We start from the raw sequence: 72,089 nt of genomic DNA, 5'->3' as shown, positions 1-72,089 counted from the left end.
GTCTAAATGTGTAAAAAGTAGACTTCTATAAAAATGTATGTATGAGAGAATGAGAACTCCGCGAATTAGAAACCTATTGGTTGTTCTTCTAAACAAATGTTATTTCCAAAATGGAGGAAATTAAAATTCGTAATTTCTATCTGTGTGTTATCAGAATATAGAGGTAGTTTCGTATTAGGTACGTGTTCGTGCACTGATGAAGAAATCATGATTTTTCAATAACCACCATGTAATTGTGAAATACCATCTCATTTTATTTCAGCACAAATTCTTAAAGATATAACAAATAGGCATTTAGCTTCATTTGTGAACGGACGCAAAAGCAATGAGATGTATATGAAAATGTAACATGTAATAATAAATGTGAAGCTTGAAGAAAAATACTTGGGGGTTGCTTGAAATGAACGTAAAAAATTGGCATGTTCTAATACAGCTATACGGCTATGCGTCAACAAATTGGCGATTTATTGCGAATTCTAAATAAAATTATTACCCAAAAATGGAAGACTTAAAATGTAACATGTGAAAGTGTTCGTTAGAGGTACTAGATAAAATAATATAAAAGAATAAGCCAGGTCTCATTCAAGTTTTCTGTAAAGGTGTGTAGAAAATAAAAATCTTTTAGATGAAAGGGAATTAAATGAATAAATTAGCCGGAATATTATTGAATACGACGGGTAAATGTAAGATAAAAGTAGTATACGTTGGCATAGTAAAAGATACTTAATTATATAAATAATGGGTAAAGTAAACCATATATACAACTATGATATAATAAATGAATAAATTACGATCTGAGGAAGAATGAATATGTGTAGGAATGGGTATGCGCTATAAATAGTTGTGACGTATGGGTCGACTTCTTCTCCAGAGATGGCGCCACTAAAAACCAAGAACAATCACACCCCCAATGCCTTAACTAATAAATAATAGACATTAGCCAAAAAATCAAATTAAGTTTAAAAATGGTAACTGTAATAATGAACTCTGAGAAGTATATAATGATGAGTGAAGTAATAGTGATTCAGATAGTAATAGGATAAGAAAAGGTTAACCGATAGAGTAGATGAAAAAATATTATTAGACCTTACAATTCTACTTCATGTTTTTAAGAACAAGATCAAGACAAGCAGTAATATCTGTACTTAAAAAAAAATAGTAAATTTTGTCATTAAATTTAAAAAAAAAATTTTCTGTGAAATAATTGAAATCATTAAATCTATGAATTCTACTAAGAATGTTTTGTGCATATGTCATTGAAGAAAAAAACGCACTTTTGAAACTGCAATGTTGAGTATTTAATTTAGTGAAAATAAATAATTTTAAATGACGAATGCCTGAATGCTTGCGATTTTTGAATTGAAAATAAATATGATATTTTGTTTTGAAAGATGTGCGTTTTATCTTTATTATTAACCAATTTAAGACCAAATTGGAATTTTTTAATAATATTTTGTATACTTTTTTGTATTGCGCAGTTGAATTTTAAAAACAAAACAGCAAAAAAAGACTTTTTCTTTCATTTAAAAAAATTGCACAAATTGTTAGATGCTATGCGAATTTATAAATAAAAGTCGGAAATTAGCTGAGAATAAAAAGTAAAAGAATGAAATGTTACAATTTTATTTATTAAATTAATAGCTCTAAATAAATAAGTCGATTTATAAATAATCAAATAAACTTAAAACTTTTTCGATTTAGCATTACAGAAGTCTATGTTCGTGTCAAATCTAAACCTAAAATCCATCATAATATAAGCATAACACTTCAGAACTAGAGAAGAATGCTTACCTCTTGTTTATTCCACCCTGTATCGAAAGAAAACGCTTTTTTGTGAGCTTATAATGCATTTTTAAAAAAAAAATTATGATTTCGAGCACTAATAGGTTGAACCTAATCGAGAATCCTGTTGATATAAAAGAAAATGACATTTATTCAAATATTAGAAAGATTTTTACCAATTGTAATTAAAACAAGTGATGTTTTCCATACGAGATATCAGAACTAAATTTAACCGCATGAAGTTCTTTAGGTGATGATATAACTCTAACTCCTTCACATTCCCGCACATTTCTTAACGAAAACTATGCCTTGTCTTTTCTCATAAACGGTTTTACTACACTTAATAAAAAAAAAAACTCGGCTTAAATTAGTCAACTTCGAAACAGTTCCAAAAATGTCGTCTGCTTTTTAACTTATATCGCCGTGCTGGAGTTTGCTATTGCTTATTTTAGCCCTTGTTTTTTATGTATTAACATCCAGCATCCCATTTATGTATCTTACATGATATCTTCTTCATTGTCCCGGTGTCATTCTGGTCTCTATCGATATAATTAAATAAATATTATTGTTCCTTTTTTTCTATGTCCATTGAAAATTAAAAGATGGACTAGCAAATAAAAATTATTAAAGATATCATATACGATTACGATGACTAGTTTAATATTTTGAGACATTCAATAAATTTTATCAATAAACAGAGAATTTAAACATGAATTAAAGAGTTTTTTGTTCGAACTCAGAATATGAAAATATAGGACTGGGAAAGTTCAGATATAGACAAGTCCACCCATTTGTATAATCATAATTTATACTCACTTTCACAAAATACTGACTCCAAATACTGTTAAGCAAACGTTCGCCAGTGTCATGCGTCTTTATAATGCCACGGTTTTACAGAAAATAACGATTGGAACCACCACAATTGGAACCACCTCTCATGAAATTGAATTATGTATTAACTCTAATGATAGTTTTGTCAATATGCTAAACATCTTTTAAAATGAGTTGGGTTTAGTGACTGGGATACGTTTGTTACCCAGATCAACGTTTCTAGGGGTTTTTAAATATTTTTTAACTAAGCCTATTACTTATTATAATTATTAATAATAAATATGAAAACATGAACTATCTATAAATAGTTTTTTTCTCTCTGAAACTATTAAATATTAGCTAAACGAAGTGAAAAAATCTATTTCACAGTTGTTTTTCACTTCTACTTCAAATGTTATTTTAAAATAATAATAGGATAAGATAAGATTTAGTTTTGAAATTAGTTTGTATTAAAATAAATGTGTTTGGAATTTTTAATAAACAAATTAAAATGATTGAAAACAAACAACTTGGGCTGTTAGTTATTAATAATTGGTATTAAATGGTTTTGTTGATTTGTTATTGTTTTATAGAAAAATTTAATTACATTTTTCATCATTGAATTTTATGCAATTATAAAAATAAAATAAAAGCTAATTTTTGTGAATCTAATCTAATCGGTTCAAAAACACACGGTTATTAACCATTCCATTTAGCACTAAGAATTTTTATCTATTTGTTTCTAAATTCAAGCATCATAATTATTTATCTATATTTTTCATTAAATTCCAAAGAGAAATAATATTAATTTTTAAGCCTTTTTAAAAATATTTTAGATTTTAGGAATTTTAAAACTTTATCTTAACAAAATAATTCTTCCTTTAACTAATCTTTAAGATAGTGGGTAAATATTAGAAGGTAAAAAGATGGAAATCAAGTGCTGTTTAAAACTGGATAAAATGAGTCAAGCGTACTCTCGGGGGCAAGCAGATCTAAGGTATATTTGAGAATTTCAATTATTTTCTCCTGTAGTCAATATTAGTATAAAGTTGATGTTGAATATATTGGTTCCATTTTCTGCCACGGAGAGTCCGGAATTTGGCATAAAATTTAATAAGATGACTAATGTCTTGCATTTTCCCACAAAACTTACAAGATGCTTGTTTATTGAAGAATTTCCGTTGATATACGATGATTAAAAATTGGCATTCTAACTAGAAAGTATGGAGCATTTAGCCCTTTTCTTACAAAATTATTTTTCTATTTAATTTTTAACAAAAATTTAACAAAATCAACAATTTATAATTCTTACATATTTATTAAAGTTTGTAACGTAATATTAAACATAACATAACAATTAATGTATAACAATTAAACATAACAATTAATGTATAACAATTAAACATAAAAATTTAGGAACACAAGATAAAAATTCTAAAGATAGTGGAATTTTTTTTTACACAAGCAATGTTTTTTTTTCCTTTTTCCGTAAAAAACTTCCAATTTTGCACCTGTAGTTCTTTTTAGAGCATGTTTACACTTATATCTGATCAAAATAAGAAGTTTCACAGCAATGTATTTACCAAATAACATTAAATTACAGATATTGACATATTTTTTTCTTCTTTTTTTTAATTTCGTAAAATTTCGCTGAAATAATATGAAATGGGAAATAAGCGTGGAAAAATCCACACCTTCCAAAATAATCTAATCATTAAAAAATGCCTTATAATTTCCTTTTATTTCGTTAGTGCAAGTATGTAGAATAAAAACAAGCTTATCTTTTTTTTTATGTCTTCATATTGATCAAAGATTAGTTCTCAATCGCCATATAAAAGTCCTCAAAGCGTTGCAAAAATTATCTTATTTATAGAAAACAACACAGGTATGTATTTATGCATGATTTTATGTATTTGAATTGTTATTTTAATATAATAATATTCCTTTCAGTTTTTAAATTTAATCATTTATTTATACTTTTAAATGAATTAAAGTAGTAAAAATGTATTAATACATGACATTTTTTGCAGAATATGTATATTTTTTCCAACTTCAAAATTTTTATTAATATTTCGAAAATATGCATCTTTAGAGCAATTTTAACAAATGACCCTCTATATATCAAAATAAATATAAAGAAGTTCTGAATTAAAAACTTCTAATGTTCTGTACTACGAAAATTAAAGAATGATAAACGTAAATTTCAAATATAGACATAATTGAAATAGTTCAGAATAATGTTGCAGAGCGGCAGATTGTGTGAATAAACATAGGGAGTCAATCATCTATGATGGGAAAAACTGGCCTGTAACTGAAAATACGGTAAATTACGGTGGTGAAAAAATTCGTTTTTTCTTAAATATCCACTTGAGAACAATGTGAAAACTGGAGAATCATTATTTTTGTAAGCAATTATCTTAGATAGTGTAGAATAAATAAAACAATATGTGAACAGATAAATAAATCCATCTACAGAACACAAAGAATAATGTTGAAAAGAGCCTTTACAACAATAAGCAGAATATAAAGTACATGCTGTATTTTGTTGACTGTAATCTCGTTTGGCCTATGAAACATTCCAAAACAAATGCAAATAAGAGCGAGGTACTTTAATTCTTCCATTTCTATCTAAAATTTATCTTCTGTGTGGATGAGGCTGGTATGAAAAGGACACTTTTCCAATAAGATATAAATGTATAATTATTTAAATAAAAAGTGTCAGAAAATGCAATAAGGAGGTTATAAAAATGTCTTGAAATTTTACGACAAAACTTTGGGTCTAGTACGATGTCGGTACTTTTTTTCTGTAAATTAATACTTACCGTAAGAATTCGCTTTAAAATTGTTTTTATTATTTCCAATGGTGGGACAAAAGACAATTCCGACACTAAAATAAACAACATGAAAACTGAAGAATAATTAAGAAAGTGATACAAAAAAATCTATGGAATCATTTACTTCCAAGCTTCTCACAAACTCTTTGAGTAAACAGTGCAACGCGCAAGTGAACTAAAAGTTCCGTGTGAACAGCATAGATCATCGAGTTCATTTATCATGTGTAAATGCTCGTAAAGACCATTTTGCTACTTGTCAAGGCACTCATGACCAATAGCAAGGCGGAGTTCTTCTATGGGTTTCGTTCAAGGGCAGTTGGAAATATTTTGAATATTTTTCAAACTATTATTAGTTTTGAATATAAATCATCGTGAGCTGTAAATAAATTCTGATTATGAACGTGGTTTGCTTCAGGTGAATGTATTCATGGGCAGTAGGAGGGCGGAATTCTGCTACGGCTTTCATTCAAGGCCTGTTGGAAATATTTTGAATATTTTTAAATTTTTTTTTTAATATTTTATATCCGTTATCAAATAGCAGATCAAATTTTGAGTTTACGACTACCTATGTTCAACTACGTACCCTTGCTATTTTTCAAATTATTAATATCATTATTAGTTTTGAATATTTATTATCGTGAGGTGTAAATTCTGATCATGACCATTTTGCTTCTGGTTAAAGGCATTCATGGCCAGTACCAAGGCGGAGTTCTGCAACGGCTTTCATTCATAGCCAGTTAGAAATATTTTGAATATTTTTCCTCCAGAATTTTGAAAAGTTCCTATTTGATAACTCTATTTCCAAGACAAATCTTAAACATTGATCTAAAATTTGCTTATCGCTTAAGCAAATAACATTCCAACAAGTTCTTAACAGAATCAAGTGGAATTCTAAGTTTTGCCCTATGGAAAATACATATTACAAAAAATGCTTTAAAATCCTGTAAATTATGAAAAGTAAACATATTTTCACAACCTAAAAAAGTTTAAAAAAAATCAAATTGTGTCATTTTTGTCTCCAAGATTTCTCAAAATCTATTTCAAATATCGACATACGATTTTTTACCGAATGTTATATTAACCTCTGTTAACAATTTATAGATAAATGTTTAAATAATATTTGCTTTAAATATTTCTCATAAAAAATTTTTAGATAATTATTTAAAAAATCTCCTTTTTTTCTTATGTATATTTTAAAAACTATAAATTTTTAATATAAAACTATAAAATGATGCATAACTTACAGTGGTAACATTTATACATAATTTAAGCCCTATATTAATCATTTTGAATACAAAAAATAGTTTGTCATCTTCCACTCCGCATTCTACGTATCTTTAAATTTGAAGCACTTTCTTCATTTTATAATAAAACTAAAAGAAATTTATTTACTGAGTGAATATTTTCAAGGTGCCAAATTAATGCTAGTATTATCTGATCTTCTTTTCTCAAAACTAAGAATTTCTTTTGCTTAAAAGTTGCAATAATTAGAAATATTTCGGAATTTACTCGTGATTTTTTTTCTGTTTTATCTCATTTGAATTTCATTTCTTGTGAACTGGACATATTTGTACCACTAATACATATGACACAAAACTATTCTACTTCTAATTTAGTTGTAAAAATGGCAAATCCTTGGATCGCTGTTGCAGTTTGCACATTGTCCTTAGCATGTACCCTAATAGCTGCACCTGTAAACAAAGGATTAATACAGAAGATATGTGGTAAACATTTATTGGAACATTATAAGTTATGAAGTTAGACACTTTCACTGTGTTAAAAAAAGTAACTATCATTTATTTTTTTCTGTGTAGATAAAAACGATGACAATCTTCTGAAAGACTTAGCCAAATGCCACGAGATATTTGCAACAGATGAGGTTAGTTTATTTTTGACACAAAAAGAATCCAATCCAAATTTTCTTGCTGAAATAATAAGATGAAGTTATTGGAATTTATTTCATAAAAAATTCGTTTTAATGCTGAATTTTTTGCCTGTGTGTAATTTTTAAAACAGGTTAAGTGCGTAAGAAAAAGCAAGTTAATGCTTAATTTTTTACAGGATAGGACTTCACATTTTTATAATATTTTCAACAATTAGATATATATATATATATATATATATATATATATATATATATATATATATATATATATATATATATATATATATATATATATATATATATATATATATATATATATATATATGGATGCTCAAAAATAGTCGACTATTCTTACGAAAAATAAATAAGGGTACCTTGTCTATTATAATACATACTTATATATAATATTTGCCTATATTTAATCCCCATTGTTTCTACCTAACCTAACTTCGGTTTTAAACCTCTTTGAAATTCACAATTCACGTCTAGCAAGTCTTGAAAATGGAAGCCTGTTTTTGAGAGCTCGAAACATGTCTAATTTTACTACTTTATATAAGTTTTCAAAACAAATAAATAAAGTACATCTTTGCTCTTCAATTTCGTGGGATTATTCATTTAATATTCTTTCTAATGAAGAATAATTGATATTGATATTTTTTAGCAAGGTACCTACCTATCACAGCTTCTCAGATAACTTTAATTTTGCTGTATTTATAGAACTTTTCTAATGCATTAAAAATTATAAAAGTATTTAACATTTAGTATGTTTTAACACTTTGTATATTTTTACAGAATAAGAGAGTGGGGAAGTTGTGCGGTGCTGAAATTGCCCCTGAAACGAATGGAGATACTTTTAAGTTGTCAAAGAAAGTCTGCCAAGACCTTTCTGTTATAGATTCAGTGAGAATTTTAAATTAAAAATTGTGCTTTTACATCATTATTGGTTCACAAGTACTAATCATTCGAAATAACTTATAAAATCATTTTTAATCACCGAGATATAATCTTTCTCTTTAACTGTTTTAACTGAAGTCTTGCAGTTTGATTATAATTATCAATCAAGCGTGAGGAAAAACAACAGTTAAATTTTAAAAACTTCATTTATTTCGTTAAAAGTATACATATTCTGGAGATAATTATTTTCTAAACATATAATAAGAAAACTATTAATGCATACATGAATGGATTAAAACTTCGAAAACATTAAATGATGCGCTCTATAAGCAGAGTTTTTCCAGAAAGTTGACAAGATAAGGTCTTTAATTTTGTTTTTTCCGCATGCACGCGTGCTTGTGCATGAATAAGAACAAAGAAATAAGCAAATATAAAAAATTTATAGGATCAAAAAAGATGAATTAAATAAGCCAATATGCTTGTGCTTTTGTAATGTAAATTGTTAAGGTCATTGCACGCAGTGTCATTTTTACTTATTATCTATTTTTACCGATGTAATATTTGAATTAAAATAAATAAACTACAGAAATAGAACCAATTGATAACGATTGCTACCAGAGTAATCATACGTTGTAGTACTCAGACTTAATTTCTCGGTCACACCTGTCAAGGCATCTTTCTTTCCCGCACGAGTAGTTTGCATTTTAACTTTTATTATTATTTTTTTGTGAAAAAAAATGTGAATAATTTCTGTTTCAAAATATAAAATGTGATTAAATACTTCGTCATGCAACGTTGATAAATTATACATTAAATTATAAAAAATAAGTTGTTTTTTCTTAAATAAATTAACTTCTTTTTAAATTAAAAATAGAAAAATGTATTTCGTTTCAGAATATTTAAAGCTTATTTTAATGTAATCATAATCTAACTTAAAAAAAGAATTTTTTTCTGTGAAGGAAAGAAAACAAAACAAAATATAAGAAATATATAAACTATGTGATTACTTATTATTACTGTATGATTATTATGTGATTATTTTTTTAAAAAAATATATAAACAAATTACATATTTTTAAATTTTTTAAGGAAAAGAAAAATACTCTTTACGATTTACTACCTTGAAAATGTTCGCTCTCATAATGCTCCGTAATGATTTAAAACTTTTGCTCTCATTAAGTCTTAAAGCCTTAACAGACATCACCTCCCTGCCCCCGCAATTGATTGCTGTGGGAATGCTTTTGATTATAATTCGGTTTCAATAATATTATAATAAAAATGTAACAATAATAATAAAAATACGCAGTTGAAGAATTATTTTAACATCTTTATTTTATTTAATAATTCGGGTATTGTTTCCTTGATAAGTCCAAACATTTAGTTTTTCATTGGGGCTTTATATCGATTCTGATGTTGTGTATAATATGCAAAATTTTGCAAGTAATTTTCATATGGAACACAATACTTTTATCAGTGTTTAGAAAACGCATAAATGATGATAAAATTTAAATCAGTATTTAACAATTAAGCTAGTATAAAGGTATTTTCCGACATTTGCCAACGACACATATGCTAAAAATATTTCCTTCTTTAAAATTCTACCAATTTGTTAGTGATCCTATGGTTTTTTAAATAGATAGTACAATGCGCAAAACAAAAACGAACACCTCAATAAAGTTTGATTTTTAAATTAGATTTTAACGTACTAAGATGTGATCTTAATGGTTCAAGGGCCTGAACTTGCTAAACTAGTGTAGAACTAGTGCAAACGATATTTATTGTAAGAAAATCGATAAATTTTTTACAATGGATTAGAATTCTGGACCCTCAAAATATGCAGGATTGCTGTTATAGGAAAAATATGGTCGAAATAGCTCGGTCAAGAGAGTTGTTGAATATTCGTACGTCTTAATGTCAATTTCACTGTGTATTTTGTATTTTCCTTCTCTGCGCATTTCGCTACATCTAAATTTTTATTTGTCGAGGACTATTTGACTGATTCCATTAAAATACAGGATTTTGTCATTTAATATTAAGCAGAATAAAGTTTGTACACTTAAAAATTCAGAAAATTTTCGACCATTAGTAAATTAAATAATAATAAATATATAGTGAGAAAAATTTTTCTTTTAGAAATTATCATTCGATGAATGCATTTTACAATTATGTTCAAAAATTTTATGTTTCGCTTAAACAGTTAGAAATATATGGCCAAATATGCAAAGAATAAAATTAATACCAAAGGAACAAAACTTTCGACCAATCTAACCGAACTATATTTTCTTATTTGCAGCTATTTTAAGAGTTCCAAATTCAAATCCATCGAAGGAAATGTATTTTATTCACAGAAAGTACATTTTCGTGTCTGAGTTCCTAACTTAAAATATCATCCACAATAATTAATTATTATATTTAAAATTAGACCATCGAACCATTAATTTATACTCCTAGTACATTGAAATCTGGTCATTAGTTTAAAAGTTATTTTCATGTTCTCTTCTTTATTTTGAGCACTATGCCTGTACATTTACCGTGTCTGTATATATTTTCATTATCTGACAATTGCTTAATATTGAACGGAAGCTATCATATTTTTTTATTAAAAAGTTTTTTCTTATATTTTAGATGGTAAAATGCTTCAAAAAGCATAACCAAGATTCTACTGAAGTAAGTATTATTTAATATTAAGAAGATTCTATACATCTTAATTATAACACTAAACTTTACTATTTTTTTATCAACTTTTAATATCCCTACATTTTACTAGAACTTGTTCGAAATTTTTTTTTATTACTATAAAAATTCTGCGCAAAAATATTAAACCTAATTATTACAATTAATAACACACATATTTGCTATCGGAAACAATAAGAAATCAAATTAAACTTGATCTACTATTATTTTAGTTTTGCAAGCGTTTTTAAAATGCATGTGTGAGAATTGTGTCGAATTTAAAGATAACTTAATGAAAGATGTGTTTTTCTGTATTTGTAATTTAAAAAATTAAAAATTTGCTTATCCATCCCAAAAGTCTTGTTTTCTTTATTTATCTTATTTCAAAACAACTATTGTTATGCGACTGCAAATGAAAGTGTAACTCAGTTTTGCCAATTTGCCTAAACGTAAAAATAAATTTTGAGGGATTATTACTCCCTTATAAGCCAAATTCTACCTAAAATACATAAGTTTATTGTTAAAATATTAAGTAAAATTGTCAACCCTTATAATAATTACTTATAATTTTTTTTACTTCACTCTATTTTTAATCAATGTATTATAATATAATTTGAACTTTTTTTTATATATTTCAGATGAAGGACATGGGAAAAGCGGCAGTAAGTACTGTGAATTTGTACTGAAAAAATTATATTTATAAAGAATTTGATCAGAAGATAAATTCTACTGAATGATTATGAAAAAAGGACAACACTCTACTAAGAATACATAAGTTAAAATTAGGAGTTATTGCGTGTTTGGCGTGCAAAAGCGCAAGAAAGATCAAGAAGCAGAGAGCAAAGCGTAATACGCTCACTGGAATTCCAATCAGATCTCTAGTGAATGCATAGATGATCAAGCCGATTCCCATAAGCGTCAAGTATAAGACCTAGCTACTATTTTTCAAAATCAAGAACTTGAACTTTCATAGCTCATCTGTTTAATTTTCTATGTACGCCGAAGAACTGTTACATTATGACCACCCTCCATCTATAACAATGGGTTCGCTCAGGTTTTCATGGTTACTGGCCCAGGATCAATGTTTTAATCGGGCACATTAGGACCCATAATCCTCATAGAACAATTCCTGACGCCTGTGAGCTACTTGAACATAGTTGCAGACCAGGTTCATCCATTCATGGCAACAGTTTTTCCTGCGGGGGAAGGTGTTTACCAACAGGATAATGCACCATGCATAAGGGTCGAATTGTCATGGATTGGTTCGAGGAATATTCCAGTGACTTTCAAGTCATGTCTTGGCCCCCAAATTCACCTGACCTTAATCCAATAGAGCATTTGTGGCCCTATTTGGAAAACCAAATTCGTGCTGCCACGCTACCCCCCTCGCAATGTGAGGGAATTGCTGGACCAGTTGGTGAACGCTTGGTACCAGATACCTCAGACTATCTATCAGCACCTTGTGGAATCAATGCCACGGCGGGTGCTAGCAGTTTTGAGGGCTAAAGGTAGTCCTACGTGCTATTAGCAGGGTGCTATTAGCATAATGTAATGGCTCTTTGGTGTATATCAATAATATAAAATGTTTCAAATTAAACTATTTCTGTTAACTAACTGCATACAGAATAGTTCTGTTAAATAACTGTTAGTCACGATTACGGACCATGGCAAACAATTGCATAACTCGATGGTTCTTTCTGGAGACGGACATGTTTAAAGCAATCTCTTCTGCTCAAATGGAAGAGATAGCGTGTTTGGTAGTAAGGAAAAATGGGACATTGCTTCCTATGCTAGGATTATATGGACCATTTTACCTATGCTAGAAGTTTTCAGGTGCAGACAATGTATTTATTTGCAAAAACCAAGCAATAATTTATATTAAGTGCAATTGCTATTGTGAACGATTTAACTGTAGCTATTTATAATAACAATGGCACCTACCTATGTTCTTAGTATCTTCCACCCCGTGAGGTCACATTGCTCAAAAGACCTTTAATTCATAGTACGCGAAAATCCGATCATTAGAAAATACTTGCTCTATAATTATTTTATCATCAAATGACCAAATTTGATTTTCTTAATAAAAAATTTTGAAAAAATTTCTACGTTTTATGATATTTTAATATTTTGTAAAATTAACTTAATAAATATTTCATTCTCACTATCATTTTGTGTTACAGGCATGCATTTTCACAGCTTTTATGAAAAATGATTACATGGACCTAATTGGTGATTAACATGAAAAAAAGAACCGAATCTTCAAGCGATCCAGCTCTTACTTATGTTAAACATTCATTTAAAAAAACCAATATCGTGTTATAACTGAGAGTTGTACTGATGAGCTATACATTGTATAACAGATGAGCTATATTACTGCATCGTATTCTATAAAATAAACCATAATTTTCCATATTTTGTATTACTTATGTTGTGGTGTTCTTATAACGATTTATAACATTTTACTTCTGTATAAACAGGAAACAAAGCTATAAGTAGAAAATTATAATTCCAAAACAAAAGAATACAGGGGATTATAGCAGAAAAACTATACTTTTCGTTCTATACACAGCGACCTCCTTCCGTGATGCGTCGGAACACAAAATGACTGTGGAAAGTACAAATCAAACATCAGAACAATCATGATGCAAAGTATTTAAGGAAATAAAAGAAGGAATATGCTTATTTAAGATAGTAAATGTAGATATATAAAAAAAAACAGGTATGTGGAGGGGTACAAAATGTAAAAATTACACTAAAATTGATTTCCTAATATTACGAAAGAATAATTACTTGAAAGGTCCTAAACTAAATCATTTGAGCTTTTCAAAATTTAAAGTTATTCCCAAAAATCAAGGTTAGTAGCTAAAGAGCGATCTTTAATGATTTTAGTTGAAGAAACTTGGGAACCTACTGTTAGAATTCCACCGATACAGGGTGATGGAAAATCACCCTAAATATCCCTTGAAGTTCGTGAAAGTCGAAGCCATGCGCATATTTATTTTTTATAAAACCGGCCCGGAACAGCAGACCCATTTTTGGATTTACGGCTATCAGTGTTAAACTCTTTAACCTCGTAATTTTAAATCCAACCCACCAGTAAATGAGGGAAAACCTGGATCCAACATTGGGACAAACTAGTCATTGTGGAAAACTTTTTAATAGAACTATCCCGTATTTACGGTACTTGGAGAGAAAAACCACGGAAACCTCATATGCTGAGTCCGACGATAAGGGGGTTCCAACCCATGATTCGTATAGCACCGAAGATATTTTACACCTCATGCACATATTTTATTTCATTTTATAACGTTGCTGAACAGCCGATCCAATTTTGAGTTTCCAACTACCAATGTTCATTTCCGTAGTATTGGGACTCTTATAGTATATGGAACTTAGTATATGGAACTAGTCTGATTTGCGTTGCATGGAGTGGAAAACCACGAAAACCTCCGACGGTTAACCCGATGGCAAGGGGGCTGTAACTCATGATCCGTCAACCACTGAGGATATTTTGCGTGAGCACTGTGGTCCATGCAAGTAGGGTGTAGAATTCGTATCGATCAGTCATAGCTGGGATTCGAACCCGATTCTCTTCATTGGAAGGTGAACGCTCTATCCCCTGAGCGACCACGGTTCTCATGCACAGATTTTATTTTATTTTATTTTATTACCGTCGTTGTACATCCGACGCAAAATTTTGAGTTTACGACTACTAATGTTCAACTCCGTAGCCCTGTAATTTTGAACCGATCCAGAAGATGAGGAAACTCCTGAATCAGTACCCCCAGAGGCATGAATTGTTATGGAAACTTGGAGGGCTTTGTGTCTCAACAGATTTAACGTGAATCAGTCACCATTTACTACACAAGAAGTCTTCGGCCGGAGTGGGATCTAACCATTTACTGCACGAGAAGTCTTGCATGGGATCTAACCCACGACCTCTTGGACGTGGACCCAGTAGCCTACCAACCAAGCTATCCCGGCAGATATTAGGCGAAGTGAGCGCACCCATAAAATTTAATTTAAGGAACATAAAAGACATATCCAAACTCAAGATACTAAATGAACTTCCATCGCCCTATGTAGTTGAAAGTCTAATCATAGGATTGGGTTTTGAGAATGTAGTTCAGAATGAGTGAAGTTTTATTGAGAGAGAGAAACAACTAGTGAGTGCTTCTGTGGGGATTTAATTTTTGATTGTGTCAACCTTCATATATCAAAAGATACCTATGGTGGAGGTACCTTTTGATAGCTGAAGGTTGACATAGTCGATAATTAAATCCCTTCATTGGTGACCCGGGAGTGATAAGAACTTTCCAATATTGATGGATGATCCACAAATGTGGGGAATTAATTATAGACTATGTCAACCTTCATCTATCAAAAGGTACCTCAAGATAGAATCAAGTTAACATGTTTTATATACTAGTGAATTCGTATTTAATATTTATAGTGGTAGTTACGCCACATTACTCCCCTTCCAGAATTTTATCTGTGAGAGAATTAATAGTGGCGTAACTACCACTACAAATATTAAAAAATACCAATTCGCTAGTATATAAGACATGTTAACTTGATTCCATCACGAGGTACCTTTTGATAGATGAAGGTTGACATAGTCGATAATTAAATCCCTTCACTTCTTAGACAAATAAACTTTTTTTCTTCCAAGGATTCTTAAAATGTAAGAGAGAAAGGAGCATATTTATTCAATTTTTTGAAAAAATTCTTATTTTTATACTTAAAATTAACTAAGCCTAATTTAAAATATTAAGACTTATACTTTTTTTTAAACTCATAAAGAACAAAACTGTGAATTTTCTGAATAAGTATGAAGAACTTATAAAACTTTTTAAGCTTAACAAATTTTGTTCAACGAAACGGTGGGGTATTTTTGAACTAACTTATTTATATTCAAATAGTTAGTTAAAATTAGTTTTGTTTTTGATTGAATTACAAATTTTATTTTACGAAAAATTGTATGTATGCATCTTAATTTATGATTCTGGCTTTATATATAAAAGTATGTTTATTGACTTTTGTGTGTACCATATCGTATTGTAAGTATAAATTTTAACATTAATGAATTGACTGGTTTGATTTTAAACTGCTTATCTACTTATTGTTTGCAAATATTGCACAAAATTTCGCAAACCTGAAATTTATAGAGATAAGGACATTTTTTTTAAGAAAATATTTTTTTTTTTTTGTCTTTCGTTTTTTGCGTTAACTTTAGAAATATTGAATAAAATTAAACGAAATTTTTGGTTCATTTCAAAATTACAAACTTATTTGCTTTAAAATTTGAGAAAAAGTTGTTTAAAACTGCGCAAGAAATGAGTATTTGAAGTAGTTCTTAGCGTGGGAAAGATTTAAATTTGTTTTTTCTAAATTTTGTAGTGAATCGTATTTGGCTACAAATAAAAAAAGTCCTATTTAAATATCTCAAAACTTTTAAAAGTTTCAAGCAATTTTCAAGTAGTTTTCTTATTTTTTAAAAGAATACTAAAAATATTAATGGATTTTCCACAAATTTTATTTTCTCCTATTAAACAAGATTTATAAAAAATGACATCGGCATCGTTGGGGATCATCCCCAATTAAAGTATCTTTTCCTTCCTTATACTATCATATTTCGGTATTTGAACATTTATTTCTAGATATTATCATTTGTTATTTAATTTTGTTTTATGATATTTGTAAAAAAAAAAATTATTAATTTGGGTTTTTTTTTAAAGTACAAAAACCTCTTAGAAAATATCCTGAAACTTAAGATATTCAAATCAGACTTTCTTCATTAGTTGTCAAATACGATTAATTACAAAATTAGGAGAAAAAAATTTATATTTGAGTGTATGAGCAGTTTGAAAGAACTGCTTTCATTACTTATATATTGCACAGTTTGCAACGAATTTTTTTTTAATTTTTAAGCAAATTATTTCGTAATTGATTTTAAACTGCTCTAAAAATGTTGCTTAATTTTACTGAATATTCTTAAAGTTATGTCAAAGAAACAAGCGTAAGACAAAAAAATAGTTTTTCATGAAAAATTTCCACATTTTCATAAATACTTAAGCTAGGCTTACGAAATTTTGAGTATATATTGCATACAGTATTCAAAATAATTATTACAACTTAAACTTTTAGCTACATTTTTTGGCATATGGTATTCAAAAACAATATTTTTCTTTCGTAATTAATTTTGGTCCCTCAAATCTCTAAAAGCTTTAAACTTCATATATATGTATGAGAAATTAAATTATGTAAACACTTCTGAAGTTATAAAATGATTATTTTAGTATTTCTTCAGAAAAATGAAAAATATATTACTACAGAATTGTTTCCATTATTTTGTCCATCCCCTGTATAAAATGCTAAAAATTAACATTATAATCATTGATAATTTCCTTTACGTAATTAGAAGTTTTTGTTCTAAGTTTCATCCACTCGTCAACCCCCGTAATTGTTTTTCATTCATTTTTCCCCTTAAAGGTTAATAGTTTCAAAAAATTCAAAGCAAGGAACATTTTACATCTTCCATTACAAAATAAGTACTTAAATTTCTATAAGAACATTTTGTCAATATTTAAAGCAACGAAATAAAAATTTACTTGTATTTGAATAATAATGTTCTACAATTTAAACAATTTAGGAATATAAATTCTAAGAGTCAAGAAATAAATGAGAAATAAATTTACTCGTTGACGACACTTAAGAGTTTAAATTTTAAAAAAACTGTTTTGAAACCTATATATAAAGGTTACAATTTATATCTGACAACATCTATTCTCTTTTTTTTTTTTTTTTTTTTTTTTTTGTTACTTTCAACATAAACTCAAGTTTATAAAATAACAATCTTAAGAGGTAAACAAAATTTTCAATATATTTCAAGATGGCCAATATTCAAAACAAAATAATATGAAGAAAAATTCAGGAATAAAAGGACTTGAAATTAGAAATTTCAGACAAATTTCTGTTTCGAAAAAAGCATTAAAAATGGTTTTTTCATTTTAACTCTGTTCAACTTTTCAACGGGCAGCAGTTTTGCTTGCATGGTATTTTAAAAACAAGTATAACAGCTAATAATTCTCGAACTAATTATCGATTGTTCTATTTGTTTAATCCGTCGCACTCCTTGTACATTTTTATGCAACAGCGTAATTTTAAATTTAAATTTTTTTTCGCTGCACAAAAATTATCAGACTTGAAGTAAACAAAAAGAAAACTTCGCAAAAACAAAATTTAAAATTGTAGCAATTTTCGAACAAAATTGAATTTTTTTAAAAACACCTATTAAGATCATAAATAAATATGGCCCTTTCAGTGCGTCAAATTTCAACTCCGAGGTATCCTTTCTATGGGCTTCCTAGTGGTCAACATGACATTTTCCACTTAAATTTAACAGTGAATAATTTCAGAGATATATTTTTTGTATTTCACCTTACTTTCCTACACTATTTAAATTAAACAGTCATCGTGCATCAAAACAAGATGTAACATTAAATTAAAAACAAAGGCGGCAGTTTTTGAATACGGAGAATTTAATAAAATTTAACAATAATATTAATCATAAAATTTAACAAGATTCAATGACTAAAATTGTTTTATTTTAAAAAAAAGCTCATCTCTTAGTAGTCGATTCTCGTTAACTACTAAGGAAGAGGAGCCTATTTTTGAATCTTATTCAGCCTGAAACTGTAATTGCTTTGCATACTTCCACATAACGTGCGTACATATATGAGCCAATTACAAAAATTATAATTTTAGTATTGATATATTGTCTCTTTCGAGACTTTATTTTAAGAATACAAATAATGAAAAAGCAGACAGTTTTCTTAAACTAACATTGACATGGCTTTAGATAACCGTGAGCCTTTAATTTTAATGAGCTTCAGGTCATTTAACTTATTTTACCCGAGATTAGATACTTTTAAATGGGAATAAAAACATTTTTGCATTTTTGTAAAAGACTTGCCTAAACCTTTTACGGAACAAACTTACTTTTTATATTATAAACCGGTTATGATTCTAAAAATTTTACGTTTTCTAATATTTGTAGTCTCTTAGAAAATAACTTGTAGTGTTCAGCAAAAACTAAGTTCATTAACAAAGTAACATTGCATGAACTTTGTACATTACTACGACCACTATTATTAAACTGTATGCATTGCGCTATATTTCATTGCAAATCACCAGACCTGATATGTCATTGACAAAATATTATACAATGTTCATCTTGAAAATATTCATAAAATTGTTCAATTTTAGAAATTCAAAAGAAAATTATATCCATTCAATTTAAGTAGGAAAAAATATGCTTCAATTTAGCTATTTAACCAGTTTCATAGATTTAGATAACCGTATATAGCTTTAAATAACTAAGAAAATATTTAATCTAATTGTACACTAGCTTCAATGTATAAAGTAAGATTTTAATTTAGAAATATGCAGCTTAGAAAATTTTCAGTTATTTTATGTAAAAAATAAACTTCAATTTATTAAATTTAGTTTTTAATTTTCTCTAAGTACAAAAACTGTAATCATCACCGGTGTTTTGAGTAATCAACCAAATTTACATTTTGTTTCCTGCACAAAAACTATTAACTTTAACTATTAACTAAAGTAAGTGGGTAGAAAATTCATAGGGAGTGCGATGGAATAGACAAATAGAACGTTCGAGAATTTTTGACTGTTAAACGTGTAGTAAAAAAATACCTGGCGAATATTTTTTACTGCTGCCCGCTGAAATGCACCGGAGTGGAAAATGACAATTTGTTATTGTTAACACGAGTATTTTTTTTTCTGTAAGCTGAAATTTGTTCCGAAGTTATAATTTTAAGTGCTTTTTTTCGTGAATTTTTTCTCAAATTTTCTTGCGTTAAACATTGAGCATCCTTAAATATATTGAAAATTTTGTTCTCCTTTCAAAATTTCAACTCTCCTTTCAAAATTCAAAACTCTCGCTGGAGTTTAAGTCAGCAGTAATAAAAAGATCTAATTGGATATAAATCTTAACATTTATTTATAATTTTAAAAACGCTCCTTATTTGAGCAGTTAAGTCTTGATAATGAGTAAAATTTCTCATTTATTTCTTGAGTTTCATAATTTGTATTTCTTACGCTAATTTTTTTAAAGTACGGAAGATTATTATTAAATTTTAAGTAAATTTTAATTACTTTGTATTTAAATATTGTCGAAACGCTCTTGTATAGCACTACAAGTATTTACTGTGAAAACGAATTGTTTGTTTTGATTGTTTTGGAACTATTTATATTTAAAAAAAAGAAAAACAACGAGAAGCCACTGAGGGTGTAAATGACCAGAAACTTATTGACATTTAAGAAAATTTTATAGTGTTTCTTCACATTTTGGGTAATATACGAGATCTTCGTTGGATATTTGTGTTATAAAACTTTCCAAAAGGTCAGAAGTATAGAATTATCGTTCAAAAGTTACATATTTTTCTAAAACGAGTAGTTCAACGTGACATAAATTTTTCTGAGAAAGTAGGTACAAGAAGAAAAAATATATAACCCTCGATAACTTTTGTTCGAATTCCGCAAAAAAAAAATTTTAATATAAAATTACGAATATTTAACACCATACGTTTTTGGAAACTACGTTTATTTAAAAGTCAGGTTTTAAAAGATTAAAAACTGAAAATCAATGTTAAAAAATTAGACTTTAAAATGTATCTTGTTCTCTCCCATATGTTAAAAGAAATTATATTTCATTGAAAGAAAAACTTGATAGCAAATATATTTGCCTAGTTCTAAATGATGACACATTTTTTACTTCGGAAATTGGACAAAAAAACACAAATAAGCGTGGGAAAATCCTCACCTACCTTTTGAAATAACCTATTTTAGAAAAAAAAAGATTCCACAGTTTTCATTTTTTACGCTTGTTAATGTAAATCTTCATAAAAAAAAAATAAACATATGGTTTTATTTATTTTGTCTATTAAGCAAACTTTGCAAAGATAAAGCCAAAGTTTAAGCTCAAAGCTCTGACATAAAAGGGACATGAGGTTTGACGGAGATTATCTTATGAACTCAATAAAATATTCAGGTATGTTGTATATTGAAATAAAATTTTCTGTGTGTACTTGTGCAATAATCTACAAACGCATGTTACCATTTGTAACTTTCAATACTGTATTGTATTATCAGAAACGAAATTTTTGAGCATGAATTAGTTTATAAGTCTTAATTCAATCGCATTATCGAAACATATTTTCCAATCCCTGTCATTAAATTTTGAACCTAAAACCAATAAAAGATTTTAGTTTAAATTTCTGTCTTACATTAAAGTTTGAGGAACATTTCTGTAGAGATCACAGAATTGTAATATGAATTTTTGAATGCTTTTTCAATCTAGTACGTTTGCTCAATTGTGAGCAAGTCAAAGAGTAACGCAAATTAACTCATTTGAGTTTTTTGTCTATTTTACAAGATTGGAAACAACTTGGAAGAGCAAAGATAAGGCAAAATTATTACCATGCAGAAAATTAATCAGCTTTGAGTCAACGGGATCGTGAAGTTTTTATATTCTAGCAAAATATTCTGAGATATACTCTCATCAGACTAGATAGATCTCTAGATGACAGAGAGATCGTTATAAGAACGTGAGTTATTTATTCTTGAAAATATTTTTTATTATATAATCTTAGGAAAAATTAAAATGCCATGATAATGTTGATTATTATAACCGCGTTGGCTATGGGGATGGAGCACTTGCCTACCATTGAGATAACCCAAGTTCAAACTCTGACGATGGCCAGTCGCTCCGAATTCCCCTCCCGGTTCGCACTGACCACAGTCCTAACGTAAAATATCGTCAGTAGTAGACAGGTCATGGGTTGGAGACCCCTTGCCGTTGAGCTAACAATGAGTGATTTTCTTAGTTTTCCTCTCCATGTAACGCACATGCTGGTTAGCTCTATTAAAATATCCTCCACAAAGGCTAGTTTGTCCCAATGCTGGATCAAGGAATTTTTTTGTCTTCTGGGTTGGGTTCAAGATTATAAGATTACGGAGTTGAACATTGAAGGCCATAAACTCAGAATTGGGTAGGCTGTAAACAAAAGCCGTTATAACCAAAATAAAGTTGATTAGAAATTAAGAAATGCTAAATTTGAACTGTAATTTAAATATTTCTGTTAAAATCAAATTTTACCTCGGATTAAATAACATAATCTTTATTTCTTTTTGATACACGTAACATATATACTTTTGATGATATGAGGAAAAAAATTATGAATTGATCACGCCAATTTAAATATATTTATTTAATTTTCATTACAAAAATAATATTATTTATTACAAGCTAAATACCCGTTCTTTGTACGGGAAGAAAAAGAATAAGCGTCAATAAATCAACATCAATAAGCATCAATAATTTTACACAGCAGTGTGTAAAAACATTTTTTAAAAAACAGTCATTAATTATAGCTATTTTTTTAGATATTTTTCCTGATAATTTCAAACATGGTGAGTCTACGATTAACCATCACAATTTGCGTCTTATCCTTAGCAATCTTCATAACTGCTGAACCTATGCCTATTGACAAAATCAAATTAAGGGTACAGAAGTTATGCGGTAAATATCTATTTAAATAATTTATATTTTGAATTTAAGATTACATTATTACTGTATACATCTTTTGTAAAGAAAGACAATATATACCAATAATGCTTAGATAATTTAAATACAATTGTACGAAAATTATTTTGTTTAAATAATACTCAAAATAATTTTCTGTATTTTATTAGTATATATTTGATTACTTTATCATCAGACTACCAAATTCAAAGAAATAATAAATTCAAATGAATGTTAAATAATAAACTCTTATTTTTCTCCGAAGCATTAACAGCTCATGTAAATTCTTTTACAAAAGATGTGTAATTAATAAAATTCAATTTTCAATTTCATGCCTCATTTTCAATGCCTCATTTTTAAGGTTTTCAACATATTGACAACTCTTTTTCGTTTCTCAATTCAATTTTAGAGGGGTAATGCTTAAAGCTTTTAATTAAAAAAATAACTATGTCTGACTTTTGGAAATTAAAATTGTAACTATTCTTATTGAAAAAGTAATATTTTATTTATTTATTTATTGTTTGTTTGTTTGTAGCAATTCAACGAAATTCATGTAATTATCTAACAGTTTTATGAGCTGTATTACTTTCAATTAATTTAATTTTCTATAATAATTTCCATAATATTTTTTATAATTTTCTCTAATAAGCATTTTAAAAACTTTTAATTTAAGCTATAAGTTAAGTAAACTGTTAAACTTTTAAGTTAAGCTATAAGTTAAGTTATAAAGTTAGCTGTCAAGACAAAAGATTCGGTAGGTCATTGTGCAAATGATGCAGCACTATTTATTTTCAGCTGTGCAAATACGAAAAGTGCATTTTAAGTACGAAGCAAATAAAGAATAAGATACTGATATTTACAAACTACTCACTGATATAAACTACAAACTACCTCTGTTTTAAAAAAATTGTTTTCCTAAAATTTCCTGAAAAGTTCCATATTTTTCACATAAATCAGATTTTAATAGTTATTTAATGCTTTTAAACCAAGACTTCTTTATCTTAATTTTTCTCTGTATTGAAAAAATTATAAGGGCCTCCGACGTCACCACAGCTGTTTTAAATATATGATTTTAAATATAGTATGAAAATAGTGTTCAGAATGCACTAAGGGTTTTAATAAAAGTTAAGACACAATGTAGGAAAAATGGTTTAAAAAATAAAAATATATATATAACATTTTTATTAACAAATTAAACAATTATTTGCCATTTTGTTAATATTTTAATGCATAAAATTTCCTTCCATACCCTTTATTAAATTAGTATTTCAGAATCTTTATTTCCTTCCATATCAACCTTCATACGTATTTGCATGTCTATGTATAAATAATTACTGGTTAAATAAAAGAAATATAATATTTAACTAAATTGAGTAATTAGAATTGTATCAGATGAACGAATTTATTAATTTATTCTTTTTCATTCCCTGTAGATGAAAACAATGATGACCTAATAAAAGAATTGGCATTGTGTTACAAGCAATTTGCATCAACAATGGTAAATTAATATTCATTTTAATTTTGCTATATTTTTTTCATTTTCCACACTTTCGACCAGTCAAAATTTTAACATATGTTTAAAGACTTTAAGACAAACAGGTATGAATAGGATGAATGAATATTTTATTTAAATTATTCTCAACAACTTTAAGCTCATTAAACCCCTGAAGAATTTCGTCTTCAAAAAAGCACGGATAACATGATCGATCCCGAAAACATATACAATGTTTGTTTGCTTATTTTTAAGAAAAAGATACAAGCACATAGTAAAAGTTCGTGAAAAGAGAGGTAGGACCTTTAAAAACCTGTACATAACAAGAATTAAAAAATTTTGCATAATTTCGTTGCTTGCTATGATAATTTATTTATTCCTAAAATTATGAACATTTCTGTAAATTTTCCTTTGAAATGTATAACATTGTTTGCATAAATTCTAATTTTAATATTTAATGATTATAGTATTTCCCTATAATAAATAATCAATAACAATGCGGCGGCTACTGCTGTTTTGGGAATTAATTTCTTTTTTGTGTAAAATCTGTAAGACTAAGAAACTTGAAAGTATGAAGATGTTTAATAAAATTGGCAAAGATTACGATGGAATAAAATAAATTGACATTCGAGAGTTATTAACTGGTGAAGTTATAGCTAAAAATACCATGCGAGCAGCTCTGCAGTCAGAAAAATTGCAACTACAAGGAAGATAAATAGTCTTTCAATATTGACATGCTGAAAGAGCTATTTTTATTTATAAACTTAACAAGAGGTTTATTTTTAATTACAATTTGTTTTAATTTATTGAATGTTTTACGTGCTTCTTTTGTGAAATTTTTTCTGGCTTTTTTCGTTTTCTTTGCAATATTCTGCACCTCTTACGCAGATATCAAAAGAAACACAGAAGATTGTGTTCTTAACACAAAATATAGTTTGTTTGTTGTTGTTTTTAATTGTGCATTTCTTGCACAAAACATTATCTCCAATCATTAAAAATAAAAATTGTAAAAACTTTATTTTCGGAAATGGAAGTCTAAATGCATATATTTTAATCTTTTCATAAACATGTACATATATTTTTTTAAAAAAAAATTTAAATGTTTGTGAACTTTTTCGCTAAAAATTTAATTTTGAATATAAAATTTACTCCTTGCTCTTTAGAATATTCTTTTGAATTTCGTAAAATCAAATATAGTCTCTATCTCTTTCAAATTTAGGGAAAAATAAAGATTTTCTTAAAGAAAAAATATTTATTAAGATGTATTATTCTCAAGAAAAGGATTATTTAAAAAAAAATGTTTCAGTATGCATTTGTTTCTATCAAATCAAACTTGGTTGTTTCGTAGGTGAATATTAATCTCACAAATTAAAGTTTCAATATTTACTTCTACAAACTAAGCGGTAACATACTTTTCGCGTAAAAATAATTCTTTTGTGACTCCCAAAACCCAACATGCTTCTTTTTTTCTCTATGACAAAAACAACAGTTGAAACTACAAATATTTCTTTGGTTATTGGCTTGTAGAATTCAGCTTTCGCTTGGATATTTTACTTGCAACTAATAAGGCAAATACAGAATGATTGTAACCATGTGATTAGTTATTTAAACATATTTTTATTTTATTCAACTGTGGTTTTGGACTATTTGATCTCATTCATTTTTCATCTATTAAGCATGCTGTAAGTAAATTTTCGCTTTAAGATTTGCAAAACTATGTAAGTTAAGGAATAGAGAATTTTAATTTTCAACAACACCGTTTGATAGTGTTAGTCAAATAATATTTTCCCTGCGAAAACATTTCATTTTTTTAAGCATTTTATACAAGGATTTTTATTTTTTCAGTATATTTAATTAGTTTATTATTTTATATAAGGTTATGTTTAAGAATATTTACTTTTAATTCTGAAAGAATATTAATATAGTTTCCTATTGATATAACAAACGTTATTATCAATGATTAATCGTATGGAGGCACTAACAAGACATGATATAAATAGAATCGGCGAATTAAAGAATAAGTAAATAAAATGAATGCATTATTTTTATATTTTCTAAGTGTTAAAATTTTTTTTAAAAAGCTAACATTATAAAAAATAATAACAAAAAACAAAACAAAAAAAACGCAAAAAAATTCCAAAATGTCAATTCCTGATATGTTGGTAAAACTTGGACAAGCAGCAAAAAATCAATTATCTTATTTATTTAACGCATTAATTCTCCTTGAATTTGAAAAGCTATTCCATTTAACCTTTTTTTATAATTAATTTTCAAAATACCCATTACTAGAAAACTAATTGTGACATTTTAATTTAAAAGTTTGCTTTTTTTAATTTTTGTAGAATCAGAGAGTGGCAAGGACATGCATCAAAAGACTTGCACCTGAGACTTATGGTGACCTATTTGCATTTGTAAAAACAGTCTGCAAAGATCTCTCACTTGTAGATGCAGTAAGAGTTTTTAATTTATAAATTTTATTACACTCGCAAGTGACGAACAGAAACAAGTATAAACATACTGAAACATGCATGTTTACAGTTAAGAAAACAATACAGAAAATCTATAGTTGACTGTAGAAAAATTTTAAAATAATTTATTAAATTGTATTATATTTGCAAGCAACAAACAGAAACACGAATGAAGAAATAGGAAACGTCTTTTTGCAGGTAAGAAAACACTGAAAATCTATAGTTGACTGTGCAATAATTTCAAAATAGTCTATTAAATTTATTATACTTGCAAGTAACAAACAGAAAAAAGTATGAAGAAACAGAAACTTGTATTTTTAAAGTTAAGAAAACACTACAGAAAATCTATAGTTGACTGTAGAACAATTTCAAAATAATTTTGACAAAACTTTCCTTCGAAAAACTGGATCCAAATTAATTATTTCCATTCATTTCCTATCTCAAACTCTCCCCCCACCCGATAGGTAATGTGTGAGTCTTATAAAGATAAAAATTTTGCGAACAATAAATATTTTACAAACTTTAAATTGGAGATTTTTTTTTCCAATGCCTACATGGAGAAGGACCTTTCGTCATACAGGTTTCTGAAGAATAGAATTGTTGGCCAGTCTGCAAAGGGCACCATTCAGGGCTTAATGGTGCAAAGGGTGCCATTTCAGGGGCACCATTAAGTCGGCCAACGCTGCCCCACAATAAGGACACATAGTACAGAGAATGAAAAAACATCCATGCCTTGCCTGGGATTCGAACCCAGACCCTTTCTGATGCGAGGTCAGTTCCCTGACCCTTACACAGGCCGGTCGAAGATAGTACAGAAGATTTTGAACATAATGCAAAATATAGTTGAAATTAAATAAAGCCTTAAAAATTATTGCTTTTTTTTAATTCATTATGATTAAATTGTAGATCAGCAGGTATACGAAGTGCAGTGGAATAAAATCAGCATTGATGATTGAGTAGAAAAACTAAATAAATGAGCGAATTGATCTACAACAAGCATCTTATCTTTCGTCCATCTCTATCATTACTAAAATACATCACTATAAATCATAGCTTGCTTAAATTTTACCCATGTTGCATGTAAATCCAGAATCCCCTACAAGGATACGTACAATCATAACACTTCATATTGAAATAAATAAAGAAATTTATTACAATAAAGCTCTGATAGTCGTGAACATATTTTTACCATCAAATTTCTATAATCATTGTAAGAAATGGGTAGCGAAGTTTAGAGGTTTAAAGTTTCTTTTCACACAGACTAGACTACCATTGATATTTGTAAGTTTGAAAGTGTTATTTAATCATAAGAAAGATTTCAAATACAGTTTGTTTAAGTGAAATAGATTGTTGAAAATTTCACCCTAGAAAAGATTCCGCTTTCTCATTTAATCTGAAAAAAATTGTATTTCAAATTAATTTTAGAAGTCTACTTACTTTTACAATTTAACTGTTAATGACTTTGGAATTATTATTTATTTATTAGGTGATGGCTTGTTTTCACACACATGATCAAAAATTTGATAAGGTAAGTTTTACTTGAAGTATCTTTCCAGTGTTCAGGCCTAACATTTCTATGCTGATTTACATCAAAACTACGGAGAACCTTTCCATAACTATGTTTAAAATCCTTTTAAAAAATGTGGTCAATAAAATTTGCTTTAAAAGATTATAAATGTCAATAACGCATATTTGAAGCTGCACTCTGGCATTAAGTGAAAGAAACATAACGTTATCAAAATTTATCGAAACATTATAAAAGTCAATCCCAGTAACTTAAGAGTTAAATCCTTAAAATCCTAGATTAAACCTTAATACGTTTCTAAGATTTATTCAATCAAAAAGTGTATTTAGAAACGTATTTTTATTAAGATATAGAAAAAGTATTGTACCTTGCACCGCAAGTATCTCATACTGGTTTTTAATATTTGCTAATGTGAAATACTGCATATGGTATATGTAGTTGGTACCGGTAGTAACAGGTACTCTCAGTTATTTTATGACCATTCAAAGTTTTGAAGACTTTTCGAGAGAACATTTTTTTTTTAATTTTCTAACTGCTGAATATCTTTTTTCAATAAGTTTGATTTGAATACAGAATTATAATAGTACTTACAATTGAACCCATCACTGAAGTAGATCAAATACGAAAATTTCCTTCTCTATAAAATGAAACACCGATTTTTTTTAAAGAAATATTACCTCTTTTAATGGTCTTAACAAAACCAAAAAAGTGTATATTCGTTGTACCTTGAATCAATCTGAATTATGTGCAACATACATTTCTGTACGCTAGTTAACTCAAATATGTATATCCAGTGATTTAAAAACACCACAATTTCCAAGCCGACAATAACATGTTTACAGTATTGTGCTGTTATCTAATATAAATTCAGGAAATATCAGAAAATATCTATCTGAAAACAATACTAAATAATAATTTGATGTAAAAAAATATCATTATCGAAGAAAGTGTGACTTTCTCAAATCATATTTCCCCGAACAATTTATTTGCTAGTAAAAATCTTCTGATATCTGAAATCAGCTTAAACTTTCAACAGCATTCTTGTTCATATTTTACAGACTGCTATTACTCCGTTGTTAATTTTGATAACTTAATTTAGCTCTTCAAACCATAAAAGTTATATAGTATTTTGTGGTAATGGAAATTCGACGATTTAGATCAAAACTATACCGTATGTAACTTTTTCTCTTGCGCTGTACTATTTGTACAAAATATTTCAGGCCTAAATGGAAAATAACAAAACTTTTTGAATCTTTTTCCATAAAATATTATAATCTAATGTGTGTCGTTATTTTTTTTTCCAGGTCAAGGATAAGAATGGAGCAAAAGTAAGTATTATACATTATCTTGTTAAAAGGTTTTTAAATACGGGAAAGAGGTGGACTAATGTGAACATTTTTTTACACATTTGCCAAGAAAAAATCCTTTTTAAATATAGTATTTAGCTCGGGAAGTATTTTTTTATATACTGTAGACATTTTAATACATTCTTGTTTATATCTAAAATTAAATAGTTGTTTAGTTTTTCTGTAAAATAATATTTTAAAAAAGGTATTTTTGTTTACATTTGTATTTTTAATTATATAGTGCTATTAATATAAATTAAATTTTTAATATAATGTTAATATTATAAACCAAATCTTCACTTTATGAAAGGTTTATGAGTTAAAAAATTTGAAAATCATTACTATAATTCTGCACATTTTTTGGGCGTTGCCCTAAATAATTGACAAAGTACACAAATAATTAGTACTCGTTATATATTTCTCTGTGCGGAAAAAAACTTTAAACAAAAAAATTGTGGACTGAGTTGCCATTGATTTTTTTTAGATTTACTAAGTACTGCCTTTATTTTCCTTAAATCGTGATTTTTTTTTACCAAAATGGAGGATCAGAAAAAAATGTATGATGATCAAATAAAAAATACAGTCAAATAAAAAATATCCTATTTTATAAAAATATCAAGTTTAAACAATTTATTTTTCTGAAATGTTTCGAAAAAGACGTTTTAAATATTTAACATTGTTTCGGGTCTTATATTACAGGCTTGTGTTCTTTCCTCTTTGTCGAAACATGATGCCTTTCACATTCTCTTCATAAAGGACGAAAAAGAATAAAAACATGAGCTTTTACTCATGCAAGAATTTGTTTATAAAAATTGTCATTGAACACTTGTATTGTTACAAAGCTTATGCATTATTAAAATAAACCAAAGTTTTAAAAAAATTGCAAAGTATCTATTATTTATTACTATTTGTTAATGCTTATTATGGAGGTAACAAATGATGTATCTTTGAATCAGAAATTTTTTCCAAGTGCACTTTGTGGATAAGAAGATTGTACTCATTAAAACAACGAACATCACTTCCGAAAAAAAGTGCTTGTTTTTCGTCATTCATCACTGCAATCATTAAAAGCTGTGTTTATGAATAGCGTGTCACTATGGCAACTATCACTATGACTGAATCTAAAACAGCATGCAAAAAACGGGAGAAGACTTGAAGCTAATCCTAGGATTAGTGAATTACTAAGTCAGCAAATCGATCTAAATTATGTGAAAGAATGAATCAGTAACTCAGTGATCGGGCTAATCATTAAATTACCATATTATTGTATGCTTAAAATAATTTTTACATGCACCCAATACACTTATACAGTTTATAGATAGTCTACTGTAGCAATTTTTTACAGTCTCTTTTTTCTTTTTTCTTTCTTTTATTTTTATTAAGAAAAGTTTTTGTCTTTCAAAATCCCTCAATTTAACTGAAACAGCTGGATCGCAAAAGATGAAGATAATAGGAATGATTACCACACTCAAGAACGCTTCTCCACAATCTATTTTTCTTATTCCGTGATGGGAACTTTTAACAGTGATTTTTATTAGTACTTTAATTTCTTTTTTTAGTGCCATGTAATGTTTAAGTCAAAGATATGTTAAAAAGGAAACTAAAATAGATAGCATTTTAATTAAAAGAGTAAATTATGATAGTTTTACAAAAATTACATCGGTAATTTTTTATTATTATTTTTATTAAGGTACTTTTTAGTACTTAAATATTTTTATCGTAATATGATGTATCATATATCACTTATTTATTTTTTGTTTACCTTATGGAATCTTAATATATTTGAGGTGGAATCTCGATAGATGAAGGTTTGTGTCCATGGATTCTTGCAGTTTTTAGACCGACTAGCTCAAGGCAGTAGTAAATCTCCGTGCTCTATGTCAATAAGAGATAGCATTTTTCAGCCGCTACCAGCAACACTTTTTACGATATAACTGTCGGAGAGAATTTTCTGTCACTTAAAAGTTTCTGACCATTTAAGATTGGCTAGAGCACTCAAATTTAAACTGAAGCAGTTTGCTGAATTGCAATACTATTTGCAATCGACGACCGTTACCAATAGAATTTATCTTGAAATTATTGCCAAAGGAAACTTATAGCTTGTCAAATTTCTAACCACTTTCTGATTAACTAGAGTGCTCATGTTATATTACATATTGAACCTTTTAATTTAATAATTGTGTCATTAAACCAAAAAAATAAAGTTTAAATAAAGAGAAAAGGAATAGTAGCAACATTTTATTTTTTAGATAACAATAATGAAAAATTAAAAAAAAATAATACACTTTGGAAGAAAATCAAAAGACAGCACTAAATTAAATTCAGAGTAGTATGATTTTTCAGTATATAATATAATAACAACATTTTATTTATCGAATAAAAATAATTAAAAATAAAAATAATGAAAAATGAAAATAATAATATCATTATGCAAGAAATTCTAAAAACAACACTCAATAAAATGCAAAGTGATTTAAAAGATCTCTATCCCGACTTCCTGAAATCTATACCTAACGCACTTTCTTAATCAATAATGCATGAGTAATTTATAAAAAAATGACATATTTGTCTTCAAACATAAAAATAAATAGGCATAAAAATCAAGTATATAATCATTAAAAAAACAACTTGCATTTCTTTAAAAATGTGCAATAACTCAGTAAAAGTTGACATTTCCACATTGAAGAAAATCTGAACCTAAAGAACATGACAAGGCATTGAAAAATAAAAACAGCAAACAAAAATAATGACAAATTGCCATAATTAATAATAATTGAAAAATGAATAAACAGCTGCCATTTCAGAATTGTTGCTTATGGCATCAATATTTCGATTCGTTTTTCTTTTCTCAGTTAAAAGACAAGGAACTATGCCAAAGTACAGCAAATTGCTCATGTGCGAATTACGCTTATATAATTTACAATAAATATAAAAATATAATTAATTTTTAGTTTGTTTCCAAAATTTTTCCCGCAAATAATTTTAGGTAGAAAACTAACATTTTTTTCAATAAATTAACGATTTATTCGACATATAATAACATAAATAGCTTGTTAAAAGTGACAAGTAGAGCTGTCATAATTTTTAAAATCTACTTATTTCACAAAATAAAACTGTTTTTTATCATTGTATTTGTGTATATGGAACAGTTTAGTATAATTTTAAAAGCAAAGGAAAAGAATATGCACCCGAATTTATGAGATTCCGCCAAAATAAAAATACCGTTTCGATCACTCCATTTTAAATCTACGAGAAAAAGTTTCTTAGGTTCTGTTTCAGTAAATTTCGGCTCTCGACCAATCAGAGAATGTTACACATACGTCGTAACTCTCTAACGAAGTTAGATGGAAGTAACTCTAATTTTAACTGTAACTAACTATTAAACAGTAGCTGAAATCTACGGTGTTGTTGAAAAAATTATTCCCACATTATTCTGTTGCTTAGAAACTCTTAACTTTCAACAATAAAAATTAGAAAAATGTAAGATCTAACCTTACATAGTTACGTAGTTCTAATCTTACAATCTTAATGTAATCTCTGTTGCCTAGCAATGGAAGAAAAGTTCACAAAATTTCCCCATAACATTGGATTTATTAGACAAATTTTTCCCTAAACATCGCAAAGTGTTTCCTAGCTAGTTATGTTAGTGAAACGGTGAATGTTACATATTTTTCCCAGCTTTAAGGCTTTTTATATCAAAATTATTCTATACAAACTGCATGTAATAGTAACAAAACCATCATTTCCACATTGTTATTCGTCCACTCTTAATCTGATATATTGTTTAAAATTCACAAATTCTTTGTTAAAAATTTAAATATTTTTATTGTACGTAAAACATTTGTCTTTTTGGTTTGTGTCCTTTTTTTTACAAAAACTTTAGAAAAATATTAAATATTATTTTGAAAATGTAAAGAAATTTAACTTTAACTTTTTTGTTATTCACACTGTTAAATTTTGCGTGTTGTTGACGAATATGATAAAATATCACAATATAGCTGTCATGTCTGCCTTATTTATTCATTTTTAGTCAACTGCAATAAAAATATTTAAATTAGCTATATAAAGTTTTAAAAAAGTCATAAAAACGCATTAAATTTATGAGGCAAAATATTTATTCGATACAATTCATTTTATGTGTAAATGAATTGCATGAATAAAAAATGGCATTTTTCTTCCTCATTAAATCAATAAATCCAATCATTTTCCCCATTTCATTTATAGATTTCTTAGTCTAAATCGAATTGCTTACCCTTGGTACAAGTTTAACCAATACTTATTTTTGCTTATGATCAATGGTAATTTGTTTGAAAAATCAATAGCAAAACATGTTTGCTTTTATCTATCTCGCACGCAATTTCATCTGTACCAAATGGTGCCTATTGTTGCATAAATTGCGGATCGATTATCTTTTCTTGCCTTGCATTAATTGACTTGTCGGCCTTTAACCGATGAGCAACTCTTTGTCTGTGCTCTCAGGGTAACTTCTTCAGAGAGGTAAATAAATTTTTCTTTCATACCTTTAAAATATTTAGTGTATCTTAACACTGAAAGTAGTGGCAACTAATTTACACCAATAGTGACTAGTGGAACTCCAGAGAGAATTCTCAGAGTAATCGAAAATCAAATACAGTTCCTAGTGTCATTACATACCGGAATGTCCCTTTATACCAGCGGCTCCCAAATTTTTTTCTGATAGGGAACCCTGACTGATCAAACTCTTTTCGGTGAAACCCAGACTTTGTAAATAATAAAGTATATAAAAACAATGTAAGAGCCACCAAACTAACCAAAGTACAGTGCTACATAAAATATCCTCAGTGGTAGGCGGATCGTGGGTTAGAGTCCCCTTGCTGTCAAGCTAACCGTGGGAGGCTTTCGTGATTTTTCTCTCCATGTGACGCAAATGCGGGATAATTCCTTCATAAAGTCCTCCACTAAATTTCTCCCAATCCAGGAGTTTCCTTGTTTTCTGAACAAAAGTCGTGAACTCAAAAATTGCGTCAGCTGTTTAACGATGGTTCTATATATATATATATATATATATATATATATATATATATATATATATATATATATATATATATATATATATATATATATATATATATATATATATATATATATATATATATATATATATATATATATATATATATATATATATATATATATATATATATATATATATATATATATATATTGTAAAATAAAGCTTTTAAAAACAATTAAGAGCGTAATTTACCAATAAAAGACTGCTTCATTTGAAATAAAATTTAATAAGAAGGGAATTTTAATTTTTCACAGTTTAGTTCAGTAATAGTCCTAAATTGGATTTAATATTCGTTAGCACTCCTGCAGCCGTATCTAACTTAGTTTTAATTTTTTATATGTAACTACGTAAGCTGAAAATTAAATAAATAAGCCTAATTATGGTTTCTGTTGAAATAAAAGCTAAAAGAATTGCAATAAACGTCGAAAATTGCGACCATATTTCTCTAATAGCGAATTTAGTTATTTTATTTTTTGATTTCAAAAGCACGATAGGAAATACTTATACAGTTTCTTATAAATGCAGGTCCTTTTTGTAATTTATTCGAGATATTGTTACTAGAGAAATAATAATTATAAAAAAAAAACTATTTCTTTTTTATTGGTCTTTTACTTTAATTTCATAAATAGAATCGAAATATTAAATAAATAATAGATTATTAGTTAGAAATTTGTAAGTACAGATTCAAAAATAAATACTGTGAGATAAAAATAGGTCCTAACTATCGGTAACCCTTTTACCCAAGCGCGGAACCCTTGAGTACTGAGGAGCACCGTTTGGGAACCGCTGTTTTACTCTACTGTTGATTTTAAGTAGCCGTCATTTTAGTGCTCAGTAACATTCTAACACGCAAGTTTATAATAGCGATGCATGCACTCAGAATCAAATAGTTTTTTCTGATACAATTTGAACAATATAATAGAAACGATACAATAATTCAAGATGCATACTCACTGTAATTCTTAAAGTAAAAGTAGTTTCTAAATCAAACATACGCATAGCAAAAAGAAAGTTAAGACGATTTCAAATTAGGCTTAACAGACTAGAAGCGAATGGGAAGTAAATATTGTAAAATTATTTAATACAATTAACAGACATTTAGAAACTAACAGGTCATTATCCTTATAACGAAATTTAAAACTTACATTTTGCAAGCAAGTTTTTTTTACATTTTATTACATTTTGCAACTTTTGTTTCTATCGATGTCTATAACGACATGAAAGACAACAACAAAATCATGCCCTTTCGTCAGTGGCGTAGCGAGGGGGGAGCAAGGGGGGGGGGCATCATGCCCCGGGCGCTACACACAAAGGGGAGCCAAATGGTCAGCAAAACAAAAAAAATTGTTGGATAATTTTTATTTTTTTTATAATTTATTTCTGGAAAATATATTTTAAATTTAGTGCCGGTGAAATATAATAAATGTTAATTCGTAAATAAAAAGGAACACTAATCAAACTGTAATAATATATTCATAATAGAAATGACACGTCTTTTCCACTGGGCTGACTCGACCTGTGTCTGTCAGCACTTCCTTATGGCATCTACGCTGTGTGGTTACATATATTATCTCCAAATATTTGCGCAATGTACAAAGAACAAACATCAGTGTACAAAGTGTTTGTATGTTTGTACAGTGTACAAAGTACAAACATTCTTTCTTTCAGAACACTATTTATTTTTGTTTCTATAAACGCAATGTAGCTTACGCTTGTTATTTTAAAACGATAACAATAGCACTCTAATGTACTTATATGTACAGTCACGGAAAAAAGTATCCCGAAAATAACGACTAAAAGATTGCCTATTTTTTTAATATAGATACTTCTCAGACACACAACAAATGCAGCGTTTTGCTGTTTGTAGGAAGGAACACAAACTCCGTATTTGTTGTGTACCTGAGAATTATCTGTTTCAAAAAATAAATAATTCTTTATTTGTTACTTTCCGAATACTTTTTTCCGTGACTGTACAAATCCGTGACACTTGCGACAGGTTGTGGAATTCCGCTACAAGTTAGGTAAATACCCGAAATATTAACGTTTAATTTATTTTGTGCCTTGGTTTTCAGTTTTGCGTCATTGTCATCGCGCTCTGCTTAGAATAAAAATGAAATGTTATTAAATGTTATAAGTTTAATGTTAGCATAAATTATAGTGTAAATTTCACTGTGTTGCTACCTTTCAAGTTCAAGGCATTCTTGGTTAGTAATAAAACAAATAAGATTATTTACTACATCTACTCGACGATTCTATTATTCAGTGAATAGGGTATGAAAAAATTTGAAATGATCAACTTTGATGATATTATTGATAAATTTGCTTCATCAAAAGCGAAAAATTTATACATAGTAATTAGTCTTATTAATGTATTATAATCATATTATTAAATATATGCATCTCCTTAGAGATAATAAATATTTACTTTTTTATTGTTTTAAAAGTGCGTGTTTTTAAAATATTTCTTTATAAATATGTAAAATAAATAATAGGTATCTTTTGAACTAATTCTAGATGATCATATACATTTCAAAATCTAGTCTTGTTTTCTCAACTACATTTTTTGTCTCAAATTTAATGCCCAGCTTGAGCCTATGACTTTATTTATTTTACTTTATTTATTTATTACTTTGCGAGTATATTTTACTCATAATATTAGATGGTTTTCGAATAGGGGGGGCGCTAAAAAGGTATTGTGCCCCGGGCGCGAGTTAAGCTCGCTACGGCACTGCCTTTCGTACAAGATTGTAAGCAATCTACTAACGATATCCAAATTACGCCAAAATTGTTATTTCTAAAAGAGAAAAAAGTTCACTTATGGTTAAAACGAGCATAAGCAGGTGTAAGATTATTCATCATTGGTAATTTGATTTATAATTACTCTCTTTAAAGAGTATATGAATGCTCGATTTGATATTAACTTTAAATTAAATGTTCCTTCACACTATTTTTTGGGTTGCTTAACACTAAAATCTGTTAGCTACTACACAAAAGTTTCAATAGTGTATATAAGATTCAATATTACAGCTAATTTAAAGGTATTTGGGAAAAAATTTGAAAGGTTTTTAGAATAATAGGAACTTTTTAATTATATAGTAGTTCAATAATATAGTTTTCATGCTTTCTCTATATTACAGTTAACGTTCGATTATAACCCGTTAGATTATCCATTTTTCATTTTATCTAAGGACTAATTTTAAATAAGATGCAAGACTGAAGTACAGGGCGTAAAATAAAACAGTGGGGTCCTAAATTACTTAAATATAATGATCACATTTTCATTTACTAAGACTCATACTGAATAGTTCAAAAGCTTCATCTTAAATGTGCTAATTAATAAGTGCAGACGATAATTTAAGTTAAGTTACGAAATCAGGTACAAAAATCTATAAATCTAAAAAAAATTTTGCACACAATTATAAAATTCATTAATCCAAAGAAAATTCCGTGCAAAGAATTATTTTCAATAATTATTATTTTTTTCATAATAGTCAAAAAATTTTGAACTAAATAAAAATATGATTTTTAAATAAAGTAAAAATATACTAAAAGTTATGTTTTGCTAAGAAATTATCTTTGAATAAACGAATTGTATAGTTGAGTGCAATTTTTTTTAAAATTCTGTTAAAAAGTTCTCAAGATATGGTCAAATACGTAAAAAGTAAAATTAACATTGAGGTATTGACAAACTTTAGACCGCCCTCCTGAACAAACTGATGGAACCATATTTCCTAAATTGCTGCTACCCTTCATATTTGGCGGTTAAAAATCCGAATCCATCTAAAAAAGGCATGTTTATTCAGAGAAAGTGCGTTTTTGTGTCTGATTTCGTAACTTAAATTATAAATTCTAATTTAAGATTCTGCAATTAGATCTATAGTTAATTATTGTCCACTCTTCGGCTTATCGCTAAACATATTTTGAATAAGATTCTTGACTAAAGTGCAGTAAAATGTATGTGAAGGGTTTTTATGAAACACTTTTCCGCGTGTTTTCCATATTACAATTAACAGCGGGTTATCCTCAGTTTGAAATTTAATCCGAATACTAATTTTAAGACAAAAACTTGAGACTTGTATACGAAAAGCTATACTAAAACAATTCTTAAAGAATGTTTTAAAGATAGTTTTTTTTTTAAAAAAGAAAATAAAGTTTGTTTCTCAAAGAATGTTTTAATGTTTGTATTTTTTTCCTCGTGCTTGAGATTGAACCTCAAGATATATAGGGTGTTCTTAATTGGACTGAGGCTTTTGAAAAGATTATAACAGAAAAACGGTTGAATTTAAAGGAAATTTTTGCAGCAAAAATATTCTTTTTCCTGACTCGAGAGATTATGGTTGCTAATGAGATCCACGTATATGCTAACATAGACCTCAGACATTTTAATTTATGCTTTTTCTTCAACCCTTTGACGCAAATTTTTTTATCAAATATACTATTCATACTTTTACATTATTTTGTATATATTTGGTCAAAATAAGCAAAAAATTTTACACTTAGCATTTTAATAATTTATGTTTATGAAATACAGCATGAAAAACTGGTGCCTTTTTCTGCAATAAAGATAAATCGTTCAAACATGGCTCACTTACAAACAATTTTTTTTTTAATTTTCAGTTATTTAGTTGTAAGATAAATGGTTATTCATCATTGAAATTCCTTCAATTGATAAAATGAAATAATTGAAACCTTTTGAATACTTTTAAATATTATTATTTAAGATATGATTTTAACTATTTTGAAATATTTATTTTAGATATTCTCTAATGATGGCCTGGATTGGGTTTATATTCCTAACAATATTCATGATGTTGGCGGCAACATCTCACGCAGTTTTGCAGTACGGGCAGATTACGAACAAGATGATCTGTGGTAAAATATATTATTAATACTTTAAAGAAATCTATGCACTGTGAGCAAAATAAAAACGAAAGACGCAGAATAACTTTTGAACTAATGATGAGATTTTCATGGACTAGGAATCTATCTTAATAGTTTGAGGGGATGACTTCAAATATGCTAATTAGTTAAAGCAGACGTTATTTTAAGTTATGAAATTAGACCCAAGAACTTACTTTTCTGAAAAACGTAATTTTTTTTCGATTGATATGGATTCCTGATCCTTAAATTATAGGGGGAAGCCACAATCTGGAAAATATGGTCTCAATAGCTTGGTCAATAGTTTGACCCTTTATGTTATTTCCCTTTTTCGTATTTCGCCATATCACGAAAACGTTTTAAACGAATTGAAAAGTTTTGTCTCAAGCTAGTTTATTCAAAGAGGATTCCACGAAAAAAGAATAGTTCTTAAAAGTCGTATATTTAAACTCCAATTTCTCAGGAACTATTCAACCGATTTTATTCAAACTTTGTATTTTGCCGTAGAAAATTGCACTCTTTAAGAAGATCTAAATATTTGTACATCTTGCAATTCAAGTGATTTTCGAATATTATTACCTATGAAAAATAATAAATAAATATTTTAAACAAATTTTGTGTGGATAAACGAATTATTATTTATTATAGGTATTATTTATTGTTATTTATTATAAGTATTATTTATTCTTATTTATTATAGTTGTTTTTCGTCTTTGGATAAGCGATTTTTAAATTGTGTGCAAAAGTTTTTCAATTCGCTTAAAACTTTCTGGAAAAACGCACAAAGTAGCATTAATTGTTTCAAAGTTTCAGCCGCCAACCTGATCAAACTATTGTATAAATTTTGGGAGTCAAAAATCATAATCCGTTAAAAAAAAGATTCGGAGAAAATACGATTTTATATCTGATTTCATAATTTGAAATATCGTCAACACGTTTTAAATACGGAATTTTAAACTCCAATGATGTGTCGACGAAAGAAAATGCCATATCTCATTTTATATATATTTGACTTAACTCTCTTTCTAGTCCCGCAGTGGACTGATCGTTAGGACACGGTTCTCAGCAGATCACCGAAGTCAAGCATCACTGACTACGGTCAGTGTGCAGGTGGGTGACCACTTGGATCAGTCTGCGTAGGGACCGAGGGTGTGCGGTATTGGTCCTCGTTAAACTGTGCTACCGGAAAGTGCTCGACTTCCCGTGCAGGTCGTCGGGCTACCGAAGCGGGGGTGTCATCCCCTCTGCAGAGGATCAAAATTGTGATGGCATGTCTTCGGATCATCCTCCGGGATGTTTTCCAGACCGTCGCCAATAGCCCATTGTGCAGCTCTAGTGCGACGTAAATTAACAACAACAATAACTCTCTTTCATTCTCGTTGGTTTGTTTGTTTCCCTGTCTGTCTTTAGTGTCATCTTTTTTTCACAAAGCTGTACTTGGTTATTAAGCAGTTAGAATTTACAATTTGCCTTTTAAACCTTAAAAACTTCTAAATATTTATGCTACTCCCTGTTTGACTTCTAGCATAATGTACGCAAAAAACATTTTTTTGCAGATACTAATGACAACAAGCTGATTGAAGATGTAGCAGTATGCAGAAATGAACACAAAACTGAAAAAGTATATATCTTTTACGATTAAACAAAAAGTTAGACAAATTATTATAGGTAAAACAAAAGCACAAGAATTTAGCTACACATAATAAATTTTAATCACTACCTTCTATATGTATATTAGAATCCCAATTCTTGCCCAAAAAAAAAGAAAATAAAAAATAAATTTATTCATTACAGAGCTTAAACTAATATTTGAAGTATCGGACTAGTTTTTACAACTTTATTTAAAAAATATTAATATAAAATTTTATAAACTAGTTTAATTGTTTTATTTCATGTAAAAACTTATAAAACTATCAAAAAATATTATTATTATTTTTAAATGGCCATTTTGAGTTAAAAATAAGACATTTTTTGCCTATACGCTGAACACTGTAAAAAAATTTCTATACCTTAAAACAAAAAATCTTTGAGGATTTTATTTAGAAGGCTATCAACTATGTTTTGAACTTAAAAACAAGTGCATATACTACTGAGTAGGGGATCAATGTAGTTAAAGCAGAAAATGTTTGAAAAATTTTAGCATTTGTCTTTGCGAACAAGCATGTATAAAAAATTAAATTCGAAATTTTTCTCTTTGTCCGTAGTTTAAAACGAGTGCTATAATCACACTCATAAAAAATTTAGACAAAAAATTTAAAAAATCGTAAAAACACCAATAGATATCATGTTTATGGTGGCGTAAAATGTGAAAAAATCTGATTTTGAGATAAATGCAAGTTATAGACTTAAAATCATTAGTCTATATATTGTAATAACCTCGCACTGAAACCGCTTTCATTTTGTAAATAATTGCAGAACAAATAAAAGTAAAGTGTTTTTAGAAAGCTAATAGTATAGAGATTCCAAATTTATGATGCATTCAATTTCAAAAATTTTGCCCCAAATCAAGTTTTTGCTTTAGTCAGATACCTTAACAGAGGGAAAACATAACATTATTAAAGTCTACTGAATCATTTGGAAAGAAAGCAACTCTGAAAATTTCAGAAAAAAAGCACAGACAGGAACAAACAGGAATTAAAAGATGATTATTACAAACATCACCAAGTTTTATCAGGCAATCAAACCCGTTTTAATCGTTTTCCTTCCGTCATCCTCAAACTTATGATTTAACAGATTTTGATAGTGATTTTATTTCTTCCTCACTAAAATGATAAATTTAAGTTTTTTTATAATTTATTTCTTAATTGTAAACAATATATGGATGTTTTTTACTTCGTTATCTATTAATAAAATTTCTTCATTCCATTAATAAAGATTACCATTGTAGGAGAATACCGTTTGAAAGACCAAATAAAATACCGGAAGTTAAAATCTGTCAAATCAGCATTTAGCAATTTTGATCAGCATTTAGCAACTTTACCCAATAAATGATAGAATTTTACACCTCAAGATTTCAAAGATAATGTATGTTTGTTATGTATAAATGATATATTTATGAAAAATATTAAAAATTACTTTTTGTGTCATATAAGACAAACAAATTATATTCTTGAATAATTAATTAATCAAGTAATTAAAACATAAATGTTTTGGTAAGAACTAATAATTTAAATGAAGCAACAATTATTGTATTCAATAATTCTGATTTGCATGAATTTGCATGAATTTTAATTTTAATGCAAAAACGCTCTTGCATTTTAATGAGTATGAATTTAAAAGCTTTAATTTGATAACCAAATGCTGTTCTTTTTTACATTTTTACACCCGTTTCTAAGCTTAAACAAATTTACTTTTGATACTTCGTTAAAAAAATTTTACGTAAAATATTAAATTACTTTCTCTGAAAATTATTCATTTTATGGTTAAGCTCTTTCTCTTTTTATGCAGAATTTGGAAATATCCAAAAAGTGCTATTCAAAAATAGATCCTGAAACCAATGGCGATACAGCAGCATTTATGAAAACTGCATGTAAGGATCTCACACTTTACGATAAAGTAAGATACTTAATGTTCAAGCATCTAATAATTTTATACTCAACAATTTTCATGCATATAATTTTCATACTCAACATATACATAAGACAAAGAATATTTTTGCATATTATAGTAGAGAAGCTTTATCATTACTAGATACTCTTCATATTATATTAAGTGAAAACTACACAATAAAAAAAGTAAAACATTTCCGAATCAGACAGTTGTTGGCCAAGGACGTCATAGTGATTCTGGCAATAGTAAATTCTGGAGGCTATGCCATCAACAGTGCACCTCTACCACCTTTACTTTACAGACCATCTGCGATCTGAAGCTGAGTAGTCTTAATGCCATCAATTCTTACACTATGGCAATGCACACCAAGAGCCATACCAACTTTTGCTAATAATGGTGCAAGCTGACCTTGCTTAAATATTCTTTAACGATTTCTGACAAACTAAACATAGAGTTTCAAGTGGCAGTTTCATTACTTGCGGAGGAACAGTTTCTGCAGTATAATTTTGCTACAAAAAATAGGAAATCAAAATCTGTGCTAACTTCGGTCCCAAAAATAATTATAAAAGTTTAATATTTATTTGGACATAAATTTCAAAATTTTTTTAATTATGGGGAAAATTTTTCCTCTGCTTAAAAATACCTAATTAATACAATTTGTGAAAGTGCTTTGAAATTTTTAAAACTCATTTATTTTTTTATCGTGTTGCATTATTCATTTATGCACATGCATTATTTCTTTTCTTCACTCACGTTTCTGTTTGCAAGAGTGGAATATTAAAATCGAATGTTATACTCTTTTTTGGCTAGAGCATGCAAACTGAAAATTTAATTTAATGTCCATGAAAGATTTATTCACTTCCTGACCGCTACAAACAGAATTTATTTTAGAATATTATCGCCAAATGGTTTAAAAGATATAAAATCATAGAAAGAGGGAATAATTAACATTTATTCCCTCTCGGAAACATTATATTTTGAACAGGTCTAGAAAAAATGATTTAAAAAGTTTTTTTTTCTTTTTTGCAGGTTGATGATTGTTTTGAAATATATAAACAAGATCAACATGAGGTGAGTATTCCTTATAAGATTTTATAAAGTTTTGAACTTAAGCACATGATCATTAGCATAATGTCGATCAAAAATGCTTTAAAAAGCCACAATAAATATTTTCTGCTCACACAATGCAAATCTGTCTCATAAACGAATGGAATAAAAAGAAAAAGTTCCTAATAACGGCTTCACGTTGTAAATGTGGAATTTATAACCTGTTGATTTTTTTTCATAAAAAAAAAAGTTGAAGAGCGAGGTTAGTCTAAGCTTCCTGATCCAAAAAAAAAAAAAGTATAAGCATTATAGGGAAAAATCGTCGAAATATTTTTTATTGTATCCAAAAAGTATATGCTAACAAAAATCTTTTATTTCATTGAATGATACTCATTGGAACCTGCAGAGCTATTTTTATAAGGACCTGTCTGAGAGCTCCTAGGATAATTCTCTTTGTTTGACTTAAAATGGCTAAATCTGTAAAAATAGAAGACATAATGAAAAAAATTTTTAATAATTTTTTACTATATACAAAAAGAGTTAAGCCGAAATAGTTATTTATTCTTCTTTTACAATAAAAACTATGCGCTATGCTAGTTTCGGAGTATAGATATGGTAAGTATACAATTACAATATTAGTTACCTTGAATATCCAAAATCAGTTTTTACACGTATTTATCTAATATTTTCTAGTTGCTCGTGCGAAGTGTCTAGCATTGACCCAAGTTGTCTTGGAGTATCTGTAAATTCGAGCTCTTATAACAGAGATTCGGAAATACAAGATGAAAAATCTTTATTCAGGCTATTTTCTAAATCTTTCAGTTATAACCTGCTTTTACTACATACGTAACAGTAACTGAATTTCTCATAAAAGTCTGAAGGCTAATCAACGGATGAAAAATATCAATGAAAATCAGAGCAACGATGAAAAGTGAATCCATGTAACTCCTAATCAAGAAATATGAAAATCAGTAAATAAAAAATCAATTAATTAATTATAAAATCAATGAATGAGCTAATCAATGAATAGGCTTAATTGCGCCCAAGCAAATCAACAAGTCAATGAATCAATAAATGAGCAAAACAATCCATCCGTGGTTAAGCGAATCAATAAATCAGTGAATAAGTGGTTCACCTAAACAGAAAATCAAAGAATCAATGATTTTCCGGCATCCTTGTGGATTATTATGATTAACCGTGTTAGGAAGAACGCATTCTTCCTAAAATTTTCTATTCGGAAACAGTAAGCCAATTGCTTTTGTTAACTAAACTACTTAAACGCATTTAGTTTTTTTAAAAATTATCAAATCCATTTAAAAATTTTCGAATACAAACAAGCTCAGAGTGTTTATTACAATGCAGTTTCTTTTTCACTCAGTACAAACCGACTTCTGCAGAGAACTTAGCGGGACTCTGGCTTGTTTATCAATCAAATAAATATAACATCTGGCTTGCTGACCTGCAAATAAATAAAAAAAAATTTATTGAAAGTTCTTAATTTTAGTAATACTTCTTTAATATTTTTAGATGAAAGATACAGCTGCATATGGGGTAAGAGAAACAAGCCTTTCTTTGAAAAATTCGTTTTATTTTACATTCATTTAGTCTTTGTTTGATTATTTTGTCATACCTTGATGTAAAATATGTTGTATGATTACATTTTAATGCAATATAACTACTACGTCACTACTTCTTCTACTACTACTACTACTTCACTACTATTATTTTACATTTCATTAGTCTTTGTTTATGTATTTTGTCATACCTTGATGTAAAATACGTATGATTACATTTTGCAATATTGCATACATCATTTCTTTTCAGAGCTGTCTTACTCAAGCATTTTATGAAAATGGCCATTACGAAATGTTGGGTATGAACTTTTTAGATGATATGGCATTTGGATATGACGGCTTTGGAGGTGGCTTTTATGGATTTTAAAGTGCTGTGCTACTACTCAACGAAATGCGTAAAGCATTTGTTAAAAGAAAACGTAAAAGATGCTGAAATTACAATAAAGATATTTAAAACAAATGCAAGAATTTGTCATTTTTCCAGGGTGGTTTTAAACTTTAAACAAAAACTCATGAAATAGCAGCGGGTCACAATCTTCAAATAATTTTAATATATTGTATAATCCAATGCCTGAAATATAATTATTGATGTTGACCTTTAGGTCTCAGGCAAAACGACGACAGTGAAAATTTTTGTAGTCAAATAGAACCTTTTAATAAGTGCAATTATAATATATATAATATTTCACTTAACTAACTCAAATCAAAATATTTTTAAAATTTTTGCATTTTAACCCTCAATGCATAGTGTTCTGTATCGTAAAAAAAGCTGTCCAAAACTCTAAGCGTTTTGATAAACTGTATAATATGCAATTATTATTGTATTAATGGGTCACAAATTATGAATATGAAGTCAAATTCGCAAAATTAAATGTGGTTGATTGTAATGGTTGTAATTGATTTGAAAACCACTAACTCTATTTTACTTAACGTTTGATGGAGGGAAGACTGTTATATCAAGGAGACCCCTGTAATAATTCCAAATACTTATTTATTAATTGTTACACACGCATATAAAGGTTAGTTTGTTTGACTGATCACTACAAAGTACGATTTGTTGTAAGGCCTTGTCAAGTTGAAAAGCAGTTAGTTCAAGTTAGGAAGGGGAATTACAAAGATATATCTCTATCATAGCATGGAGGAAGTGGGTTCGAATCCCACCGTATCCTTGTTATTTCTTTCTCTATCTTATGCTATCTGTTCTCTGACATATCAACGGCTTACTACCCGAAACTTAGTAATATAACGTATATATGTATATATATATTGTAGTAATATATATGATATATAATATTGTTGAACATTTCATGTGAACATTTCAAATTAGAATAGTACTTTTAAAATTTCCGCAGATTCGGTAAAATTACCAAATTTTATATTATTTATTATCAAACAGCATAATTATAAAAACATATTTTATTGTTATTTTTCTTCAAAAGTCATTATTAAAGCACTAAGGTAAAAATTAAATACTTTTTGGTGTTCCCATATTCTAGTAATTTTGACCATGCATTTTTTTTCAATTGTAAATTACTTTTGCTATATTTGTATGAAACTTCTTACTTTTAACATTGTCTCTTATAATGAGTAATATTTCATGACCAACTAAATATGAACTCTAAATTTTGCTCATTTAGAGGATTTTAAAAATTATTTATTATTGTCTTGCAGAAATACAATTCAACTGTATCATATATAAGATAAGTGCGATTAAAATGAATCAAATGTTCTCAAAATTAGGTGACTGCTCATAGAAGCAACAAAAGCCTGATGCACAGTGTAACAATAATCAGTTTTCAAAGTTAAAAAAAAAAAAAAAAAAGAACTGAAGTACAATAAAACTCATTTTTCGATTAATATTTTTGCATCTAATTATCTAATGAATGCAAAAATAAACTTAATTGTGTGGTTAATTCTATAAAAATAGCTGTAAAATTTGAATCAAGATAAACTTTCAGAAAATTTGAGCTTGTGTTATATCTTTTTAAGCTTATAAATTTTTACAATAAATAAAATTATAAAAGGTAAGTATGAATCTTCGTTAAATATACAATTTCAATATGGTTTTTTAGATTGGTTTTACATAAATGTTAAGAAAAATATGATATTCTGCATATCTCTGTTTGACCATAGTTCTGTAAATGAAAATCTTTTAATAAAATTGCAGACAAAAATGCCTCTCTTACCCGTATATCAATCGACGTGGCTTTCATATCTTTTATATACATAATTAAAAAGTTAATTATTAGTAAATTAATATTAGCTACAAAAACTTATAGAATCGACTAAAATAAATTCCAAGACATTTTTAGCTGTTTTAAGCATCCTTGCCCAAGTCATAGACAGTTTATATGTTTATTAAAAAAAATATTAAAATAAAAAATTCAAGTCACACAAGCGAATATCAATGTCTAAGCTTTTAAGGATTTTCAATATGCAATTTCTAAATTTGCGTGTGAAGGAACATTAACCCTTTCTTATTTTGTAATTTTTTACAGCTTTATGGTCATTCTACTCCATTTTTATCCTTGTTAACGTTTTTAATATGCAATTTCTAAATTTGCGTGTGAAGGAACATTAACCCTTTCTTATTTTGTAATTTTTTACAGCTTTATGGTCATTCTACTCTATTTTTATCGCAGGCTTAGTGTCCGATACACCCATTATAAAGCAAAGATGTTTTCAAAATTTCAAAATGTATTATACAATTAAAAAAAATTTACTAACATTTAAAGTAAGTATTAAAAACTGTAATTTCACAAATTAACATTTTTTCAAGTTGGTAAAAATAACAATCAATATTAAAAACATAATTTCAAGCTTACACTGCAATCTTAATGCAATAATAGTCCTCAATAATAATTTCAGAACAAAACAAGACTAGAATTGACGTCATAGTTTCGTGACGTTATCTCGATTAATTCGCTCAAGGGGCCACTTCCGCAGCAGTCAAGGCTGGCTCAAAAAAAGAATTATTTAACTTCTTATCATCATCATTCATTGCTTATAAATACGGATCTTTCTGTGACAGTTTACAAACAACTGTATCATTTGAGTGAATTTACATCAACCAAATTAATCGAGTGAATTTCTTTAGAGTTACTTGTGGTAAGTTATAAATATTTAATCTCTTTTTTTCTACAACGCTTAATTTTTTAAGTATTGATAATTTTTTTAAATATAGTAATTCACAAACGTGAATAAAAATTGAATAAAATTTTGTGTTTTCATAAACATAAAGCTTATCCAATTTGTAAACATTCAAACACCCATTTGAATTTGACACAGAATTTTTATTACATATATTTTTCATACTTTCTTCATGAGCTTGTATTAATTTAGGTCAAAATGAGTGAAAACATATTATATTTAGCACTTGATTATATGAAATACAGCATGAAATACTAGTGTGTTTTAATGCGTTAAAGGTGAAATCTTCCAAATATGGCTCCCCAGACTGTAATTTTTCGAATCTACATTTATTGGCAGTTAATTAGATGTAAAAGGAACAGTTATTCATCCTTTAAATTTCTTTCATATACGAAATTAATTATTGTTACATTTTTAATATGATTTTTAACAAAAATCTCACACTGCTTTTTTTCAATTTTTGATTTTAATGCAAACATACTTCCAATAAAATTTCAGATTTTTTTTAATTAGATTACTGTGTTTTTTAATTAAAAAATATCAAAATATATTTTTGCTCGTAATTAGAGCGTCAGATAAAATACAAAAAAGGGACAACCGTGTCCTATTTGCACCAGAAGTTAAATAGGTGCAAACTTGAAACCCGCAGCTTTTGCTATTTCAATATCGTTTTCCAGTCAAAATAATATACACTAATTATCTCCATTTTTAAACTCCAACAGCTACAAGTGTTATTAAATTTGTTAACATCGATTTCAAAAACAGAAAAAAATAACAATAATAATGAGGAAAATACATTTTGAGTTCTTTCAAGTTTAAAGTCATTGTTCTGAAATTTTGAATCAAAAGCTTGCAATATTACACCTTGATGAGGTATAATATTTTAAACTTGTCATTCCAAGATTCAGAGCAAAGTCAGATAACTTCTTTTTATGATAAAACTATCAAGCTGTGTGAGAAGAAAAAATTAGACGCGTGTAAAAAACTATTATATAGTGATGAATAAAATTAATTATTTAACTTAAATATTTAAAAATGATGCAAATGTAAAAAGAACTTTAAAGAATTTAAAATTAGAGAAATAGGGAGTCAAATAAACATGTTAAGCTGCATTTTAATGCGGCAAAAATAATTTAATCAAAACTAGCTATTTTAAAAATTTTGTAAAAATGATTAATTGTAATATTTAGTTATATAGTTAACTGAATTGGATTGTAGACCTAAAAATGAATATTATTGTCTACTGAGTATTTTATTTTATACTTCATTTCAAATTAATAATTTATGATAAATCATGATGAAATTTAAAAAACATATATTTAATTTCATAAATGAACCACAACAACAAGTTATATTCCAATTCCGATAGAAACTCTTAGCCGAAAATTCATTAAGCAACCTCATCTGTCCAGAGTATCCTGAAACTTTTTTCCTTTTCAACTCTCGATACCTGGCTTTCTAAAAATTCATCAGATTCACCTAGAAATTCCCCTGAAAATTCATCTAGCTTAAATCCATTACTGTTTAACCATTTTGTCAACTAACACTAACTGTAGCGGATCCTTACATGCCAGCGTCGAAAGGTCATGCCATTGTTTTTGCTAGTTTTCCTATATAACTTATAATTCGCTGTACATGCTATCTATTCATCCATCCTTTCTTCCAATCGGGCTCGATGGTACTGGCATGGTTGCGTTGATAAACTTGTTTTAACCTAATGAGGAGACTTACCTTAGCCAAAAAACATTTAGCCCCAGAAAAAGGTTTTTTTTTTTAAAAAAAAAAAGCTTATTTACACAAAAATACCTTTTTTTGAAATGAAAGTTTTAATATCTTAATTTAAATTAATATCCAAACAGTCTTATTAAAACATATCCTAGCCAAAAAAAAATTATAACATTAAATAAAAATTAATAACCTTCCAACTAAAAGCAAATATACATAATTATCTATCTTATTTGCATTATATCAATATGAATACAAATTACTAAATTACACAGCTATTTTATCTACAAACATCCTGATAAAATGTCTACCTGTCAACTTAACTGTTTGTTTCTTTAAAGAAAATACTTTATCTACTTTCTAAATTAAATTCATGGTTACGAAAAATAAAAATAAAATTTAAACTCTATTATTATTTTCTAAAATATTTTGGCAAAGCTTAAATAGAGTTTTTTTAAAAAAATATTGGCGTCTTTAAATTTTTTTGGTGATATTAATTTCACAATCGTTTTCTACTTCTCCTTAAGACCTTTTGATTTAATTTCTTTCATTGACTTACATCCTTAGAGTTTCTAAGGCAAAAACAAGTAGTGTAGTTTTTAGATTAATTTAGATAATTATTTTCTATATTTCCAACACCTAGATCAAATAACTTCAATCACTTCTTCTTCTATTAGCACTTAAAATCTCTTATTTTTCTGAATTAAAATGAATGAGCATATCCTTTTTTAAATATTTAGAAATTACTAGTCGGTGGTGGAAGTGAATTACAAACCGTCATAGTAAAATAATTTATTTACTCAATACTCGGTATCATAATCGAGTGCTGGAGTTATTGTTACATAAATAGCAATTTTTAAATAAACATTAATCTCTTTAATACAATCCTAGTAGAACACCGTAGTCAAGCATCGTTGGCTGTAATCAGTAAGGTGGGTGGCCACTTTAATCAGCCTGCGTATGAACCGAAAGTGCATGGTATCGGTCCTCGTTAAACTGTTCTACCGTAAATTGCTCGATTTCGCGCAAGTCGTCGGGCTTCCAAAGCAGGGAGCCATTGTTGTGATGGCATGTGTTCGGATTATCCTCAGGGATGTTTCCCAGACCGTCGCCTACAGCCCATTGTGCAGCTCTAGTGCGACGTAATACCACTTTAACCCAAATTATGTAGAAAAAAATTGCATTTGTTTTGTTTTCTAATCTCTCCTTTTTTTGAAGTTTTGTATATCATTTAAATCTTCTGAATTTTTCTTCTTTTTTTTTCAGAGTATAAAGAATTACTATTTCTAAAATATTTGCTTTGTTCAGATTGAGCACTTAAGTTGTAAAGAATTAATAAAAATATTTTACAATACCCTGAAATTCTTAATTTATTAAAAAAACGTACAAACTAATTTCTTTTTCTCCTTTCTTTCTGCACTAACAACTTTGTTACGCTTAAAAACGTGCAGATTCTACCCCCAATGTTGTTCATTGTTGGCAGTGAAAAGAATTTACATGAGAAAATAATAAAAGATATTTATTCAATAAAATTACAATAATCATAATAATGTGCAAGACATATGAAATTTTAACTTTATTTATTAAGAAAAAAACTTACTTATTATTAAAAAATTTTTAGCAATTTTAAGACTTGGCACCTTCTTATGTCTGGAAATAAAGGATTAATTATTTTTTTGCATAACTGATTTTCATATAACTCTTATAAATCACTGTCTTCTCTTACTCAGTAACTGAGTAGTGATTTAACTAATAAAAATATACCAGTCACTTATTAAGCTTCTTTTTTTTGTAGGTAAGAATTAGTGAAAAGTTTCATAAAAAGGACATTTATTTCTTGGGCTTTCAATCAAAACTATAAAATTTTCTTACATGATAGAAAAATAACACATTTTGAATAAAGTTGAATGAAAACAAAAATCTGATTACTTTATTACATGTTCTTTTATAACACATAAAGATCTTAAGTTTCAGATTTAGATGTTAAAATAAAAGGGGTGGAGATAACCAATTTCAATTTTGAGAAAAAATGTAATATTTCTTTTTTTGATTAGTTGTGAACTGATTCCGCTGCATAAATTTTCTACTTTGATTTTCTTATACACTTTCAAATGTACAAATTTTAAACAAAACATTATAAGCATCTCAAGTAAAGAATTTTATAATATCACAAACTAATCTCCGTGTGCATACGTAATAGCATTGATACACACACTACGTCAATTGCAGGCATCCTATTCAGTACAAATCTTTTTGCAAGGTTTGCTGGTTATTTCAACAGATAGTATTTACAAAACAGAATCACATTGCATTTTTTTAATTTTTCTGATTTTTCTAAATCTATGTTTAAAAATAACGGGACAAAGTTTCATACAAAAAGTTATATCGTAATATCTAATAAATTTTATTCTCATAATATTTAAAGTTCAACTATTTCTCTTAACATCACTCAATTAAATAATTTATAATTTTATTAAAATTAAAATCTTATTCTTTAAAAATTCTATTTAGTTTTTGAATGGCATTTTTAACGTTGATTTAAAATAGTCCATATCCTTCATCCAATCTACGGCAAATATTTACTCGTCACCTTCATAACTAAAACTGCTTTTTCTCTGAAAACTATTGTAATTGATTTGAGTTTCTGACGTCATTCTGAATATCAATCATTCTATTTAAAAGCAAGCGACTTTTGAAAACATTATTTTTTCGACAGGTGAAAAGTGATTTTAACCAAAATTCTTTTTCAGGAAGTAAAGAAGGTAAATTTATTCTTTTTATGTCATTTTCGTTGATTTATAAAAAGATATTTTTGCAAATTTTTCATAAGTTACATAAAACATCAATTTCCGTTGAATAAATAAAAAAAAACTTCTCAATTCAAAACAAAAGCATAATATTCATGGTTCTTTTTATTCTATTGATGAAGTTTTCCTTATTCTCTTCCTGTTAAATTTCATTTTAAAAAAATTCTCAGTCCCATGAAAGTAGTTACATTTTTCATTATATAATAGTCTCATAATCATCATAAGTCTCATTGTCATTATAAGTTTCGTAGTCATTATAAGTCTCATAATCATTAATGTTAAATAACCTGATGTCGAATACTTCTAGAAAAAGACTTCTTAGAAAAGTTTCATAGTTATTAACAGTAAAATATCCCCACTATGAAAACTTTTCAAGTTTAGACAGTGTAATAATTATCTTAATAAATGTTTAAAAAATATTAAATACATATTAAAAATTGGAAGGTCTCGTTTACTCATTAAATATGATGTTATTTTTAGGACTGCTTTATTTTTATTTTTTTCTGCCAAATAATACCAACCCTTATTTAGACGCTTTAGTTTATTTTTTAATTTTTATGTTAGAATTGGTCAAATTTAGAACTGCTTGAGACAACTGAGCTTCACATAAAAGAATTTAAAAAATGTATATATATTTTTTTAAGAGTAAAGATATTTATTCAGAAAAAAATTTCAAAGTCATTCGCACTTTAAAGAATTTAATTAAATTGAAATATATGTAATTAATTTTTGATGATTAATTTTTGATAATTAATTTTTTGATAAATAATTGTAATCTCTTTTAGAACACTATTCATAGACATATAGTTCATGTATACTATAAAGAGTGACAAAAAATACTTGAACGCATGCTTTTGGACAAATGTTTTAGCTAACTTAAATATCATAACCAAACTTTCATAAACATTAACACTTAAAACAGATCTAGAAATTTTTTAAATGATCACCTAAGGCCTTCATGATCCCGAATCAAATTACGGTATAATATAATAGAAACTAGGGTGCATCATCCGTAAGACTCATTTCTGTTATAAAATGTTATACCGTTATTTTTACAATAATTCTTATTTAATTTCAGTGATTCAATGACTTTACGGTAAAAATTATTGTTTATCAGATTTTCTGTTCCGTAAAATTTTATGGATTTTATTCTTCAACTCTGTAAGCTGGTGCAAAATCTCATTAGAAGTTCCGTTTTTGGCTCTGAGGAATTTTTATGGAACGCATAGCATCTTTCGAAACGAATTAGCCTTACGTAGAAAAGAAATTATTCGGATATAAATTTTGACAAAATTATTTTTTGTTAGTTCAGTTCTCTCCTTTATTATTCTACAAAATATGAAACAAATGAGGTGCAACTTGTATTAAAAAAAACAAACGAACCTCTTTACAACGCATGATACAACAAACTTTATCTGCGGAAGATCCATATATTATATTTATTATTTATTATTATAGTAAAATGATTTAGAATCTTTTCAGTAAAATAAAATGGTGTTTTTTTTATTAAAGATACGCATTTATGGTAATATTGCAATAATTTTTTAATATACCCATACTAAATCGCCTTCGTGAAATTATTGCAATCGAAATTTCGCCCAATTTCCAACTAGACAGAGCACTCAAATTTTTATTAGAATTCTGTGTTTGATGACAGTAAAAATTTCAATGGTTTATAGACCAAAAAAATGGAATTTAAAATGGCTATATTTGAGACTAATAGGAATTTACCATCAATCGAAATTTTGATCACTTATTGACTAACTAGAACTCTCCCTTTTTAACTAGCATTCTGTTCTAGTTGACTATGAACGTTTCGTTAATTTTCTGACCACTCCAAGCAAAATTTCCATTCATTTTAGAACCAATCGAAATATCAATCTCTTTCTAACATTAATGAAATAACAGGCATTAAACTGAAGATGAATAAATTAATAAAAAGATTGACTTTAGAAACTATAATTAAGTTGACTAAAAAGAAGAAAATACTTTTCATAAATTCAGATTAAAAACGAAAAATGCATTATAGATTAAAATAGTAAGACATCTTATTAAAGAAAATAAAGGACATTTAATATCACTATGTAATAAATTTCTCTTTATGTTGCTAACAAGAGATCTAAATTCCTTATAAAACTGCAATCTATTAATATGAAGTTCTCTTAAAACTTTATTCAATATCTTAATTCATTGCATTAAAAATCCTTCGGCAGTAGACTTTCTATACTATTTTGTAACCTATAGACTTTTATATTATTTTGTAACTTGCATTGTTAGTTTAATTTCTTAACCTGGAATAATGTTACCAAAAAATATAATTCATTTAAAATTGGAGCGAATTAATTCAAAATGCTCTCAAAACTTCATCCGCAGTCTTATGTTAAAAGCAAATATTTTAATAGTCCTCCCAGCTATAAATAGATATTTAGAACGGCAAACAGTTGCTACGCATGAGTTCTTCCCTTATTGTTTCGCTTTAGTTTGCTATGAACCATTATAATTTAGTTTAGAAACTTTGTATAAATGTCACCGCCATCAATGCATGTTCCGTACTATTGTCCTCAAAACCAGACTGAATCCCACTGCGGTCAAAATTCTCTTATAAATTTGTACCTATCTCACCATTATTTCACTTGTACCCATCTTTTCATAAATATTTCCTCCTCGCGAATAACGAGTTGAAATGCATTATTACAGCTGACAGATTATTTTGAGGCAGAATTTTGTAGGCACATTACGTAAGTATACGTAACCCGTCTTTGTATACTTCTCCAATATTTAGTTTGATTCATATACTTGCTTACATTTATAGCTCCAAACAAATATGCAGGGCTGATAACTTTCTGCACTTTTTGGAAGATTTTCTTCTAGAGTTAGCTAATTTTATGTCTTAGTGTATGATTCCTTGTTTTATAAATTAGATTTAAAGTTATTTTCCCCACCACTACATGTATATAATTCAAAAAAATCATATGAAACACCAATTTGTTCTAGCTCTCTTGTAGTGAGACTTCCGAAATGTTTTGCAAAATTAGCAAAATTTCTGAAAGCTTTAGTTTTTAACTGTTTACCATTCATAAAATATTTCGCAAAATGTGTAGAAGTTGGAATCCTTGAATATGTTCACTTTTAATGATAAAAAATTTTAATAAAAATCCCAGTATATTGTGTATTGTTAAACTCAACAACTTCCTCTAAAATCTGTAACTAAATTTAACCTCTCATAGTTTTTATAACATGTTTAATCCAACTAAACTGCAACTGCAAATGAATTTGTGTATTTATAAGAAATAAATAGAAAAATAATGCAATGGAACTTTAAATATATATTAATATTAATAATGATAACGAAATAAAATAACAATTCTACTTGTAAAACAGAATATAATACATGCCAACTCAATAAAGCAGGTAAAAAAATATTTTTACAACTAAAAAAAAAGAAAGTATTTAAATTTTGAAATTTATTTTCTAATAAATCACTTAAATTATATATTTCTTTCTTCACATTTCATTAAAAAAAGAAATGGGAAAAATCATTATCTTAATTGTGAAGCAAGTAATGAATATAACAACTTTTCCTTCTTTTTTTCACTGAATGAGCAAGTTTTCTGCTGCGTTAGACACATTTAACTTCTTAAAGATAGATCAATAGAAAAATGTTTTGTATATATTATTCACTTTATCGTTCTAATGTAATTTGTATTGCTTATTATAACATTTCATAAAGGAAAAGAGAAAGAAAAGAGAAAAATCATTTCTAAAAATCAATCCTTTGTGTTTATTCATTAATTTTACACACTTTATTCAGAGGAATAAATGATGAAACATTAATTAACTATAGATTTTGAATCTATCTATTATAAAAATAAGGACTGTTGCGTTTATTTTCGATCAATAAAAAGAATCTTATCTTCAAAAGGATCTTTCTTGTATTACAGTCTCAACTGAGTGAGTTTTTTTATGTCCTTATTAAATATACTTATAGTATAACCCATTGTCAATTTGAGCAACTAGTTTTCTCCTTTTTCATAGCAATTAACAATTATGTCTTTTATAAATTTGACATTCTGCTAACCTTGGTCTTCTTCTATTTTACTAAGACACTATAAGTGTCTAGAATATTAACTTATTTTGCTCGTTTCAGCTCTTTTAATGCGTACTAAGAAACAGTTACTTAATAAGTTAACAGGCAAACGTGTAAGTTTTAGTCTTGAATTTCTTTTACTTAGAATTTAAACTAATCTAATGATATAAAAAAATATTTGTGGATAATCATAATTTATCAATACAATTTAACTGCGTATTGATACATTTTGCATATACTAACATTATGAAATTAAAAATAATGTTAGTCCTTAATTTATTTAAAGTTTTCAGCTCTTTTAATTCCTACTAAAAACAGATACTTAATAAGTTAACAAGCGAAAGTGTAAGCTTCCAATTTTGAATTTCTTTTACTTAATTGTAACTTATCGAATAATAAATATATTTGTGACTAATCATGACTTATCAATACGATTTAAGTGAGTATTGATACACTTTGCATAGATTAACATTATGGACTTAAAAATAATGTCAGTCCTTAATTTATTTAAAGGTTTCACCTCGTTTAATTCGTACTAAAAACGGATACTTAATAAGTTAGCAAACGAACTTGTAAGCTTCTAATTTTGAATTTCTTTTACTTAATTTAAACTTATCTAATAATATATTTGTGGCTAATCGTAACTTATTAATACGATTTAAGCGTGTATTAATAAATTTTGCATATATTAACATTTTTATGAAATTGAAGATAATGTTATTCCTTAATTTATTTATTTGTAAAGCCTATTATTATTTATTTGTCTGTTACAAATTGTATAGAGCTTACGTTAAAAATTACTTCATATATCTTAAGGAGAAGTTTGATTAAATAACACTCCAACAATTGAAAATCACTGTGTAGATAATGAACTTATGAACTCTTTTTCGAATGAAAAGATCCTGGATCACAATTTCAATCAGGAAGGGCTGTAACATACTTGAAAAAAATAAATTCTACATTCAATTATAGTATCGGAACTTTTAACCATAATACTGCACACATTTGCTCCACCCTTAATGAAATATAACCATGTTTAACCATAATATAGTTTAATTAAAGCTGGAAGTACAGTGATAAGGTTCACATTAGCACCATATTATGATTGATGAAAATTTGAACGATAGATTCGCTTCCCATTCTCCAAAATGCTTAAATGTTTAGTTAGTTATGATCATAGTACGGATAATATAAACAGAAGACTATTGTTTACAATGCTCTTGAAATTATATTGAAATAATTTAGTTTAATTTGGATTATTTAATTATTGGAATAATTAATTAAGTTGGATAATTTGTTCATATTGCCTGTGAAGTATTCATTTTAATTTTTTACAATTATAGAAAATATTTAATGTAACTGCTTTTCTGTAACAAAAAATTTTTAAAAAAATATCATTATCTTTGCAACTCTTATTTAGCTTAATAATCAATATTTGTAAAATCAATAACGCTCATGTTCAATTTCTTTTATTTTTTCGGTTTTCCTTTTTTTGATTGACTTATACATACAAACATTTCAGTTGCGTAAGCATGCCGGCACTCAAAGTTATCGAAGTTGAATTTTTATCGAGAAAATTTGTTTCCGCCTCATTTTGAATAACCTTTTTATCTGTAAATAAAATGAATATGTAAAAAGTAAAGGTGCAGTACTAAGGCATAGGAGATAAACAGTAGATAAAACCTATGAAGGGTCTTAATTATATCAGTTTACAAAGTGTGAAATAATCGTACGTAGTCTTTTGGGAATTATTTTATACACATCATTTATAAGAGTTCTGAATTTAAAAATTAAGCTGAGGCATTTTTTTAAAGTGTGTTTGATTTCATATATATTTAAACCCAGTTTGGATTTCATTGCACATATTTATTTCTCAAATATGCTAAATGTTTTTTTCTCCCTTCTTCTCTTAATTTTTTCTTCTTTTTTATTTTACAAAAAAAGTAATCTTTTTCAACCTGTTTAAACAGTTAAGAGAAACATGGAAGAATTAAACAGTTTTCTACCAAAATATTTTTCTAATTTTTTCATCAAAATAAAAATTTCCTATAATGATATCCTATGACAGGGGTGGCAAACCTTTATACACCAACGTGCCAATTTTTCTAAAAAATTGTTTAATGAGGTCATAGACGTGCCGTCAAATAATTTTGACTTCGTGATTATTTGGAAAATAATAATACTAAATACTTATTAATTATAATAATCAACTCAAAACTCTTTATTTACATTGAAGGAAAAATACATTTTGCCATGTCTTAAAACAACTTAAAGTAACATCAGTGTGAATTCTGTTATTGCAGATTTGATGACAAATAACTTATATTAAGTTGTAGGATGTTAGTTTAAGCAGAACAGTATTTTTTGCTATTTATTTATTGTTAGCTTGTTTTTTATGGTTATTAAATGTTTTTTTAGCATTAATTGTTAATTTTTTTATTAATGATTGTTTATTATTTTGTTCGTTTTAATTTTATTTTAATTGTTACATATGCTTCATAGTGTAATAATATTTGTGTAATAACAATTCATAGTGTAATAACAATTGTGATCGATGGCTTGCCCAAAATATTGTGTCTCGTGCCATAAATGGCACGCGTGCCATTGGTTCGCCTTCCCTGTCCTATGATGTTTGTCAATTATTTAAATCTATTGTCTAAGTGGAAAAATTTAAAAATAATTTGGTTTTCATTATACATATTAATTGCTCAAAAATGCTAAATAGTTTTTTCCTTTTTTCTCTTTTTCTTTTCCTTATGTTATTATTATTATTTTACCAAAAAGTACTTCCTTTCCTTTAATTACTTAAATGGAATACGAAAAACAAGGAAGGGTCCACAAGTTTTCAACAAAAGTATTTTTCTGATTTTCTCAACACAATAAAATTTTACAATATTAATACATCTTAGAGTTTGCCAATTTATTTTGAATAAAAAAAAGAAGAATTTGGTTTTCATGACACACATTTTTGCTCAAATATGCTAAATGTTTTTCTTCGTTATTTTTACTTTACAAACAATAATTCTTTTTTTTTTAATTATTTAAGCAGTATAATAGAAATGTAGAAGAATTAACCAATTCTCCACAAAAGTATTATTCTAATCGTTTCAACACAATAAAATTGCACAGCATTGATAACCCATAGTGCTTGCAAATTTATTTTCTGCTTGAAAAAATTTGGGAATAATTTAGCTTTAATTATGACTATTTTTTGTACAAATATGCTAAATTATGTATATATATATATATATATATATATATATATATATATATATATATATATATATATATATATATATATATATATATATATATATATATATATATATATATATATATATATACACACTACCGGTCAAAAGTTTGCGAAAATTTTGAAATCTACAAAAAAAAGTTCTAAATTCAAATGTTCATAGAACTGCGAAAAATCATTCAAATGGCATGAAAATTTGATCTGTTCTAATGTGAACTCTTTACAGTTAGTTACATATTATCAAATTGCAATACTTTGTTTTTTGCGAACTGAATCCACCTTTTCATCATGAGTAGTTTCTATGGTGAAAAAAGTTGTTAAGTTTGAACACTTGCCAAACTTGCAAAAAAATTTTTTTGTACTTTCTGTTAATAGAAAATAGTTATTTGAACAGTTCTATGTAAGTCCTCAAAATTTCAAATCGATTTGATTTTTTTTGACGAAGTTATAGAATTTTGAAAAACATGTGTACTTTTCTCGATTTTTAAGCATTCCACATTTGCGGTCCTTTGGTCTATACATCTTCGACCAAAGAACTTTTTAATTTTAATGTTTTCTATATTTTCAAATAATTAATATTGATTATAAAACAAATATTCTTATTTATTATTGTAATTATTGTTACTACAAGGAACTTATTATGAATATAATTAAAACAATATCTCATAGATGTCACATTTCATCTAAAATTTGTTTGTTCTTGCAAACGATGCTCTGATATTTGAATCGAAGTCAGTTATGGGACATTTTACAACAGGAATGGAACTCTATATCACTTGAAGTGATTAATGGTTTATTAGAACGAATGCTATGCATATGTAAGGCTATAATAAAAGCAAAAGGTGGATGATTCGAGGAATCTAAGATTTAAATGTTAATTTATTTAATTACAAAATACGAATAAGAATATGTTAAATATTTGACCTGTTGTAAATAAAATAGTTTAATAAAAATGCAAATTTTTTATACTATTGTTATTATTTTTTTAGAATTATTTATGTAATTATTGTTATAACTTTTTTATTTAATTTAATATAAAGTAAAAATATCACAACAAAACTAATACAGGTAAGCAATAAATATAAACAATAAATATAAACAATAATAATTACAATAATGAATAAGAGTATTTGTTTTATGATAAATATTAATTATTTGAAAATATAGAAACATAAAAATTAAAAAGTTCTTTGATAGAAGATGTATAGACCAGAAGACTGCATATGTGGAATGCTCAAAAATCGAGAGAAGTACACATGTTTTTCAAAATTCTATAACTTCGTCAAAAAAAATCGAATCGATTTGAAATTTTGAGGGCTTACATAGAACTGTTCAAATAACTATTTTCTATTAACAGAAAGTACAAAAAATATTTTTTGCAAGTTTGGCAAGTGTTCAAACTTAACAACTTTTTTCACCATAAAAACAATCCGTGATGAAAAGCTGGATTCAGTTCGCAAAAAACAAAGTATTGCAATTTGATCATATGTAACTAACAGTAGAGGGTTCACTTCAGAACATATCAAATTTTCATGCCATTTGAATGATTTTTCGCAGCTCTATGAACATTTGAATTTAGGCCTTTTCTTTGCAGATTTAAAAATTTTCGCAAACTTTTGACCGGTAGTGTATATATATATATATACTGTTTAGCGTTAACTAAAAAATATTTTCATTTTATTTATCTTCGGCAGTCGTTTTCATTTAACATTCCAACTCTTTTAAAAATATTTATAATTTATTGACCAGCTTGTTCCCTAAAAGAGAATTACTAAACGTTTAATTCATGTAAAAAAAATAATGATCTAGTAATTATTTTTAAAAGAAAACTACTAAATGCTGTTGTAGCAATTGTGCTTTTTAAATGGCGTTAGTGCTAGTTTTTGTAGTAATAGCAATCTAAACAAATCCTTTTTATTCTGCGCTGTAAATACTGTCTGTTAACTAGTCATCATCACTATATTTCTTACATTTATCTAACGAGATTGTATTTTAAAGTATTAAAAAAAATACATACATTTTTAATTTTTCTTTAATCATTTTTGTTTAACATAGCAACTCTTTTAACCATACTTATAACCCTTTTTATAGTTAATTGCTAATTTGTTTTTAATAGAGAATTATTAAATTTTTTCAGGTTTAACATTCTCTGGTAACCATGAATTTTTGCTTAGTGTTAGTGCTAGCTTTTGTTGCAGTAGTAACCTCTCAGTTGCCTTCAGATGAAGAAGAAATGAATATGATGAGAATGCTGTGTAGTAAGTATATTAATAGGACCTTTACTATATTGTTTTCATTTCATTTTATATTATTTTCTTATGACATAAAGTTGTTTTTTTTTCTAAATTCAAAATTATCCCAAAAAAGTCACCAGAAAATTGCCTATAGCAAAAAAGCTATTTGAACTTTTGTGGGACAGAAAACTTTAATTGAAAAATTTAGTCGAGAGCATCTTTAGGAAGTGAAGGCATCGATTTGCTTTATCTATGCAATTTTCGAATTTCAAGTAATTGATTAAAAACCGAGTAATTTTAGAGTTAATTATTTTAGTGTTTTATATTATTTGTCAAAAATAAAACGAACAGTTTTTATCCAACCTCTCCAGAAATTCCGAATAGAAAAAAAATAATACTGCCCAGTTCTGAAAATAATGTATAGTTTTTAATGCACGCTTTAATTGGAAGAAATTCGGTGAAGAACGTATGCTGCAGTGTAATGAAAGATTGCCATACGAAGACTCTTTAGCAAAATTTTTAAAAAATTGAACAAATAGTAACGTTGCCTTTAGGAACATTGCAAAAATCTGTAAGAACCCCTACAACTTAAATTGTATCACATTTTAGAAATTTGTATCAAGAAGCAATTTTCGAAATTTAGCTGTAAGAATTTACATAATGAACATAATAAAATCAAAATATCGTTCAATATTATCTGATATGCACTTGTTACTATCTTCATAAATTCAAAATCTACATTTATCTTTTATGAGATCTACATCTTTCTTTTATGAAACACTTCAAATGACAAAGGTCAAGTTATCTGGAATGTCAATTTATCCGAGCCTACTGCTTTTTTTAAATGAATCAAATATGACGTTTGCCAGTTCCACAATCAAGCCAATAACTTACAGAGGTTTTTTTTTTATTATTATTTCCAATGAGCTGCACAATCAGTCTTCTCGATGAGCAGTCCTAGTGCGTTCTCCAGAGGTGGTATCCACTCTTTCAGGACCACCGCAATGGGTGAGATACCGTTGGTCATGTTAATTTGGACGTCTACTTTCTGCCACACTAGATAGCAGCGCCGAGACTCTATTTGGATGCTAAAGTGCACTAGGAATTTAATTTTGCCGGAAATGCCAAGAGCCAATAAGGCACTCCAGGGATCTAACTTACAGAGGTTTCTGCACAGAAATCTGAAAGGATAACATGCACAGAACAATTTTTATTTTCTTTACCGATTACGTGAGCATGCGCATTTGGTCTGATAAAGGAATTAACGGGATTTCTAGATTATTAGGGTCATTTTAGAAGTAAGGTGCTAGACTCTTGTAAGATAACAAAAATTGAAAATGTATCACGAACATTAACGGGAAAATGGACGTCCGCGCGGACGTCTGATTCGAGAAATTCGTTATCCGCGGGGAATGTTAGACCGCCGAGGACAATCGGAAGGGTGGGGATTTAGCACATTAATTTAATCATTTTAACTAATTCACTACATATTCGCTCAAAGTCGTAGATATATATGTGTCCAAATTTATTCAAGATGCTATTTATGTTCGTAATACCAATAAATGAAAATTTTTGACGAGGCTAAAATATTAAAACCTCAAGATGATTGTTCAATTTTTCTTTTTTTTTTTTCTTTTTTTTTTTTGATAATTGTTCAGTTTGACTGAGTAAATCCAATTTTCCCTTTGTGCCATTGAGTTCAGCATTCAATTCAATGATTTGATTGAACTGAATGTTTGATTTGATTGAAATTGAAAAGCTCCGAACATTTTTAATTTGCAACTATAAGACTTGTATGCATATAAAATTCAAATGTCAGAAATTTAATGGCGTTCTCCTGTGTTATGTTTCCATATATTGCATATGCTTAATTTTTACTTGCAGTTAGTGGTACTGATGAGATGTTCAACGGGATCGACAATTGTTTCCAACGGTATGCATCACAAAGGGTATGTTTGATTTTTATTACCTCTCATGTTTAAAGGTTGCGTCGTTGCTTTCAGGTCACTTAAGAACAAAATAAATAAATAAAAAGTTAGTCAAATTAAGACTTGTGGATTCTATTAAATATTGAAACAAATATTTCGCTACGTTGTGTTTTTTCGTCGGGAGTCTAAATAAAATTCTTATACATCGTTGTATGACGTAGAACATAAAAGAGTAAAATTGTTTCTCTGTCATAGAATTATAGATTTTTGTCCCAAAATTGCACATTATTTACGAAAGAAACCACGTTGCTTTCACTCACACCATTATTTTTGAGTCATAGAAGAAATATTATAAGTGATCGCTATAAAATTACGCACAGTAGCGAGTAAATTAATAAAAGCAAAGAAAAATTCTTGGATTTTTCCAATTTTTAGGAAGAAAAAAATATTTTGGTACTATTTTTATAACAACTCATCCCTGTTGAAGAGATGTTGAACAAAGAAAACTAATGGTTAAAAGAATGAGGTCAAATAGTTACAAAAGAAACATCCACCCATCTTCTTTAGCAAAGGAGGAACTTTCCCACAAAATTTGGCTCCTTACCCAAATTTAAAAATAAAAAAAATAGATATTTAAAAATGGCCGGTAAACTCTCCGAATATTAACCAGATAAGGAGTCCGGTGGCTTCTTGCAAGCAAAGACTCGTAAAATGTATAGCAGAACATAAAACAGCCTCATTTGTTAATTGATTCAAGTTTGCTACAGGATAGGTCAAGTCTGCCAAAAACTATTACAACAAAATCGAAAGTAGGGCATAATTAAGATCAAAATGTATCAAATATTCCCCAAAACACTTACATCGTTAAAAAAAATTATTAAATGTGGAAAACAAATTTTTATAATGAATTTCCCAGTACAGTAGAATTTTAAACTAAATGTATTTTACAGAATCTGGAAATATCTGTTATATGCAAAGAAAGAATCTTCGGATCAGCTGATAAGGAACCTTCCTTCTATGTAAGGCAAGGTTGCCAGAACATGACCCTGATTGAACAGGTACATGCATTTTTAATGCTATCTCTTTATTATTGAATATTATACGCTCATGCATAAACTTTCTTTCCAAATATTAATTTACTAACAGTCGAATGTTCAGGATGTTCTTGAATAAAGTAATTTTAGAGAACTATTCGAACATTCTTTCCCATACATACGTATATTACGTATACACCAAAGAGCCATTATACATTATCACCACCCTGCTAATAGCATGTAGGACCACCTTTAGTCCTCAAAACTGCTAGCACCCGACGTGGCATTGATTCCACAAGGTGCTGATAGGTAGTCTGAGGTATCTGACACCAAGCGCTCACCAACTGGTCCTGCAATTTCCTCACATTGCGAGGGGGTAGCGTGGCAGCACGAATTTGGTTTTCCAAGTAGGACCACAAATGCTCTATTGGACTACGGTCAGGTGAATTTGGGGGCCAAGACATGATTTGAAAGTCACTGGAATGTTCCTCGAACAAATCCATGACGATTCGACCCTTATGATATGGTGCATTATCCTGTTGGTAAACACCATCCCCCGCAGGAAAAACTGTTGCCATGAATGGATGAACCCTGTCTGCAATTATGTTCAAGTAGCTTACAGACGTTAGGGATTGTTCTATGAGGATTATGGGTCCTAATGTGCCCCATGAAAACATTGTTCCTTGGCGAGAAACCATGTAAACCTGGGCGAGCCCATTGTTATAGATGGAGGGTGATCATAATGTAATGGCTCTTCGGTGTATATATTAGGAAAATCATAATTAGGCCTAACAAAAAAAACTCTTAGCAGTAATTAAAAAGAAACGATTTCAGTTTTTCAACAAATTTACACATCGAAATCGATCTTGTAACTTTTAGGGTAATGAACGTAAAATAAGGTCTTTGTAGGCTCGTGATTTTCGATAATTTGAATTTATATAGATTCAGGCTTCAAAATTCAAAAAATAAATATATAGTTTGATAATCTAAACAAATTCAAAAGTAATACCAACACAGTTGCTTTTTAAATGACGTATGCTGTTTAAATAAATCTGTGCTTTGAAGCATAAATTCATGTTTCAAAACTTTCAAAAAAAAAAAAAAGGATATGAAATATATATATATATAAATATATATATATATATATATATATATATATATATATATATATATATATATATATATATATATATATATATATATATATATATATATATATATATATATATATATATATAATTATTATTTCATAGTAAAAACATCGAAACAAATTGTTTTATTAAAATAATGCATTCACTTTAGATAGAATACTATAATTAAATGAATCCCAAACTATTATTGTAAGGTTACTTTATTTGAGCTTTTGAAAAATAATTGCTGTAAATGACTGTATTCGAAAATATTTTGTTGGCTTACAAGAAAAAATTATACTTTAAGTTACATTTTTTTTTTAAATTTATTTATTTCACTAGATTGGAGTATGCTACGAAGAGAACAACCAAAACAGAAAGGAGGTAAGATAAAAAGCATTTTTTGTTTATTTAGAAGAAAAGAAACTATAAAAACTTTGACGAATTATTTCAAATATTAGGCTTTTTGCAACTATTATTTAATCTATATTTTTAAACTATTTGGGAATTATACGTTTTTAATAACCTTAAGAGCCAATAAAACCAATAAATTTTTAGAAACTCATAATTAATGAATTTACAATCATCGTACAATAGATAAAATAACATGAACTGTTGAACCAAAATTCTAATAATCGAAGTACGGTAAAAGAAAATTTAATAATATATGAAACGTGCTAAATATATGCTAAATAGTCAACTAAAATTACCATTGTTCAAGTACTTAAACTCAAATGATGAAATATATGTATTTTGCAGAACTCTGAATATTAAATAATAGTTTTTATTTTTACGTTTTTGATTTAAGAGCATTTTAACACTCGTTTAAAAATTAAAAGTATTGTGTTTATGAAATTTGGTCTAACCTCACTTTTTCAGGACAATAAATTTAAAGCTATTTCAAACAATTATATTAGTTCAGAAAAAGTGTAAATCTAAATATGGTTATCAATTAGAACATATTGATAACTGACCTATTTGATTCATAAAAAATCATGTCATCGAATCAAAATATATATATATATATATATATATATATATATATATATATATATATATATATATATATATATATATATATATATATATATATATATATACATACATACATACATACATACATACATACATACATACATACATACATACATACATACATACATACATACATACATACATACATACATACATATATATATATATATATATATATATATATATATATATATATATATATATATATATATATATATATATATATATATATAGTAGCACAATAGAGATAATACATATTTTGCCGTTATTTTTCAGATGGTGAACGAAGAAGAAGCAGCAGTAAGTCAACTAATTCTTCATTTTAGTGGATTTAAGGATTCAATTTTGATTTTCCTTTAAATTTCATAGGACTTAACAGCACAAAATTTTAAAAATTCAAAATTAGTTTTAAATCAAATTTGGACAGATTTCTAGATAAGTAGTGAAATTAAATAATAATTAACAATCTTTTATACACCAACTAATGATTGCTGTTTACTCTGTCTCATAGTATATACCTGAATATGTAAAATATAAGATATTCAAAAAGTCAGAAAATTAGAGATGATGCATAATAGTTTTGTGAAGAGTACATTCATAATGTTCGTATTTTCTTGATTTAACATTTTCATGCAAACAATATCGTACGGTTCTTTGTTTATGTGCATTTTACAAATTTCGTTAAGTTTAAATAAAAAAAAGGTACAATTTTAAGAAAAACGATAAAACGTACAATATTAAATATTATTATTTAAGCAATTTCAGTAATACAAATTTTTAACGAAATAAACTATTTTTGAAATAAAAATTTTAAAAAATACTCTCCCGTATTTCTCACATTGACAGCATACAAAAACTTTAAAGTTGTCTTTTAAAGTTGCTGTAGTATGAAACAGTAAACAAAAATTTTATCTAGTTTTGAATAAAATTTAATTGAGCAAACAAAAACACGACCCCTTACATTAGATAGTAAAAATTTTAAGAGAAGCAAAAAAAAAAAAAAATTTACTGAAACATGTGCTAATTCTCATCAAACAAAAATTAGAACGGATCAAGATCCAGAAATTAAACACGTCGTTATTTTTTTTTTCTGTTTTAAATTATCTATTGTTCCAGATAAATAGAAACCATACAAACATGACTTTTAGTATACACTAATTCAGCCGTTCCCAAAAGGTATTCCACGGCTAGGGTACCGCGGGAAAGTTACAGGGGTTCCGAGAACTAGAACTTTTTCATAGGGTTTTTTATTACATTTTCAAAACCTGCAATTACATTTAGATTCTATCAATATTACACTATATATTTATAAATTTGATTGCCTTTACTAAATTATTTAAAGTAAACTGTTAATAAAAAAAGAATGGCGAAGTTGCTTTCATTAAGAAAATATAATTTTTTAATAACAATATATTGAATAAAGTATGAAAAAGACAGACTTGATAAAACTTGAAATAGTGTTTCCCATAGCGCTTTTCAAATCAAAATAACTAAATTTGTTAATAAAGAATTATGCGTCCCTCATAAAGTTTTCAATGTTTATTGCAATTATTTTTAGTTTTAATTTCAATGAAAATCATGATTCGACTTATATAATTTATTTTCAGCTTATGTATAAACACCAAAATTAAATTCATAACTAGACTCTATTCAGCTCCTGGACTGTCGGATATAAAACATAATTTAAGATTAATGATAAGACAATAAAAGAATTTCCCTCCTCTTACTTTATAACCGTGGTTGAACAGACAGCCCAATTTTGTTAATTTACGACTACTAATGTTCAACTTTGTAGTCTTGAAATTTTGAACCCACTCCAGAAGACAAGGGAACTAGATCAAGTATCGGAATTGATTTGCCTTCATAGAGGACATTTTGATGTAATTAACCTGCATTTCAGTTATATGGAGTGGAGAACCACGAAAACCTCCTAGGGTTAGCCTAACAGCAAGAAGATTCTAACCCATGATCCATCTATCACTGAAGAATATTTGACGTCAGCACTGTGGTCTGTGTAAGCCGGGTGAGGAATTCGTATCGACCTGTCATCACTGAGATTCGAACCCGGGACATCTCATTGTGATGCGAGTGTTCTTGCTTAATACGTTCACAAATGTCTTGATATTCTTTGTTTATAATGTCAGGATTCCGTCGAAAGATAGTTGGCCATTTAGGGTTCCATAGCCTAAAAACAATTTCTACCGATACTCTAATTTATTAATGAATTCCTCCTTTAAGAAATGTTTTATTGCAGTTAAATAAATTTAGTTGTAACTGTTTTCAAATTTTTTACAACTTATATTTTTTTTTTCAATTAATTTTAGAAATGTTTAGCAGAAGTGTTCCAAAGATATCCTCTCAACATGAATCCAGAAACAGAAAGTTCTGAAGAATAAATACATTTGTTTTTGTTTCTAAATTGGTGATATTATAGATACTTTTAGCACACTGTTTTATAAAAAATGTGTTAGTAGTGCTGCAAAAAGAAAATAAATTACTATAGCATTAAGACCCAAATAATGTGTGTATGTAATTGTAGATAAAATATTAGAATGGGTAAAAATAAATTTATTTTTAAAAGCATTTAGTTCTACTTTCTGTTGTCTGAGCCTTTTGATTCATCACTCTTTTTGTAAAAAAAAAACATTCTCAACTTTCTCTCCACTTTTTTGAGAACTATTAAACTAAAGAGACCTGAAACTGGTACAATCTAATGAAAATTTAAGTACTGCCTTATTCAAGAAAATAACATTTTAAACAAAATTTCGATATTTAATAGAGTTTGTTTTCTTTTTCGTCTCTTCAAGATAAGCAATTACATTCGTTCAAAATGCATATTAAATTAAATTTTCTTTATCACTAAAAGTATTCAATTATTATTTTTACTCTACACAATACGGGAGTTTGAATCCAGAAGACTCCCCGTGAAGTGAATGGTGAATGTTAAATCTGTTAGGTTACAAAGACCTCCATATTCCCATAACAAATCAATACCCCTCTGGAGGTACTGAATTAGAGAATGATTGATCATTCTCTGTTCAGGTCCAAATTACGATCTGTGGATGAATGAATGGACGTATGAATGGGTTAACCCAATAAACGGGTGTGACGTATGGGTGAGACAGAAGTCGAATTCTTGGCCACACTGGCGGATCCAGCGGGGGGGGTCATAGGAGTCATGACCACCTCCCCAAATCGAAAAAAAAAATTTTAATAGTTTACAAAAGAAATAAAATATTTTAACAATTATTTAAAGGGCCATATACACCTAGGTAGGTGTATATTTTTTCGTGTAATTATGCTCTTCACTAATAACTCTGCCAGTTAGTGCAGCAACCGCAGAACGTTCCTTTTCAACTCTTCGACGTCTCAAAACTTGGCTTAGAGCAACTCAAACGCAAAAACAATTAAATTGACTCGCATTATTAAACATTCATCGAGAAATTGATTTGGAAGTTGAAAAAAATCGACAGATTTGCCTAAGTTTCTAAAAAACGCATTACATCTATTATTTAAAGATTTTGAATACTTGAATTATTTATGCATCGTTCTATTGTTCATTATGAAAAAAATAAATGAGAAGACTAGCATTAAGAGCTCCAGTTTTTTTTTTTTTTTTCAAAAAAAAATAGTTGAAAAAAATTTTTTTTACCCTGCTTGGTCGTAGATGGCATCCCCTCTGCCTTAATGGCCGACAACAACGACAGCAACTCAACACAATTTTTTGATATAACTTAAAAAAATGTGTAGTAAACTTATAACTTGGATTTTTAAGATGTTTCCTTATTACGCAAATGAAATTTTCATTTACATTTTCGTACTTAAAATTATTTACGTTTTTTTAAGAGTAAAGCTTTTTTCGCCTCTGTAGTTTCCATGCCATGCACCTATCCTGAGTTAGCAAATAGAAGTAAGGATACTATCTGCTTCACTTAAGCTAGAAAAGAAAGCAAGATAACTTAATTAAAACTTTAATTAGTTAATGTCAATTTCATGAGTATGATTGAACAACGTATAGCAGTATTAGTTAATTTTGATTTGGACGGAAATGTGTCTTTGATAGGTAAACTTACAGCTAAGCAATGATCTAGAAAAAATAAAATGAATTTAATAAAACAAAAATGGAGCAGGAAATTCCGATAGTTAGTGAACTTAAAGAAGAGCCACTTATTAATATCTGACGTGCACGTTTGGTGCACACCAGACAGTTTAACCATTCTTGTTCCAGTAGAAGATCTTTTAGAATAACTGTGTCAAAAAAACTACTGCACAAAACTCTCCTAGTCCTTTTG

At 27.8% G+C, this 72,089-nt stretch overlaps 4 protein-coding genes across 8 annotated transcripts; all 4 read left to right on the top strand.

Moving 5' to 3' along the window:
- Positions 1-4,338: 4,338 nt before the first annotated feature.
- Positions 4,339-13,287, top strand: LOC107451413 (uncharacterized). Its single transcript, XM_016067493.4, has 7 exons — positions 4,339-4,477; positions 7,043-7,150; positions 7,241-7,305; positions 8,104-8,211; positions 10,830-10,871; positions 11,516-11,539; positions 13,058-13,287. The coding sequence occupies exons 2-7, from the start codon at positions 7,051-7,053 to the stop codon at positions 13,112-13,114; spliced, it is 396 nt and encodes a 131-aa protein (XP_015922979.1). The 5' UTR covers positions 4,339-4,477; positions 7,043-7,050; the 3' UTR covers positions 13,115-13,287.
- Positions 13,288-20,822: 7,535 nt separating this feature from the next.
- LOC107451401 (uncharacterized) lies at positions 20,823-30,193 on the top strand. 2 transcript variants are annotated; one of them, XM_016067479.3, is made up of 7 exons: positions 20,823-20,949; positions 22,344-22,479; positions 23,916-23,980; positions 26,317-26,424; positions 27,929-27,970; positions 29,272-29,295; positions 30,013-30,193. In XM_016067479.3, exons 2-7 carry the CDS (start codon positions 22,368-22,370, stop codon positions 30,082-30,084), a joined length of 423 nt encoding a protein of 140 aa, XP_015922965.1. In that variant the 5' UTR covers positions 20,823-20,949; positions 22,344-22,367; the 3' UTR covers positions 30,085-30,193. The 2 variants fall into 2 exon arrangements, with proteins under 2 accessions (XP_015922965.1, XP_015922972.1); XM_016067486.3 differs by lacking the exon at positions 20,823-20,949 and adding an exon at positions 21,166-21,505.
- Positions 30,194-33,691: 3,498 nt separating this feature from the next.
- Positions 33,692-45,879, top strand: LOC107451395 (uncharacterized). Of its 2 annotated transcripts, XM_016067467.4 has the most exons (7): positions 33,692-33,810; positions 39,123-39,238; positions 40,801-40,865; positions 42,692-42,799; positions 43,823-43,864; positions 45,368-45,391; positions 45,665-45,879. In XM_016067467.4, exons 2-7 carry the CDS (start codon positions 39,133-39,135, stop codon positions 45,779-45,781), a joined length of 462 nt encoding a protein of 153 aa, XP_015922953.1. In that variant the 5' UTR covers positions 33,692-33,810; positions 39,123-39,132; the 3' UTR covers positions 45,782-45,879. The 2 variants fall into 2 exon arrangements, with proteins under 2 accessions (XP_015922953.1, XP_071036615.1); XM_071180514.2 differs by lacking the exon at positions 45,368-45,391.
- Positions 45,880-48,448: 2,569 nt separating this feature from the next.
- Positions 48,449-70,380, top strand: LOC107451511 (uncharacterized). Of its 3 annotated transcripts, none has more exons than XM_087162750.1 (7): positions 48,449-48,522; positions 62,574-62,694; positions 64,555-64,619; positions 65,549-65,656; positions 67,105-67,146; positions 68,074-68,097; positions 70,122-70,380. In XM_087162750.1, exons 2-7 carry the CDS (start codon positions 62,595-62,597, stop codon positions 70,191-70,193), a joined length of 411 nt encoding a protein of 136 aa, XP_087018876.1. In that variant the 5' UTR covers positions 48,449-48,522; positions 62,574-62,594; the 3' UTR covers positions 70,194-70,380. The 3 variants fall into 3 exon arrangements, with proteins under 3 accessions (XP_087018876.1, XP_087018884.1, XP_087018880.1); XM_087162758.1 differs by lacking the exon at positions 48,449-48,522 and adding an exon at positions 55,644-55,834; XM_087162754.1 differs by lacking the exon at positions 48,449-48,522 and adding an exon at positions 57,164-57,296.
- The last annotated feature ends 1,709 nt before the right edge of the window (positions 70,381-72,089 follow it).

This window comes from Parasteatoda tepidariorum, chromosome 1 (genome assembly GCF_982258835.1).
Source record: "Parasteatoda tepidariorum strain Cologne lab strain chromosome 1, Ptep-v5.0, whole genome shotgun sequence".
NCBI lineage: Eukaryota > Metazoa > Arthropoda > Arachnida > Araneae > Theridiidae > Parasteatoda > Parasteatoda tepidariorum.
Note: the sequence above shows the minus strand (reverse complement) of the source record. Positions and strands in the feature narration are given on the sequence as shown.

Bases quoted from the DNA above. Each gene is read 5' to 3' on its own strand.
- LOC107451401 (XM_016067479.3), top strand. From the start codon at position 22,368: ATGGTGAGTCTACGATTAACCATCACAATTTGCGTCTTATCCTTAGCA. The intron at 22,480-23,915 runs GTAAATATCTAT...CATTCCCTGTAG, and splicing joins AAGGGTACAGAAGTTATGCG to ATGAAAACAATGATGACCTA. The intron at 26,425-27,928 runs GTAAGAGTTTTT...TTTATTTATTAG, and splicing joins ATCTCTCACTTGTAGATGCA to GTGATGGCTTGTTTTCACAC.
- LOC107451413 (XM_016067493.4), top strand. From the start codon at position 7,051: ATGGCAAATCCTTGGATCGCTGTTGCAGTTTGCACATTGTCCTTAGCA. The intron at 8,212-10,829 runs GTGAGAATTTTA...CTTATATTTTAG, and splicing joins ACCTTTCTGTTATAGATTCA to ATGGTAAAATGCTTCAAAAA. The intron at 10,872-11,515 runs GTAAGTATTATT...TATATATTTCAG, and splicing joins ATAACCAAGATTCTACTGAA to ATGAAGGACATGGGAAAAGC.
- LOC107451511 (XM_087162750.1), top strand. From the start codon at position 62,595: ATGAATTTTTGCTTAGTGTTAGTGCTAGCTTTTGTTGCAGTAGTAACC. The intron at 62,695-64,554 runs GTAAGTATATTA...TTTTACTTGCAG, and splicing joins TATGATGAGAATGCTGTGTA to TTAGTGGTACTGATGAGATG. The intron at 68,098-70,121 runs GTAAGTCAACTA...AATTAATTTTAG, and splicing joins TGAACGAAGAAGAAGCAGCA to AAATGTTTAGCAGAAGTGTT.
- LOC107451395 (XM_016067467.4), top strand. From the start codon at position 39,133: ATGATGGCCTGGATTGGGTTTATATTCCTAACAATATTCATGATGTTG. The intron at 40,866-42,691 runs GTATATATCTTT...CTTTTTATGCAG, and splicing joins ATGAACACAAAACTGAAAAA to AATTTGGAAATATCCAAAAA. The intron at 43,865-45,367 runs GTGAGTATTCCT...TAATATTTTTAG, and splicing joins ATAAACAAGATCAACATGAG to ATGAAAGATACAGCTGCATA.